The sequence below is a fragment of the Phaethon aethereus genome (genome assembly GCF_964289735.1).
Source record: "Phaethon aethereus genome assembly, chromosome: 1".
NCBI classification, from domain to species: domain Eukaryota; kingdom Metazoa; phylum Chordata; class Aves; order Phaethontiformes; family Phaethontidae; genus Phaethon; species Phaethon aethereus.
This window is the reverse complement of record NC_138575.1, coordinates 96455382-96527470: the sequence shown is the minus strand read 5'-3', so window position 1 is coordinate 96527470 and position 72089 is coordinate 96455382. Positions and strand designations below refer to the sequence as shown.

At 40.8% G+C, this 72089-nt stretch overlaps 1 protein-coding gene across 1 annotated transcript; it reads right to left on the bottom strand.

The window, feature by feature from the left end:
• Nucleotides 1-35495: 35495 nt before the first annotated feature.
• ZPLD1 (zona pellucida like domain containing 1) lies at nt 35496-58311 on the bottom strand (the record flags this gene model as incomplete). The annotated part of the gene is made up of 10 exons (XM_082014467.1): nt 57736-58311; nt 51371-51591; nt 47977-48158; nt 47279-47351; nt 43973-44070; nt 43243-43323; nt 42231-42402; nt 40714-40822; nt 37622-37651; nt 35496-35671 (listed from the first exon to the last, which is right to left on the bottom strand). Exons 1-10 carry the CDS (start codon nt 57839-57841, stop codon nt 35496-35498), a joined length of 1248 nt encoding a protein of 415 aa, XP_081870593.1. The 5' UTR covers nt 57842-58311.
• Nucleotides 58312-72089: the final 13778 nt, after the last annotated feature.

Here is a 72089-nt window from a genome sequence, read left to right as displayed (position 1 = left end):
CTTCCCACTCCAATTTGCTTTTTAATTAGTACTGATTCCAGGAAATTAGGTGGCTAGATTTTTCAATACTGTATGCTTTTATATGCTGTGATATTATACAATGACATGATCAACAAACGTCTCTTTCTATCCGTAGAATATTGTACCCATGTCTGTCCTGCTTGCTTTCCATCCATCGTCCAATTAAATCAATTAGAAAATGAGTAAGCCCATTTGTATCCTAGTCATGCCCATGGGCACAGATGAGGTATGGAATCTAATGACAAAATGAGATCATACATGACTCCCAGTAACTTCATCAAAAGCTGAATATAGTTAGCTTCGGCCTCAGACATCACCAAGCTAATGAAGTTCAGTTTCACTTACAAACAAATGCATAGAGCACGTTTGCCTACCCTTGCTCCTACACTTTCACATCTGTTAAAGAATCCCCCAGTTCTTCAAAGTCCTTGCTAATTGTGCCAAACTTTAATATGATGAAAGCCAAGTGAATTTCACAAATTTGAACCAGGTTCTTCTTTAATCCCATAGCATTTTCAATCCTTCATTTTTTTTTTTTCAAAAAATGTAATTTCTCTCTATTTCTCCCTCTTCCCTTTGCACATGTTACAATGACTGTACATTGGTCTAGAAACTAGTGTTTGAGGACACTTTAGGAAACCCTAGATATCAGATACCGCTCACAGCCATCCAGCACTCTCTGGACCCCACGTAGAGGGAAAGCACTTCCAGTGCATTTGACCCAGCTCCATCCCTGTGGTGGTCCAATAAGCTTGCTAATTCCCCATCTCCGCACTGACTTGTGTGGCATCAGTTACATGGCCCAGTAACCCCGGACGTGACAGTACACAATGTACAGACCTCTTAGACTTTTAGTAGCTCTTTAGCTAGGAATAATAATTCATGTTGAATGACAATGCACATAGATATCATGAGGATTTATTGAGTATAACCTACTGTAGTCTATCCATCAAAGTGACACTCAGTCGCTTACAAGGTTCCTGCACTTACTGTACTTAATGAACACTTCACAAGTTCCTGCAGTATTATTTTTGCCTACCGGGAAAGCCTCTCGTGATTCTTAGGGAGGCAGAGGAACTTCCTTAAGCAGTAGAGAGGTCTGCCTGAGCCCTTGGTAATCACAGCACATACCGATGTTTGATCAATGCTGCTCATGTATCACCATTTGCCGCTTGCTCTTCTCACAACACAGCACATACTTTAAAATTAACATTTTCATGGGTGTTTTGCAATGCAACCTCATGACCTGCTCCAGAGCAATAAGGTCCCCCAGTGCTTCTGACTGCCAGCTTCCCTTGAGTGGGCATCAGAAGCACAACTCACAACTCCTGCTTTGCTTGAAATGTGAATGGCTGCAATAATTATTTCCTTTTTTTCTAGGGGGAGAAACTCAGAGTCTTCTTATTTCCAGCCTTGTCTCTAGCAACAGCCCTACAAATAAACGATAAGTAAAATTCTCGCTGAGGTCAAACAACTAAAAGAAAGAAACTGCTTGTCTTCCCTTAAGCTGTTACTGCACACCCTTGAACATGTCTCTCATCTTCCCTTCATCATTCTTCAAGTTGCCCCATCCTTGTCTCCAGTTTTCTTCTGAATAAGTGATTCTGCGACCACCCGTTGTCCCTCTTAGCTCTATCATGAAGCAGAGGACAACCCTTTCACACTCCCTAACTCTTTTGCTGGCCACCTCTCATTGTCATTATTAGCAAGACAGCCGCCAGGCTAAGTCAAAAATCCTCCTACCTGCAAGTCCTGGAAGACAACCAAGATGCCCACTCTGTTTTCCCTCAGACTTATGATCAATGTGCAGATGCAGCCTCTTGGAACAGCAGGCCAGCTTCAAAAGTCCTCATTCAGGTTTGAAATCTCTAGCAATCCTGTCAGCAGAGCTGCTCTGCCCCTGCCCCAGCAAAGGACAGTGACCCTGGAAAAAACATGGACATTGGCATAGTTTGGAGACAAACTTCAAAGGGAAGTTCCCATTTTGTCTGAACAAGCACACACATCCCTACTATACATCCTCAACTACCTGGAGAAGGATGGTCATTAGGGAGTTACCAGCACTGTTGCTTAGCCCCAGAGGTAGACAGGCTCCTCTACCCACCCCTACCACCCTACAAGCTCAAGACAAACCCAGATCCTCCCACCACAGTCAAAATACCAAGTCCTGAGAAAAGAAAGAATAAACCTCTTGAATTTAAAAACTTCAGTTCTTTTCCAAATTTTTAGCAAGTCACAACAGTTTTCCTGCCTGTTTAATAAAACAAAGACTTGAGCCACACAGATCACCTGAGGAAACGGCTGTGTGGCCCTACCCACATAGCTTCATGATTGACACGTGCTGGAGACGTCTCAGCAGCTTCTCTCTGTTCAATGCAAGGCTATAACAAAGGTGTCCTAGCAAACGTCCTAACTATCGCTCATATTTGTCTAGCATCTGTACAACAGCTGCAACAAGGACACTTCTCCCAGACTGCCCTATAGCCTCTGATCTAAACCAGTGTCGGGTTCCAGCTGGGATGGAGTTAATTTTCTTCATAGCAGCAAGTGTGGGGCTGTGTTTTGGATTTGTGCTGAAAACAGTGCTGGTAATTCAGGGGTGTTTTCAGTTGTTGCTAAGCAGTCAAGGACTGTTCAGCTTCTCATGCTGGCCTGCCAGTGAGTAGGTGGGGGTGCACAAGAATTTGCGAGGGGACACAGCTAGGACAGCTGACCCCAAGTGACCAAAGTGATATTCCATACCATATGACATCATGCTTAGTGTATAAAGCTGGGGGAAGGAGGAAGGGGGGAAAGTTCAGTGACGGCATTTGTCTTCCCAAGTCACCATTACGTGGGATGGAGCCCTGCTTTCCTGGAGATGGCTGAGCACCTGCCTGCCCATGGAAAGTAGGGAATGAATTCCTTGTTTTGCCTTGCTTGCGCATGTGGCTTTTGCTTTACCTATTAAAGTGTCTGTATCAACGCACAAGTTTTCTCACTTCTACCCTTCTGCTTCTCTCCCCCATCCCATTGGGAGGGGGAGTGAGCCAGCAGCTGAGAGGGGCTTAGTTGCCAGCTGGGGTTAAACCACGACAACCAGGCAGATGCGATTTGACCATCTCTCTGCTGTGTCCCCAGGTATCTCTGCCTACACTACCAAAACAAAGAGGAGTACACGCTGCCACCGTTATTGCCCTTCTCTGAATGCCATCTCTGCCCTATCATATTTTCTTTTTCTAATACAGATTCTTGTATTTGGTGAAGCTAACTCAAAGGTGTGCTTCAAGACAATTGAACTGGCGTTTCCCAGTTAAAATGCACCACAAAATAATTTGACTGGGCATCTTCCAAATCCCCTCCATAGTCAAAACCAGGGGAGGTAGCACTTCTGTCTGCAGAGAAAGTTGTGGACCACTCCAGTCACATAAAAGATGCCAGCTAGAATAAGAATGTGCATGTCCTGAAAATATTTGTATGTAGGTCAGAGAGTCTTTAAATATGCATTGAAACAATATTAATGTCACCGACCTGTCTGATCACAAGTGCAGCTGCTGCTGCCTTAAACCATCTCAAAATTGTTTCTTCTGAGAGCAAGTAGCTGCTGCCCTTCAAAACCTTCCTTTATCTGCAGAGTGGTGGGAGGAAATTATTTACTATCAGATGTTCAGCTATATTTACTGTTTTTAATAAAAAAGAAAACTTTAAAAAGGACACTTGGTTTCCACTTAATGGCCCCCAAAGGTTTATCACTGGAGATGTTTGGCACTGGAGCTGTGTGCAGCTCCGTTTTGCCTCGGGTTAACTCATACTTTGTGTTCTGGTGCAGCTAATCTCTTTTTTTTTTTTTTTCCCATGAGCACAAAAATTATTTCTTCCCCCAAGGAAAACAAGTTAGACAAAAAAAACAACAAAGCAGCCCCATATGTACAGAGACGGCAAAGATTACTTGTAACTACCATAATTTAAGGGCAAAAAGAATCCTCTTATCTCACCTGCAGAGTGGATTTAAAAAATGAGAGAGGGAAGAGAAATGACTTACTGAAAGGAAGTGTTGAAGGACGTTGTTTGGGTCTGAATACGGATTTCTGTGGCCTCCATGCAGAACTCTGATAGCTAACATGCACTTTGGCTTAGACGGATGTTGAAAAGGAACTGGAGTGGATATCAGTTCATCGCTGACACACGTTCCGTCATGACATCTCTGCTACATGTTTACTCAGTGCTTGGTAAAATGGTAACTTCTCTCCACATTAGGGTCCTAAATGTACAGCAAAATGGCTAGAAAATTATTTCTATAAATATTTGGGGTGTGTATTATGTTTGGGAATAGACACGTATTATAACACATGTCTATTCCCAAGCATACTACACCTGTGTTGGTCAAAATCATGCTGCAAAGGAGAAGGCCTGTTTCCCCATTGCAAGCATCATCAGTCATTTGCTTCTGTGCAAAATGAGTGAAAATACACTAATTTGGTGATGATGGTGCTTTACGCAGAACTATTCACATAAATATCTCCAGGTATTATTGGCTGGGAGCAAAACTCATTCTTGAGGGCATAAATTAACCCATGTCAATGTAAATATGTCAGTTCAGTGGCATTGCTAGTGGTGCAGGCGTATGAAAACAGCTATGTTGGTTGCGTGTGTTCTTCTACAAAGAAGATACCTCACAAGAGCAAAACTACATCACACCCACTATGTAAAGAATTTCTGTTAGTAGAATAAGTATGTGCTTATACACATACACGTGTATATGGCCTGTGGCACAACAGAACGATTTTACCATCAAGTATCCCTAGAAGGTTTAAGCAAAACAACCTTCGCGCATGGACAAGCCCAGAACTAGGAACACCTCTTCAGGAAGACGCCAGGCTACGATATCAGCATGCAATTAAGAGAGGTGGCAATCCTGCTCATATAACTGTGCAGTTAGGGTAACGTCACTTTCTATTTCCACTTTGTAAAACACTTTGAGATCCACAGACGAAAGGCTCTGTACCAGTGAGAGGCATTTATACCTTCCTCAATGAAGCAGATGGCATGTGGTATGCTTGCTTGTGTGTGAACCCTGTAGTCATCACTGTTATAATTAGTTAAGAGTCATCTCCTGCTCCGCTGCAAGCTCTGCTGTTTGACAGCCTTTGGTAGGAGCTGGCATTTCCACAGGAGCAACTGTATCGTGGTGGCATATACTTACACTGCTTCCATCAGTTGTCGTAGCTGTGTAACTACATTTTAAGAGCATTGTGCATATATGGTTGAAACACAACGCAGCAAAGCCGTACATCAACTAATGAAGACTAGAGGAGACTTTGAGAGGCCGTCTTGTCCCTTGCTCTGCGCTGAGCAGGATCGAGTACTCATAAGCGTTTCCCAGCCAGTCTAACCTGTTTTAAAGGCTTTCAGTGACAGAAGCCCATGTCTTCCTCAAAAAGTGTTATTTTGTACTAAATACCAGTTTTTTCTAGTATCCAATCTCTGTTTCTCTTGCTGAAATATATGCCTGTTATTTCTAGTCTTCTTTCATAAAGAATTTTGTGCATCCAAGGCCTTTAGTCTTTGGAGCTATCTTTGTATACTTGAAGGTTATTGTGTCAGGTATATTGTATTCTTTTCCGTTTCACCGAGAAATACGCAAAGTGTTACGTAACTCTCATCTCCCTCCCTCTTGCTGCTGCAAGCCCATGGCTGAATAAAAGAAACTCTGGAAACGAAAAATTTAAAAAAAAAAATTAAAAATCACACATAGGACCTATCTTTCAAAGTAATTGCTTTTCAGCAGACCAAGGCTAGAAAACAAGCATAAATGTGTTGTAATTATATCAGCCCCTGACTTGTGTTTTGGGTTTACTCACATGGATGGGAATTACAGTGCTTCTGCCTTTGCCAAGGGGGAACAAAACACCTTGAACCAGACAGGGACATATCTAGCTAAATAAGAGTAAATATATTACTGATACTGACTGTGTGACAATCCACAAATAAGGACAAAAAGAAAATCCGAAACAAATTTGAGCAACTCGTGCAAACATCATCACATGCGAGGACGAGGAAGAGGGTCAGCTGCCCACTTCCCTCACAGCTCGCTGCATCCACGCAAACGCTCAGGGCTCCTTTTGCATCTTAAAGCACACATACCCTGTAATTAATTTCTAAATTATGGAGATTTTATACGTTTACATAGTTCTTAGACAATAAGTCATTCACTTACAGGGATGTTACCTGTATTTGTAATTCACGTTCTCCAGTTGCAGTTATTACTTTTCTCCTAGAAGAAAAGGAGCAATGCCTAAGACAAAAGAAAAGCAGAAGGACTTCGCTCTGCATTTTACTGGATAATAATTCCTACGGAGGAAATTAATTGCTGGGCTGAATCAGGCAATAAATGTTATGCCCATATCTTGTCTCTGACAGGTACCAACAACAGGTGCTTCACATCCTCATAGGCAGTCATAATGTTCCCATAGAGGATGTTTCTTCCAAAACCTAAGGCACCCAAGTTTGGCAATTGTTTTGAAGCAGAAGGGCTCAGACCTTTCATATTTTACTTTATACCAGCTAGTGCAGCTACACACGTTCATCTGAGTGGAATGCTCTCCGGTCAAATTCAGTACCTCAGTGACAGTGTCCAGAAGCAGCAAGTTTCACAGGTTAAAAAGAGGCAGTGAAAAAAAAAAAAAAAATATATTTTCATATAGATTTTCACAATTTCCTCCTTCACTTTAACAAGTTATCTTTATTTCTGAAATAACAAAAAAGGTGAAAAGAAAGGTCCAAATTGTCCTTTTAAAGGTATATAAAATATGGAAATATTTATTTTTCATTACAATCCATTCGATCAAGTCCTAAAATTTCTACTGCTTTCCTAAAATATTGCACACCTTAAATCCAAAGCTGTGTAAAGAGCTACCCTTGGTATCTTGTGGGTGACATCCTCGAATGATTTAACTAAGCATCAAGACCTCAGGAAGTTCTTTAATCTGTCTTCTAGCCAAGCAAGGATCAACTTAACCAAAATCATTCCTTATTTGACTTATTTGTTCTTAAAATATTTAGGAAACAGAACTTAATAAAGTCTATGGATAGACAACTCCAGCACTTAACTGCTGGAAAGCTCATCTCAATATTTAGCCTAAATTTCCCTTGCTGCAGCTTAAACCCGTCACGCTTTGCCCTGTTCGTACATAGTTACGTACCTGCAGTGCAAACTACTCATCCTAAAACAGATGGTCTTACGCACCCCTGCCCTAAGTGCTTTGGCCACTGCGTGGTTCCAAACGAGCACTGAAGCAGAGTGAGCAGCACGGAGCGGTGTCCGCCCACGCAGTTGCAGTGTCCACGACCACAGCGCTGGCAGCGGTGCGACGGCTGCAGAGCTAAATACGCACCAGGACCTGACCTCTGCCCAAGTCCAACTCTGTGCACCAGATCCGTCTTCCAAGATGATCTCCTGAGATCCACACCCTCCGGACACTGTACTTGAGAGGGCCAAACCCAGGATCTTCAGTGCCGTTCAGTGGAAAGCCAGACTCCATCATTGACCACAGCAGGGAAACAGGTGCAAGATTCGCGTTGCGTCCCTGTTCCTCTCCGCGACCAAGTACATCCTGCCTGCCCACATTGTTCTCAGCATATGTAGTGTATCTAGTGCAAAGAGCAGAATTGTTGGGGAAAAAAAATAATCTCAGCTTAAGGCAAGAATAGTTCATTCAGGATGATGTCAAAAAGGCTCATTTCTATTTTAAGTCTTCTGTCTCTTCAGCTCCTCCTTATTTTATTAAATGAATGGATCAAAGTGTCAAAGAAGAAGGCGCTTGGGATTAGGAAAAGATAGCATCTTCAAGAAACAACATGTTCTTAGAGAACATCAAAAGAAAGTACTTTGACTTTCTCAGAATGTTTTGTTCAGAAATAAAAAAGAATAACAAAAAATCACAAAAAATGTAGAAGACTTGTAGTCACCAAATGTATTCAGACACAGCATTTGGCAGAAAATATGTCGTAAGAAAGAAATCTGCCAAGCTTCGATGTTGTGGCTCAGGCTACCTGCTCATGCTGAACAGGAGTAATACTTTGCTTTTCAAGACTTAGATCACCGTGCAGCAAGACAAACAGACCACTAAGGTATAAAGTCACTTACCAGCCACAGCCACTGTTGTTCTGGAGTTGTTTGGTTACTCCACATAGACATCCTGTGGTCTAGATGGTATTTCCACGTTGATCTTTCAACCCTGTCTAGTGAACTGGCCTTACACCAGCTCTCCGTGCTTTAGTGTCATCTTCATCTCCTAGTGTGGAGTAGGTCTTTCCCTAAGAAGCTTTATACCATTGTCCAAACTAAAGCAAGGACTGGTGGTTACCCAAATGCAACAGTGTTTTAAAGTGTGCCATATTATTATTTATGTATGTACATATACTTATGGGTTATTGGTACGTTTATGGGAAAGAACAGCACAGACCAGAACAGGAAGAAACGTGAGACTAGGCTGTCCTCCTAGGAAATGTTGACAGTCTTTAGAAGTAATTATATTACACTATAATATTGTTAATTTTCCAACATATTCTAAATAGAATTGAGACACTGTCAAACACCTGATAAGGGCTTAACAATTACAAAGCTCCTTAAATATTGATGTGAATCAAATAGGTCATTTTCTTTTTTGGTTTAGCAATATTTTACTGTTTATTACTTTGAGAGTACTCAAATATGGAAACAGGAGTAGGATTTACTATTATATGGGTAAACCGCCAGAGAGAGCAATATGAAGAATAAATTGAAATCCAAATCTCATACACAAATTATTAACATTAATTTCCCCATATTACAAAGCGGCTTCTTTGCATGTATCACATTGTCTTTTGCACCCAAACATGACTTTAATTAAGGTCTAACTTATTCATGACTATAATTCAGATCTAACTGCTAGTCTAGTCAAATGAGTGTAATTAGTCCCAGAGGGCATATCTAAGAGAACTAGGTTTTCCTTTTCATCTCTACATTTAGGCAAACACAATAGATGCTGGAAGATCAGTCTGAGAACCTGGAAACGTAAAGAACTTTACAGAGCTGGTAGGGAAATTCTAAACAAAAACATTCTTAAAAAGGACTTTCATAGAAGCTCATTTAATTTATTTTTTTCTTGCAGACTACACAATAGACTGAAACAATGGAGATGATTAACCACCATAAAGCTGATAAACTTTTCATAATTATTTCCTCGTTTATGAAGAAATAGAACTGTACTAGTTTGTTTAACCCATCCATATATTACTTTAAAAGGGATTAATAAGGTGGGTATTCATTTTTGTTCCTGTCCTGCAGAGACTACAAATAAATCAATCTCCTGCATAAGTTGACACTGGCATAACCAAGCCAGAAGAAAGACCTACCAAATACTCTACATGTATCAAGGATTCATCATCCTGGTGTCCCAATCCATAGCATACTCTGCCCAGAAGGCAAAATAATGAAGACAAATCAGTCCACATGATTTGTTCTTTCTTCAAGTATATCATCCAACCCCTACAGCTGCTTTGCTTTTCAGCCAACTCCTCCTCCTCACCCACTTTGCAGCACCTTTGTGCCTTATCCACAAGGCACTAACTTCACCCTCCCCTGCCAAACCCCTCCTCATCCAGTCCCTTTGCCTTGAAGGGAAGCTAAAGGATACTGGTTTGGCAGCACAGATCACCCAGCTGCTCCATTCTCGAAACAGATTCTAAAGCAGACTGCAAGGAATTGCTGCTCAGGCTCAGCTTAAGTCTTCATGTGCTCTGCCGTGACACCATGCTTTGTGACCCACCAGTTCAGAAGACCACACCGTCATTGTTGTACCCTTAAATTGTCCTCTGGATTGGTCACTTTATGTCTGAACTGCGAGGTGAAGAGTGAGCTTCCACACACTGAACCCTGAGGATTGGTGCTCTTTTGGCTTTCCCAGCCGACTTTCAACCTATCTGTTAGTGAGGACTCAACAAGGTGCTTGAGATCTCCATGCTGTGCTTGAGAAAAGCCAAACTCAAGAGAGTTTCTGGTGGAAAAGACCATTGCATGCCCACCCTAACTCACCCTCTGGTCCAGCCAGAGGACTGAGTGCGAAGGCACTGAACATTTTGCTGGTCGTACCAGAGAGAAAGCAACTTCTTAGTGCGGGCACTACCACGTGCAGTCGGACAACTTTGGTCTTCAGAGTGATGTAGCCTGGGGCATCACTATGTAGATAACAGCAACTACTTTTCTTTTCGTATTCAGTGCAGAAGAAACTTCGTATTTCCCAAGAATAAATCCACCAACTCGGTTCCCAAAGTTCAATGACTGACAAGCACTGCTTTTTAGAAACATGCACTGCTTTTTAGAAACATGCACTGCTTTTTAGAAACATGCACTGCTTTTTAGAAACATGCACATGTTCTTATCGCTCATTTGAAGTAAATAGGGCTTGGTACATGCCTAGTTTCAAGTATATGGTAACTCCCTTCCTAAACTAAGACTTCTTTTAGTATCTATAAATGCAACTTGTTTTGAAATAATTCCAGGTGAGAAGAAAAAAAAACCCAAATACAGTCAATTTCACAAGGAAAGAGGAAACTTGAACGCACAGTGTAAGAATGGCAGCTAATGCATGAGGCTTATAAGGCCACGCTCAACTGATGTGGTGCCTTTACGGGAGGCATTATTAAATGGCTGTTATGTGAACTTGGATAGCATAGTTAGAGAGGTTCTTTTTAAATTCTGTTTCAAGATGGATATATACAAAAATGTGAAGACTTTTTAGCCAATGTTTTGGAGTGAACTCAGTTAACCAGGTGACAAAAATCAGGGTTTGGTTCTGGTCTCAGCATGCTTTTCCACCTGTGTGCTTCCATCATTTTCACTAATTTTCACCTTTGTATGCAAAAAGACAATCACACTCTCAAGAGAGTAATCGTTTCCTTAATTGTTTGCCATTTGTCACAAGGTCTCTGTTAAGAACAAACGTGACAACTATTCAGTCAGTCATGAACACAAAACAGTTATTTTGATCTCAATCCCAACCCAGAGAACAGCATTCAAGGCTTAACAGGGAGATGTAAGGCTTGCTTCATTTCCAGAGGCATTTCTGAATTTTTACATCCCACATAACCCTACCAAGAAAAGACAATGACACTTTAGGAGGAGATAACTGGATTGTGCTTACTAAATTGCTTTTGACTCAGTAAGGTTTTAAGGTGAGGTACTGCTTCAAATGACAGAAGTATTTTTTTCTAAGAAATATACTGAACAGAGCATATATGAGGTTCTTCACAGTAATTGACCCTACACAGTGCTAAAGAAAAGCTAAATCTGAAACAGGACTAAGAGGCTGAGAGATCAAAAATGCCATTTACACTGCCACTCACAAAAAGTTCAAGACGAAGCTGTACTCCACACATCCTTTATCAGGGGTTGTACAATGGACATAATTCTTAGCAGACACTTGTGTACATAGTAATAGCAGTTTACTGCTTTATCTGCAAACTTGCACAGCCTGTGCACACTGCATAATGAAAGACAACGGAGAGTAAAAAAATCTTAGAAGAAATAAAAACCTATTAGATTATCTATTTCATCCCCTTACCACTATAAGATTTCACTCCATAATAATTTCTTGTCATTTATCCTAGTCTAGTTTAAAAATGCCTGGGGTGAGGAAGCTTCCCCTGGGATATTGTTCACAGCTTGATAGATCTCAGTATGAGGAAGTATTTCCTAATACACAACACTTATGTTTCCCTTTGAAATTTCATCCCATTACTCCCGGGCACCCGCCCTAAATCAATATTTCTTTTCCTTCAGTTATTTGTCACCTTCGAGTTTCAGCAGCCCACTCCTCCCGCTCCTATTTAATAATCCCTTCATATCTAGCGGTTATAAGCTCTTCCAGTAGCATCAGCCGGCTCCTCTCAACACCTCCCCTCACTCGTGCCTTTCCCCCTAAATTGGTGGTAACCCTTCGCCGAGTGCAGGGTGCCTTCTGGAGGGCGAGGAGAGGTTATGGGGAGCCCCAGCCCCGCTGCCCAGCCACCGCCATCTCGGGCCGGCGTCAGGGCTCTCCACCTGGCAAACGTGTCCCGCTTCTTTGCGCAACGAGCAATGCGAGGGTATAAACACATATGTAAATCCTTCGCTGCGGAGTTACTGATTTAAAATGGATGTATAGGCCACGTGGCGATTCAGGCAGCTAAAGAACAGCACAGGAATGAAATCCACTTTTTCTTCTGATGCGTTTTGCTCAGAGGCTGGCAGGTGGCAGTGCATCCTTAGGAATGAGCGATGGAAACGCGGCCACTGCAATTGCTATTTATCCTTTGTTGAATGGGGGGTGGTCCCTTTTCCTTTTCGCCTTCCTCTTTCACATTTCTTCCTTTCCATCTTTTTCTTTTCCTCCCTAATAGCAAAGATCTTTCTTCCCCCCCCCCCCCATTCTTTCATTACTTTATCTAAAACAATATAAAAATGTGGTTCAGATCCCAACTGCGTGTGTTCAGGTATAATGACACTTTTGGTTTGTTCCTAAAGATGCTCGCTCCTCACGGACGTTTGAAAAAGTTCACCTGCAAGGTCAGTAAGAGAGACATTGAAATAAATCAAGCTATTTCGGACAAAAGCTGAAAGGAGAAGGAAATCTGAATTAGCAATCTTGCTGGTGCAAACAATATCAGCCGACTGTCCGCCATAGATATACGCACTGCTGGTCTTTGATAAAAAAGTTAAAACTTATCTGCTTTCTGCAGGAAGCCCGGATGAGACTGAATACACTGTGGGAGAGGAGCAAAACAGCGCTGGTACCATCGAGGAGGTACCAGTTGCCTCACCTCGAGGAGGGCAGCCTCTGCTTCAGGTAGCGCAGACGGCTTCTTGGGGAGGATGACGGGGCATCCCGGCAGCACCTCCTGAGGCAGAGACCGTTCCCGTGCACTGCGGGCTCCGAGGAACGTTTTCGGCTTTGTTCCTGGGCCCCAGCTCTGGCTGGTGGGATAAGGGAGAGCCAAACTGCCAGGCAAGCTGGGGTAGGGGTGTGGAGCCAGAGCACTCCTGCTACCCTCGGTCCAGCCCAGGAGGGCTGCGGGAAAGCAGAGGACTGAGCAGCTCCTGACACTGCCCGCCGGCAGTAATCCCCAAAAAATTCCTGTGCAGATTTAAGTCACCTCGCTCCTACCTTCCCCATCCTGGCTATAGCGTAGGAAGCGAGTGCTTGAGCGCTGGGACAGTCACTTGAAAGGGCCAAAAGGAGGTGGAGAAGCAGCTCGGGGCAAAAGAGGTCAAGAGCTGGCTTTCTGGGAATGGAGGAAGCCAGCGAGATTGTGTCTGAATGGGAAGGTGCTAGAAGCAAGGGAGGCACAAACAGGAGAAGAAATGGCACATGACCACATGGCGAGACCAGAAGAGGAACCTGCATCCCCAGGAAGGAAGCCACCCCCTCCTCCACTGGATGCTGAGCCTGCAGACAGACAAGCCACCATGGCAGGTGACTGTTTGAGACAACAGCATGCCGGCAGGGGAGCCAGCAGGACAGGCATGGCTCCTCTACTGCAGTCAGCCTCTCCCCATTTCTCATCTGTATAGCTTTTTTCTGAAAGAGCCCCATGGGCTACTCACCCCCAACACCACAGGAGCAAAACACCTTGTTTTTCAGGTTTACTGTTGCCTCCAGCCTAGCCGTGACCATCTGCCTTTCCAGACACAGCTTTTTCCTCCCCATACTCAGGGTGGGAGTGGAGGCTAGCTTCGGGAGCAGAGAAGAACGTGCTTCAGTCAGCATGTTGACCGCCCTCCCAAAGCTGCTAAGATCCCACCAGCCCTGCAGACCTCTACTGTCCTTGCTCCTACCAAACTCCAACAAAGCAAACTGTTGTCACACTGTGCCACAGGCTGTGACCAAATCCTTTCAGCCCTCTAGGGAGCCTCCCTGCTCCCCACACTGCCCCACAGCCCTCCACAGTTCTATTCTCACCCCAGAGCCCATGGGGACATTGCTTGCTGCACTGCTCCCAGCCTGCCATCACCAAGCTGAACTCTATCCATGCTGCGAAAATGCCTGCAGCCTCCTCCAGCCGAAAAAAGACGACTCTGGTCTATTTTTATTATTATTATTATCATCATCATCATGATCTCGTTGTTGTTGCCTCTTGGTTGGGGCTGTGAAAGACCCTTAGTGTTTAACTTCTCCATCTTTGCATCGTGATGCAGACTCACATTTCAGTGTTGTAAGTTATGAACCATTACCTTATTCCCTGGTTCTTCATTATGGTCCCAACTCAAATATCCATGGAGACTTTCCTCTGGCTGCAGTGCCTTCTGGATCAGACCCACAGCCCCAGCCCGGCGTCATATGGCACATTGCTTGGTGGTTCAGGCAAGCTGTTATCCAGAGGGAGTTCAGAAGAAAATGGCCAATAATGTTGGAGGGCTGGGGCACAGTGTCATGGAAGAGATCAGCAGTGGGAATCTGAAAAGCGCCATGAGGTAGACAGCAACAGCTCCCTGAAGTGGTTCAGACGTCCCTTGCAAGGAGATTTAAATGTGGGTAACATGGCTAAAACTATGTCCAGCTTGGCTGAATAAGCACGTAGGTGACAGACGGGTAAAAACAGTGAGAAAACTGGAATGAAACTTGAGACTAAACATCAAGAAGAAAAAAAATCCCCAGACAAACCATTGTTTAGCTTCTGGAATACTCTCCAACAGGAACGAATGTCAAGCTATCGATTGGTATATTTAAATGCAGATTTTGCAAATCAGCAATAAATATTCTGTTGGGAAAAATTCTACAGTGACACGGCTATGGATGCTCTTACAAAGACTTTTTTCAGCACTAGACTTTGTGATTTTTAGGATACTAAATAGAAAAATGACAATCCTTCCCTCCTATGAGATAAAAACCAAAGGAGCCATGCCAAATTACTGTACCATATATGCAAATGTCTGAATGCAAATTATGTTGTTACCCTTGTCTATACTCCCAAGGAGCCATAGCATCTTTTAAGCTCTTTCTTCTTCACGTACAGTGGATGTAGCCGTCCGTGACAAATTTGTGTCTTCTTTTCTGAGAAGTAATATACTGTATTCCTCAGTGGCAGGGAAGTGAATGGAGCTGCCATTTACAAAATTTAAATGTTTACACCCAGAGGGCAATTAAGTCAGTTTTATATGATAATGTTATAAATGAAATGCTAATAAGTACTGTAAATGGCCATGTAATCACATCCCATCATTTGCCAATTATTATGGGGGAAAAAAAAGAGCTGAAAGCCAGCTGTAGAGCTGAAGATGACGTACTACTTTAAATGAGCAGATGCAGGTACTGTGTAACGCACAGCCCTGACAGCAGCGTTTTATAGCAGGAATTCAATTTTCTAAGCAATGTCTGATTTCACCTTTTATTATCATGTCAGTAGTAATAATAATTTGCTCTGACACATGCATTTTCTTACAAGGATCGCCAAGGGATTTATAAAGCTGAAAGTTGGGATTTCAAAGGAACTGGAGGGCATATCTACCTCAGCAGCTGCACAGTGCTCAGGGGTGGCTTTGCCTGGGCTCCAAGGCTGTGGTACAACGCTGTGCTCTGGAAACTGCTTAGCTGCTTTCTTGTGCAATTTTGTCCGAGTGAGAAGTTCCTTAAGCAGAACTTACTTGCTATACACCTCTGTGCCTAAATGGTTTCCAAACTGTCCCGCTTTCTACCACCTCAAGGGGCAAGTTTAGCCAGCTCTCAATAGCTGTAGGGACCTACCTTCGGTAAGGGCTCGGACTCTTAAGTTTTAGGGGACTTCAGTAAAGTTTTTCCGAACGTCATAGATTAAACCAATTCAGGCTGTCAACTGCTTTGGACATGAAATCTTAACCAAACTGGACTCTGGCCACAGAAGACCCAGCTCGTGGAAAAGAATATGAACCACATATTGAACTATGGGGAACTACTGTTGACCCCACTACACACGTGGGTAAACAAAAAGCAAAGCCCACACCTGACCTCTTCTCCAAATCAAGCCTTCTCCCAAAGAGTCAAGCAGGGCCCCGAACCACTTCTGCTGGCATCAGTCAGTTGCCACAAAAGCTGCTCATCAATTTGGTGACCGAAGGTCAGAATTTCACTTGGTCTCGGACACTTTCCCAGACAATGTTTGGGGGGTACTGCGGGGGAGAGAAATTGTTGTGTTACCAAGATGAGAAAAATATAATCAAGATTCACCAAACTAACAATTAAATGGCTCTATCTCACCATATCTATTACAGCATGAGGTTTTAAGTAGAACAGAAGGCACCTTGTCTCAGTCCTAGGGTTCACCTATGCGAAGACACTGTTTCCCAAAGCCAGCACAGTTTCTGCGAAGCAGTCCGCAGAGCAGGGAGGAAAAGCCTTCCACACTGGCGCAGGATTGTGTCGTTCCACAATCACAGCAGACACCCATTTTGCACCAAAAATGCAGACTCTGGTGCCTCAGTGCCAATCTTTTCTGCTCATGCAGCAAAATAATTGTCTTTTCATTATAATGGGAACTGGGTCAAGCACTTTAAGGCTGGAATGCCTTCTTCAAGCCATGAAAAGCCACATCAGAAATCAGAATGCATAAAATTTGAAAATAATACCTCTGACATTCATTCTTTCAGCCTTTGAGCCCGTAGGGATCACATTTTCAAAATCCTTTCCACCAGTAAAAGAGATCAGGAACTTTCTAAACAAAGCCTGAAAATCTCACCTAATCATAGAACTCCAGAAAATGAGACTTTTTTTTTTTTTTTTTACAGTAACAAGAATCAATGGACATATAGCAACACAGAGCTGGCAAAACTGTCTGTAGGTAAAGACTAGGAATGAACAGGGAGCCTGAGGTTCAGAGCTGCATCAGAAGACAATGAGTGAAATAGGAATTACAGTGCTATCCCGAGAACTATACCAATTTTATATACTTATACCATTTCACAAATTAAAGGCCTTCAGATATTCAAGACAGTTTTGTATCTGAGAACCTAGGACAGGATAGCAAAACTGACAACACTATCATGTTATATTTCTCAGGGTGAACTAACCTATACTTCTGACTGGGCTTTGCTAGTCAGACCCTGAATTTTCTACAGCCTCTTCCTTGATGGGTATTGATCATGAGCGCTGGCCAGAAGACTGCAATAAACACGCATAACAAACAAATATAACTACTGTATAGGAGAAAATTACTTGACATTGATGGTAATTAAGGGGCAATTTCCATGCTTATATTTGGTTTGAATCAAGACCATGAAACGTTTTTTTGTTCCTATTGTGACAGATGAAGCATGACAGACCAAGCAAGTCAAGAGCTCCACCTTTGACTCAGTATAAAAAGTTCTACAACCCACTGCGCAAAGTATGTTGTTCTATTTCACACAGCCTGGCAGCTTTGGGGAATAAGGTAGAAAAGATTCTAAAAAAACCCACAGAAACTACAAATCATATCAGAGGAGTCCACCTGCCAACCAGCACCCAGTGAGACAGACATTGGCACACACTGGTCACAAAGCGCCACCTCTGTTAGCAGTGACGTCATCAGGTATGCAGCACTTGTCGTCTGGATGAGTAAGAAAAGGGCGAGCAGCCCTGCGGCAACCCGACCTTAAGTCCGAGGTTGGTTTTGACCTTCGCCACCCCCATGAGCAGGGCAAAGCGGCGGGGGGAAGTGTTTAACACCCACCGTTGCGTGTTGCCCGCGCTCGCGCAGGCAGCCCGGACGTGGCCGAAGGCTGTGCTCGGTGTCTCCGTCACACGGACAGGCAGCGGTTTGAGTGCACATTTGATCTTTGGGTTTTGCCTCCCGGTGAATAACGGGAAATACTTCTCTTCAGCGGACGCCGTACGTGCCCTTGCCTACCCGTACTACGTGAACTGAAATCCACGAATACTACCAGCAGCACTACGGGCAGAACACTGGGGTTTTCCTTCCAGTCCTGCTCAGCTTTGACTCATCACCTTCTCTCAGCACCAGAGTAACACGACCACACAAACCAAACAGCCAGGAAGCTCAGGCAAGTACTTGAAAGACCAGCACCATGCTTACCACCCGACTGTGTACAACCAAGCCTGCCAACATGACGAATCAACACGCCCTATACGCTTCTCCCCCGGCACGCTGCGCTTGCCCTCGCGGCCCAGGCCCTGACTATATTTGCAATGACGAGCACGCTCCACCACACACAGCCAAGGCTTCTTTAGCAGAGCCCTTCCGGCTCCTTGGAGAGGAGCAGGGGTTTTTGGAAGGCACCATCTTGGTGCTCTTCCTCAGAGCAGCTACCAGCGGAGCGCAAGCCCGCTGAGGGACGGAGCAGCGGGCCACATCCAGACCCCCGCCATAGCGCCGAGAAACACGCCGACAGCCGGGAGTTGGCGGCCACGGCCGCGGTAGGGAAGGGTGGGGGATGCGGAGCTGCAGTGTGTTCAACCTACCATGTGTGAAGGTGAAAACCACAAGCAAGAAATGGGAAAGAGCAGTGGCAAAGCTTCCCTTGCACAACGTTCGCTCACTTCGCTCTGGGCAACAGCATTTTAAATCCTTCCTCCCCTAGAAAGCCAGCTCCACACAGAGGAACGAAGAATTCACTAGCATTTCTTGTACAGTGTTTAACACCCGCGTTACTCTGTCAGTACGTGGACTTGCTTTCTACTTGAAAGCTTTCCAGTTTCATCTTGCGTGAAACACTAGTAAAGTTACAGAAGGAAGCAAATCCAAGGAGTTTGTGCATATTAGGAAAAAAAACAACCCACGCACAACAGCACCACACATTAAGCAGGGAAGCCAAAAATGCAGCAGGGATATCAAACAACTGCTTTGCTTAAGCAATGGAAGACAAAGGGGAGGAAATTTCAAACAGGCGAAGGGGATGGTGCCTATGGATTCACACAGCTAGGAGTGGCTTAGCACACATCCCCTCCCTTGTACAGATGGCAAAACTGAAAAATTACTTTTTTAAAAATTACGTAGGAGGCATTCATGTCTGAACACGACTCACAAATTAAATGAGACTTATTCACAAGATGGGAGAGTTCCCCTTTCAGCGGCTTCTCCTGCCTTTCACAGCCTCCTGCTCGTTGGCGTCCAAACCCCGCTCCGGGCCCGAGGGCGAGCGAGCTGCCCGGGGTTAACGCGCCGTCAGGAAGGATCCTGAACACCAAATTCAGCGAAAGGGCTCAGATGAATGGTGCCGGGGTGAGACAAGAATCTGGCTCAGCTTTCAATGGTGTTTTTTTCTGCAATGTTAGCTGCAAGTAAAAGAAATAAAAGTCATAACACTCAGTCTTACTCACAACAGGAAATAAACGTAGCTCGGTACACTCAAGGAACAGAACTGTTATGTAGAGAAATGGTATTTCTACATATTGCCATTACTTTTCCAAATGCACATTTTTAATGGAACAATGCAGAACAGCAAGATATGCATAATATGTGTAAAATGCATAGCAGATTCATATTTTCAGTGGTTGAAGAACCATTCAAAATTATCTTAATTTCTCCTGAACGTGGTTTTAGACTAACTACAAAATATTTCATGCACTCAGAACACATCTACATTCTTGTAATGCAGTATGCTCTAGGTAGAAGTGTCAGAAGGAGTTACAGGGTGAGCAATTATAACTGAGCTCCACATAGCCAGTAGCCAAAGTACAAAAAATATGCAAGACCACAGGGTTTTAGAATGAGGAGAGAAATATATTGTTTTTATTAAAACGCATTAGGATCTCATTTGTCTAATTCCCAGTTTAATGATGCAGCCTCTTGGCAGAAAAATAGCTTTTCCATTAGTTAACTTGATTCTGTTGAGGGTGGATTTTTTTCTAAATAGAAAAGCTTTAACACCAAATTGATTTTTTTCTCTATTCAAATGAACAAGTACAAACAGAAAGATCTTGTTTGTGGGAGTATTTTTATTGGGAAGAGGGATTTTTGTCTGTTCTGTTTCGGGGACAGGTTTTGTGAAATGAATCATCACTAATCTAAGCAACTTCTAATTGTAGTAGCCTATTTCCATGAAATTACTCCTGAGTGAAACTTAGTTTTATTTCAATGGAAAAATAACTGTTGAAATGCCTCATTTCTTCCTATTGATTTGAAAAGCAGCCAGAAGATCATTGTCTTGAACCTTTTGCAAATTTGTTACATAGCAGTAAGTTATTGACATAAACAGCCTCAATATTAAACTACTAAAAAGTTAAGTCTAGGAAGATCTACTGAGCATTCTTTGACCAAAAAGAAAACCATGAAGCTGGGAAATTGAAGATTTCGTATATTTAGCTTTTCCTTTTTTTAATTTCCCTATAAACTATTTAATACATTATTTCTCTATGTTGTGTGTTTAATCGGAGAAAATGCTAGAACAGTTTTCATCTCAAAATTAAGACATGATTTGAAGTTAGCAGTAAAGGCATATAGATTCATTTTTAGTCTGGGTTTGAAGCAGCAAGAAGGCATAACTATTAAGAGAGAAGGAAAAGGCAGGAAACTAGGGAGTGGGGAGACGGGCATGAGGATGGAAGGAAAGGCAGGGAGGAGCAGGGAAGGCAGGGCAGGAGGAGCAGTGCCTGCCGCTAAGGAGCTTTTCCCAACCAGAGGCAGAAGAGGGAGGTAAACAAGCAATCTGAGCAAAAACAGCGTGTCAAGCCCCAGACACACACACCTCCGCCACCTCTACACCCCGTTCCTAACGAGAGTTAACTTGCTGTGACATTACAGCATTTCTCACGCTTTGACATGTCAGTCAGGACCCACTTTCTGCACCGTTTAATTCATTTCAAACGCAGTTTTGCAAACTCACTCATTGGGAAATCTTTATATTTTTCACACATTTAGTTAGGTACAAAGGGGCAGAGATGAGATTAAAATTCCCATGAAGCAAATGTTTTTGCAAGATACAGCTGTTCAGAAGCACAACCCATTGTGGAGCTTCTTATCAAGCTATTACAAGAAGTAGGTCACTGTAGCTCCAACTATTCAAATGTCACTCCTTCCTTCCAAGAATCAATCACTGCTAGGTCTTGGCTAATAAAACGCAACTCTCCAGCAAATAAAAAAAAAAAAAAGCAGCAATTTCCTAAAACATCAATGGCTCTAATGAAAGAGGTACTGACTTTGCGGTGTCTGCTGATAGATAATTGTTATAAGAAGTAGAGGGAGTGTAACTGGGCAGGTATCTCTCTTCAAATAACACTTCTGAGTTTCTCATACATGATTTAATGTTTAGGGAGGTTTGTTGGCTTGAGTCAGCTATCCCCAAGATGTTTTTCTTTTTCCTTGTACAATACCCTCACTTTTATTCCTAAGCATGGATTAAGTCCATGCTATCACACTGAGACTTTTTGTTCTCCAACACTTCACCTCCCACCATCTTACAAATAAAAACAATATTCCTGTCTCCTCTCACGTGGAGAGAGAGATTGCTCCCTGCTTTGCGGAGGACATATGATGATATTAACAAGTCTCTGCACCGTACCGTTTTACCCCACCGTTCTCACAGAGGACACCAAGAATATGAGAAAAATGGGAAATGCAAAACACTCACATGTGTGTCATCCACTGCCTTTCTAGGTAGGACAGACTAACAAAAAAAACCAAACCAAACCAGAGGTTATTACCCAAAGCCCCCGAGGCTCTCTGCTTATATTCTAAGGTGCTCAGGGTTTAGCAGTTACTTGCTCTGTGTAGCCCAATGACGACTCTAGTGAGCTGCTTTGCCACAGCCCTACCTGGTAGCACAGTAGATATTTCTGTGAGTTGACTCTCTGTGTCAGGGCACTTGCAGTAACACTTTATCAGCTGAAAACCCATTGCCATTCTGCTGTAGGTATCTCCTTGCTCCTGGAGGTGCTTCACAACACGCTACAGACCTGCAGGTTAAAGAGGCCAAAGGCATTCTAATTGGCCCTGAAATGAATACATACCAGAAGGGAGGACAAGAAGAGCGCAGGAATGCTCATGCTTTTTCAGATCATCAGTGCTTGGCTCTGAATTATCTCCCATTCTCTGTTCCAAGGTAAATAGTGAGTGATTTCCGTGTCTCTGATATTAGTATATGTAGCCCTTCCTATATGGGCTGTCTTCACAACCTTTCAGGAATGAATACATATATGGCGTCAATAGCCTTCACTGAGCTGAAGCTCAGTAGTCCCAGTATCTGCTCATGCTGCCCTTCAGCCACTGAACCAAAATCATATGAACAAAGAGCTGGTCAGCAGTTCAGGCACTTCAGCAGAGACTTACAGTGCACTAGTGTAAGCAAGATATCTGCCATATGACCTACAGGAGACACTCGTCTTCATGGAGTTGAAGCCAGAGACCAGACATTCCAACATGTCTAAAATGTCACTTAGGGGGTCTACATTTTGGCATCTAAAGGTCACCATTAGTGACCACCCCTTTAACCTGAGTACAAGGGGATTACTGTTTTGGCAGTTTTGAGATGTCATCTTCCCCAGCTTCCTCTAAGGTTAAGAGAGCTTGGGTCCTCAGTAAATAATTTGAAAAATCAGGCCAGCATAAAGCAAAACTGCTTAGATCTCATACGTAAACAGTTAACTGAACTTTCTAATGGATACAGAGGTGCCTTCTGAGAATGAAAGAGCTGTCTTTGCTTCTTTTGACAACTTCACAGGTCACGAGCTACAAGAACATAAAAGCAGAGAAAACCAGCAGAGACAAGAGATAGTTACAGGAACTCAATCTGAAACAGAACAGCCAAAAAACTATTGGAGCTACTGGACTTCCAGCAGTTTTGTTTTCAACCTATGGCACAGCAGCAACTCTGAAACAAAACTAACCTAACGGCGAGGCTACATCCCACTTGCCCTCAGGCAGGACACCCCACTCGAAAACCCATGGCCAGGCCTGAGCTCTGAGAGAGGGATGCAAGGCAGCTCCTGGATCCACCTGCTTCTCTGTGGAACAAGTGCAGCAGCTCCCAAGTCTGCCACAGAGGGCACAAAATGAGCCCAGGCAGACCACAGCCCGTCCTGCACAAGCATGTCAACAAGTCATGACTCATTATTAATAAAGATAAGAAGCACGTATCTGGCAGATGATGGATAGCAGATGGTCAAAAATCTAAATGAAATATCTAATTAACCATAAATCTGTATTCGTTGGCTGAGATCTGTCAAGGAACTCATGCTTGCCTTGGCTGATAGGGATATCAAGCAGTCCAAAATTACAGCCTTTAAATGCACCCCTTCAGATGACGTGCAGAAGACTGGGCCTTACTGCCTCGTAACACCCTCAGTACCCTACAAGCATTCACTGCAATGTATGATTTATTTATTGTCCATATCTGCCTGCAAGCAGAGAGGAGTGAAACCCTGAGGATCCCCAGACTAGGAGGTCACTGAAGCAAAAGTTATTTTTTTCTTTTCTTGTCACTTGTTGGTACTTGACAGTTGCTCTCAACGGCTCCAACTCCAGCGATGGCTTTCCTGCCTGCCTTCTGAGCTGGAGGGACCCCCCACCTTGAAAGCAGCTCACTCCAGGGCTAATTTTGGAAGGACAAGCTTGAGCACGAAGACTTTCTTGGTACAAACGCATATGGGTTTTTAGTCAAAAAGGTACTGCTCACTACAAAACAGAAAACTGCTTCCTAAGTTTGTTTGCCGCTTTTCTACAGATAATAAAAGTATTTAATATAAAAGAAAACACATTTACTTGCACTTGTTGCTGGCTTTTTAACTGCTCGGTCAGTAGTCCTGAAAAAGCAACTTATTCCTTTCTTGCCAGCACCAAGGAGTTTATTACACAGGCAACAAAGAGCATCTGATTGGCCTTTGTCCATGGAAAAAGCAAATAACGGTGCCATATTATAAGAAGAAAGAATTTCATCATATTGCAGTACAATGTACAACATTATAAAAGCAAAACATCATATTACTCTGCAGCACAAATTCATTTTCTCGGAACTCATCTGGATGATGTGAAATGGCCTTGTTCAATACTCTAATGACTGACACACATGATATAAAATACCAAGATGGATAATATGAGCGGCAAGGGCTCCAATTTCTCCCACCATTCATGGGATGAGCCAGTCCCAATAGGAAAGAGGTATTGAGCTTTCATCAGAAACCGCAGGACAGCATCTTCACATCTTTTAACAGGAGGCAAGCGATAGGGTCAAGTATTTTAGGTCATCTCTTTATATACAGATATATAAATTCCTGATATGCCATATGTTTCTATTTTTTAATGTTCATCTTTAATATCACTACATGTCTTCTCCCTACTAATAGATAGGAAGTGTGACAACTGCAAAAGAAGTATTTTCCCCAACACTACTCCAAGAAAATGTCTCATACAGCCAGTGCTATCAGCCGTGCTAGTGTGAGCAGTTTGAGCTTACATCAGCATCGCTGACACCACCGCACTAAGTATATTAACCTGAATGATTCCCATTTTGTGACGGCTCAAATTTACTAACGTTACTATAAACTAGCAGCAGCAGCTCTCGAGTCCTTGGTGCTGGCTTATATTGACTTGGAGACATGCTAGTTCAGAAACAAAATACCACAACTCTTAAAATCTGACTGTAGCTGTGTATCAATAATAATATTTGCTAGTTTACTGGTGTTACACCTTAATCCCTAGTCAGTAAAGTAAACAAACTTCAGAGCACTGTTGTCCAGGGCTATAATCCACCCAGCTGATGTGTCCGTACAGGGAAGGTGCTGCAATACAGCCTTAAGACCACTCCAGTCTGGATTCAGGAAAATTATCTGGGCTTGACACATTTTCAGCTTTCATCTGCAAAACCTCTTATTCAGTCTTGCTCGTTGACCTTAATTCTGCCTCCTTCGTGCTTCTCTGTCATTATCCAACCTGCAACGTTAAACATTTCCTCCCCTTGGCATATGCTGTGAGGAAGATGCTTCTACAAGACACATGGGTTTTGTTCCAGTGTAGCAGGAGACGCGCACTCTGCACTCCGAAAAGCAGGCAGTTGACTTCCTGATGCTCTAGGAGGAAGTTACACACTAAACTGGGCATGGATTTACATTTTAGTTATCTTTTGGTGGCTACCCCATGTCAAGTGTCTTACACCCAACCCTGGAAGCAGGTGAAGGTGGGCAGTTACCACAATGTGGTTTGCAAACTGCAACTTCATACCTCAGCTTTTCTCGCAGTCACTTACTCGAGGCAGATGCTACAATATCAGTAAATAATCCTTCAGCTGAGGATTGCACAGGCTTGTCTTGAGTTGAGTGAGTCTCAGCACGCAACCAGATGCCAGATCCTGTTGTTAAGGAGATGCAGAAGTCCCAGCTAACTCATCTTCCCAACCTTCCTCTTTGGATATCAACAAAACCTGAACACCACTACCACATCTGAACAGCTTTTGCCACCCGAAAAATGAGCGGACACATGACACTGAAAGCTGTGCTTTATCTCACAGAGACACCTCTCCATCTCTTTGATTTTTAAATAGCGTAACTCTTCAAATGACTGAATGAATAAAATAGGAACAAACAACTTGTTTTCTAAGCTCTCCTCACAACTTTCACAGTCCATGTGTTCTCTGTACACCTAGTACCCCACATTTATATTTCACTGGAAGAAACCCTGACCAGCCAAGTCACCCAATTACAACAAAATACAGATAAAGCATGCTTTAAAGTCTAGGAAGACAGAAGAGATGTTTCAGCCAAGCTGGAAGGATACACAGATTTTTTTCAAAGAAAAACCTACCCAAAGGCTACTTTGCTAATCCTGGCTTTCATTGCTACACCTTAGCAAATACTTAGTCAAGGATACCTTGCAAAAATCAGAGAAAAAAAATCAGATTGCTGTTTATTATTTTCCTCCTTAGATACCTTTCCTACTGTCCCTAGCAGCTTTAAAAGTAGCAGAGAAACAGAAGTTCTATAACTCTAATAGACACCATTGAGTTATAGCAGAAGTTGGAGGGTGAAGGACTCTGCTCTAGCAGTGCTGAGGAAGGTATTGAAATGTGAATACTAGAGAAGGAAAGAAGGTTCAGAGAGCTTCTGAGGTAGAAAACTAAAATTTCAAAGGAAAGGGAACCATGTACAGAATGGAAAAATGAGGGAAAAGCAGCACGCGGCTAACACCACATGTCTCTATAAAATACATGCGTTTCAATGATTCTTTCAGCAATTCAAATAGGAACTGTTTGTGAGGCAACTCTATGAGAGGCTGGACTGTTTTTACCACATTGAATTAACAGATATGGATACCACTAGCAATTCTGTTGCACATTCAATACTTGGTAATCATCACAGAGGTATTTCTCACAGGGGGAAGCTGTTTCCAGACAGCACAAACAGCAGCAAAGCTCAGCTTCTTTGTCTGCAGGCAGGCAAAGACAAGTGATCTCCATACCCACCTTAAAAGAGATTATTGGCAGCCCCAACATACCTATAGGCAGAATTAAGCCAGTCAATCATAGAAACAGAAACAAGAGGCAGAATATAAGTGTCTCCCCAGATTTCTTCCACCATAGAACTCATAAAACAATGAGAATAGCAAAATAGCCTCTACAGCATCAAAGCGAACCTGTACAAATCATGTGAACAAAGAGCTGAGGAAGTACGTAAGAGGGACGGCCTCTGAGAACACAAGCATCTTGCTTGCTTTATTTTATTACCCATAGAGGGCCTTCATGCTGGATTCACATCCATGTAAATCAGAGGGTATCAGTGACATTTTTGCACAGCTCCAGTCCAAAACAGAACAGACAAAAAAAGCTACTGAAGCACATAGATTTCAGTTTATTTTTAAGGTAAGTGCAAAAATATTGGCATAAGGTTTTGCTGTTGCTTAACATTTTTTGCTTCCTCTTAATGCTAGTATTTCTTCTCTCCAGTATGATAAGAGCAGCAGAGCATGCTCAATATATTCCTTAAGACTTACCCAGATGAACAGTAAGTTTAACATTTACCAAAACAAGAACTCATTTTCTAGACTGTTAGTCACTGTATACTTTCATTACTGGAACCAGAGGTCCCACGTGCCCTATCCCAGGTAAACAGAAACTGAGAAGGCAACAGTCACCTAAGAAGTTTGGCTTAACCACCACTGCCCCCAGGAGGGAGGACACTGGTACTCAGAACCAGAAACGTAGCAGGGGTAGCACTGACACAGCTCCCACATAGTCGCAGCTTAGGGTTAAGCCAGCCTGGCTAGATAAGGAGGAGAAAAAGAGATGCAGTCAAGGCAGGCTGAGGTCAGGAAGAAGAGAAAGCAGGCACCCATCTACCCAGGGAGCAGCAAGAATTATGGTCAGGGGACAGGACAGAGGTTACAGCACCAAGGAGTCCTAAAGAAGCAGGCAAGGTGAGAATAATGTCAGACACCCACAGTGGCGGAAATCTGTACCAGGAACAATGCCAAGGATTAAGGCTTTGGCTTGAGTAGATAGGATTCAGGGAGAAGGTTAAGAATTAAGGTACAGAGCGTGACCTCAATTCAATCTGTCAGTTCAACCCAGCCATGTCCAGCAAGAGACTGGCCCAGAAGCACTAAGTTGGCAGACCAAAATTAACCAGTTTAATCATGTGACCATCATTTCTTAAACCACTTCCCTGCCTCATCCACTGGAAACTAACTTCTTTGGTAAAGGAGACGGGGCTCCACTAGGCAATAAACTCCTTTTCATGCATTGCTTGAAACTGGTCTAGTTTACTGTTTATGCCATGCCTTGCAAAATGAGGTTCCATGGAAAATAAGAGCCTTTCCAAGAAAACACACCATGCTTGAGCATATGTTCTTAGTGCTTTACGTTGTAACATTAGCCTTCTGTCAGGATTGGATTTCTGATGTATTTTTCTGATTTTCTGATATAATTTCCCAATTAAAAATAAACAAATAAAACAACTTTTGCTGTGTAGCATCATCGTCCCTATTGTACATGATCAGCAGAACACAAACCTTGAAGTGACAGCAACAATCTCTTTCAGTTATGCAAATGGAGGAATGGTAGCAACCACAGGTCAGTGTGATGACCAATGAATAGGAAATGGACTTCAACCATGAGCTTCATAGCTGCTTGCAGGTGGCAATACTCAGCCTCCTAGGCTGAATCCCAAGGGCTCTTCAGCATTTGGAGCAGTCATGCAGCAAACACTCTTGGAACACATTTCTGGGCACATAGAAGAGGTGGTGGTGATTGGGAAAAGCAAGCGTGGATTTACAAAGGGTAAAATAGTGCTTGACCAACCTGATAAAACAACTGAATCTATGATTGAGTGCACAGCGTGCATCATTCACCTTAACTTCAACAGGGTTTCCATATGGTCTCCACAGCATTCTCCTACCCCAGTTAGAACATTAGTCTGGATGGGTGAACACCTAGGTGGTAAACATCTTGTTGGATGATTGGGTTCAGAAAGTAGCAGCTGATGGATCATTGTCTACCTGGATACCAGCAACAAATGGAGAACTGCAGGAGTCTACCTGGGACCTGTCCTAATGCCTTTATCAATGACCTGGAGAAGGTGACGGAATGCACTCTTGTCAAGTATGCAGATGACAGCAGTTTAGTGGAATCAGTTGATACACTCAAGAGCAGGGCTGCCATTTGGCAGAACCAGGACAGGCTGGAGGAATGGGCTGACAGGAACCTCATGAAACTCAACAAGGACAACAGCAAAGTCCTGTATCTGGGCAGGAATAACCCCTGCAAACGATACAGGCTGGGGACTGACTGGTTGGGGAGCAGCTCTGCTGAAAAGGACTTGGGGATCTTGGTGGACAGCAAGCTGCACAGAAGCCAGCAGTGGGCCCCGGCAGCAAGGCAGGTCAGCAGTGCCCTGAGCTGTATGAAGAGGAGCATGGCCAGTAGACTGAGGGAAGTAATTGTCCCCGACTACTCACCACTTTTTGCACCACATCTAGATAGCATGCCCTTTTTTGGGGTGTGTGTCCCCGACAGAAGGAAGACATCAATAAACTGGAACAACTCTGACAGAGGGTCACCAAGATTGTTAGGGGCTGGAACACTTGCTCTGTGGGAAAAGTCTGAGGGAACGGAATTTGTTCAGCCTGGAGAGAACCTACTGTGCTTAAAGAACTTGCATATCTGAAAAGTGCTAAGAATAGACAAAGCACCATCATGAGCTCATGTCAACCCTTCTCTAAAAGATTAAAATTAGAGTAGTGACTGAAACAGGACCATACTCAAAACATGGCTGAGGTTAACATTAACTAATTTAAGAACCAAGGCACAAGCCACACCCACTGATTTGGCCTGACAGACCAGAAACACCTTTATTATGTGAAATTCAATAAAGGCTCCCAGAGAAAGGTTCTTATCTGAGCAGTGTACCAGTGCAGTCCTTTGCAAGCACTGATAAAAGATTTTCGCAGCTGACTGTCGAGAATGTCGAAGCGTCGCCAAAGCAAAAAGCCCATTCCTACTGCAGAAGTGATCTGTACAAGAGGAAAGTATGCAAATGCTTAAGTTTTCACTCGATCCACTTGTGAACTTGTTGCAGGCACAGCATCGAGGCAGGTTTCCCTAGGACGACACAGTCTTTCCTAGTTTATAGTACGGAGCCTGCGTTATGCACTAACTGCCCTGGCGTGCACCAGGCCAAGAAGAGACATGTGGTTGCCCCATAGGTACCATAAAACACTATCAATTCCTGCCACATAACACATCCACTAGTCCTTGAAGCCCGGGTGGCTGCAGACAGGGAATAAAGCTGTGCATCTTCCTTGCAACCTGACATCTCGACGGCTCATTCTGCGGCGGCTGCCGCTCTCGCGCCCGAGGCCGTAGCTCTGCCACCTGCCTCTCTCGCTGCTCTACCTTCGTTAGTGGAAGCAAGCGCAATTATCCAGGGAGGGGGTTATCCAGCAATTTTCCACTAACTCATACGCTTCTGTTAGCGTATTTAATCGGCGTTCCCACCAGAGCAAGCCTGTGTGGAGCTCACACGTAGTAGAACAAGCTACTCGGTAACATCAGTGCGCAGCAACATAAACGCACAGCAAAAGCACTGCCAAGGCTCTGTTCTTGCCTTGCCAAATTACAAAGCACGTGCAGAGCGCTACCGGGGTCGGATCCCCGGCCTAGGAGGCACCGGGGAACAAGGATGAGGCTGGCTGGGAGCAGCTGTCCTGGCCACCCGTTGCACGGCTCTGGCCGCGCTCGTTACGGTGCTGTGACGACCACGAGCCACCCACTGGTCCCTGTTCAGAGGGGAGGGAGGGGAGCCCCACAGGCGTTACTCCGTCCCATGGCATTGACTCCGCTGTGCAGCCCCTGACATCGGGAAGCAGGGTTTGACTCTGCAACTGAGAGAGTAACCGTGAGCACACGGCAAGTACTTACCTCCTGGCAAGTCGTGGCCTCCAGAATCGAAGCAAGCCTGTGCAGAACACACACCTGGTGAACGTGCACGCTCGTGTGCGCCAAATGAATCATCCAGTACAGATCCCACACTGAACTTTTGCCCTTACTTTCATTTGCAATTAACATTTGAATTAACAGGATCATTATTTTTGTTCACTACAATCTGGAAAGGAAAAAAAAAATCAGAGATATCTGCTAAGGTAACCTGTGATCACACTGATCAACCTGGTTCACTAATTCCCCTTCATAAAGTAAAAAATTAAAATAAAATCTGTGTTCTGAAAAAACAGTTTTAAAAAAAAACCCCACACTAAAACTATGGCTGTCCCTCAAAACAGCTGCTGAGCAGACAGATGTTACCACCTGCTAAGAATAATCAGATTGACTGAATAGAGGCAGACCTCAGCTTGAATGAAGAGACAAGGGATTAAAGAGCTGAGAGGAAATCAGCCACAGGAGCAGACAGATATTGCCTCCCCACCCTGAACAGTGCCTGTAAGGGACAGCTTTCAGCCTCTCCCTCTTGACAGGAAATACAGTGTGCTGCTGGCAGGGACACAGGGCCTCTGCCGATTCATTCTCCAGTCTAGGGAAAGGGGTTGAAAGCACGCTGAAGCAAGCCTTTTTTTATTTTTTTATGTTTATGCAAAACAAGCAAGTTTGATAAACACACCTCAGAGACCTAGTGCCTAAACATAAGCAAGGATGTAAACAAGGAATACGATGCCTGCTCAGGCTAGGATACTGCATGTCTAGAACCACCACCACCTTACTGCTCCGAAGCGCTGAAGATTTCCCCTTTTAGCCGGGGATTGCAAGTCAACTTGCAAAACACTTGAGCTATTGCTAAATGGCATTTCTTGGTTACAAGGACTGGTGTGGATCCTGCTTTAGCACAAAGTACTTTTCACGCTACACCACGAAGTCCAAAAGCAGATGTTATAAATGTAATATCAGCGTTTGAAATCTGGCTGGCCAGCAACCCTCCTCAGTTTGCCAACTGTAATTAGTTTACGTTCTTCACAAGATAAGTCCCTTAAACGAGCAACTTTTCTGCCTTATGTTTTCAATTTCACTATCTCAAGGATGCACATCCTAATTGTACAAACATACTGTTTTAAAGACTAGGAAAGAGTTAACTAACTAGTGAATAACAGAAAAGTTACAAAAAATTTTCAAAAGAGACATTATGGCAAAGAGCCATGACACAATCCCAAAACCGCCAGCGTATCAAACAGCCAGTCCAGCCACTAATGACTCTGCAAAGTTACCCTCTGCTACCTCTACCCTACCACTTTCTTCCTGAAAGTCATGGGAAAGGTCCAAGTGACACCAAAATAAAATTTGGGAGTAACCTGAGCAAAGGACCAACTTGCCACACTTGGAATATTTCTTAGTTTATCACGATACTCCTGCCTGTGCCTCCTCCAGATGAAGAGTAGCTTAACAGGGCAAGGCTGCTTGTTCTGGCATATTTGTGGAGCCTCAGAGATAGCAAGTGCGAGAAATACTGCCTGCCAAATGAAGTAGGAAATATGATTTACTTCCAGGTCCCCTTGCCAAGGCCTGTTTCTCAAATATCAGATGAATTTATCCCAAGCACTGGTGTGCATAGCTCCACTTAGATATGCTGTTTATTTCTTCCAAAGACAGGAACCCAGGAAGTGTTTTAACCTCTTTATAGATTTATTAAATTCTACTGGATTTAGACCTAAGCTTAAAGTCTCATGCAGTTTCTTTTCTGTCTTCCCCCGCAGCCTGGGTCACATACCCAAGAACCTCTCGGTACACCATGCTTACCTGCAGAAAGCTGACCTCTGTACAAAAGGAGGATTTAAACATGTAATAGGCGCTCCCAATAGAAGTGATTTTATTAGCAGAGCCATTATTCTTTTAGAATTTAGTTCACTTACCACCTGTGAGACCTCCATTATGTATCTGGCCAGAGTTCCTTCACCCAAAGTACAAAGTGTCATCTTAATTCACTGCTCCATTTAAAACTTGGTATCTCGAGTGCCAGAAGTCCCTGCCCGCTGTATGTAATTTATGTTTTCAGTCCATTCCCCCTTCCCTCTCACCTAACATCCTGTCCCCTCCAACAAGTAGGATGTAACCTTCATGCATGTTCACCCAACTTCCACTTAACCAGTTTCTTGAAACTTGCAAGGTGACGAATTTATGGCCTCCACGCTTTCCTAAATACCTGTAATACTTCTTTCAATCACATTGGGATGGGAATGTTTTTACAAATACAGTCAGTCCTCTCCCTGCTAGAAATATTTGGGTAGCCTGGCTCAAGTTTTCACCTCCCCTAAAAACCATTCATAAAGCATTCCCGCATCAGATCTGTAAATGGATTAGCCTGTCTTTAGACATCATTTTCCACCTGTGACTCCCCATGTTGCTTCATTAAGTAGGAACAGGTATTGATCTCATGTAACGAATGATGTAACGAACATTAATCCATAGCAAGCTCAGTAATGACTCCTATAGATGACTGTGGGAACTCTGATCACTAACTTAACTGCTGTGGAATCACCCTTTGGTACCTAATAATTTTCCCGTGAGGAAAAGTTACACAAAACATAATCTTATGTGGCTCTTCACAAAAACAAACCACTCCAGAAATTTTAACTAACATAAGAAAAACATTTTGCATATTACATTATTGGGTAACAACCCCATTTTTGTAATGGGCTATCCAAGCCTCAGAAAGTTTGGTCAACAAGTCTTTGTTAATTACTGTAAATTACTTTTCTCTATATACAGTACATACTGTCTTTCCAGAAATACAGAGAAATTTAAATAGGACAAGTATGATATATCAGGAGCTTTTTTTTTTTTTGCCTTTTCTTTTCCCCCAGCAACATTCGCTATTTTTTTCCTGTGGTCTTAACCAAATTATGTGAGAATTGTGTTAGAAAAAGGGTCTCCCTCAGTGTAGCAGATAAAGGCACAGCAGCTTCTAATGGCTGGCAAGTTAGGCTAGGCACATTCACATTAGAAATAGTCTTTTAAAAAGTACTAAAGACCGCAGTTAACTGTTGGAACACTTTACTAAGGATAGTAATGGCTATTTCCATCAATGGAAAGCTAACACTGCTGGTTATGAACTAGTAATTACATTAATGGAAATTCTGTGGTTGTCTCTATGAGCAAATTAAAATAGATTATCTGAATTTATTTATACCCAGACTGGGATATAAATCTCCAGAGTTTATTGCCATCCTTTAAAGGCCAGTAAAGCTATACTTACATTAATTTATTCTACATATTGAAAGCTCTTACCAAACTGACTTAAAAAAGCATGTCCAGTTTTCATCTTTGTAGGATGAGGCCACTGAAAGCACATACAGAGCTGGGAATACAGTTCAGACAAAGCATTCATTCTGAAATGTTTCAAATAATTTTATTAAACAATCATGTTTTACATGTCATCAGACCTAACCCCTGAAGTGCAAAAATGTTTCTGAGGTATTAAGACTGGAGGAAAACAGGCACAGTATTGGTTGTTAGGGATACCACACTACAGCACAGTGGACTTTGTGAAAAACAGGCCTTTATACAGCATTTGCAGGATCAGAGAAAACTGAGAAGCCTGTATTTGTCTTTAGTCTTGAGAGCCAAAGAGCAGCCCTGATCATTAGCCATTTGTGTCACATCAGTGAAAACACAGACATGGTTAACGGAGGATGGTGATAAGTATCAGTGAGGTGTTTCTAGGCCAATATGTACAGTACATGAAAAATGAAATTTAACTGCTGTATGTGTGACCAAAAATCCCAACTGTCTATCCAGTCCAGCTTAATATATGTTGTGTCTATGGTGGCCTTTCTAGTACCAGCATTTTTGTCTGTTCTACACAGCTATGCCACTGCCCTGTGCCCCTGCTTGAGGGCACCTGGTCACTCATAAACATCAGACTTATCTGAAGTGAGTATCAGGTTAACTAGAGGCAACAGTATAGTACTGCTTGTGGCCTGTTATCCTTCTAGTTGCCCTCTTCCCCTCATCCATGCAGTGAAGTAGTCTAATCCATGCAGAAAATCTGCTAAAGAAATAAGCATTGATCTACAACTCTTCATGTAGAAAGGAAAGCCTTATCTAAGAACTGCAAAACTCATGGGGCGAAACTGGCCCTTACAAATTTGGATATTAACAAGAGTTTTACTCAACTGCCAAATTGTGCTCCAAAAATAATTTTATATGAGGGAAGTTTGGGCATTTAGTAGAATTTTGTATTAGTAGAAGTTTGTATTAGCTTGCCTGTTCAAGGAGTCAGGGGGAAAAGTATTTTTCCCCTTGAAAAATACTTTTTCCCCTTGGAGCAGTTCCTGGGGTTAGAATTCAGCTGAAGGCTGCAGATGTGGCAGTTCTGTGCAGAATTAACATTCTGATGAACATTAGTTAGATTTAAAGCTCTCACCGATTCTCACTCAATGATTGTGTCAGGAAAAGTTTTTTCCACCTCAAGAACTGCAGCATTGTTCCCTGGGACCAACGGCAGTTTGCCCTAAAACCATTTGATTCAAAGATACCTAGCCAAATTATGTCCTTCACATGATATCACCACAATTCAATGTAAGTTATATCTAAGAAAACATTTCCAAATGAATAATAAGCAAAAGTCACTTATTCTAAGTCTCTTTGGGGTTATTTTTAGCCAAGATATATGAAAACAGGTTCCTCCTGAGACAGAGGCGTTTTTTTCATATTTGTGAAAAATACCACAACAAAATACAAGTGATCCTTATCTTAGTAGGTGTTTATGACCTTACGAATGTTTCTGAACGTGTCAGGTTTTGTATAAGAATGGCATACTTGGAAAGGTTCTCACCTTCAGCATCTTCAGCTTTGAGATCTTACTGGGAAGCTGGAGTCACAAGCTCTATTGTCAGCACACCCATGGGCATAATGTCATACAGTCTGATCACAAACACAATTGAGATTCTCATAATTTTCTATGATTGTTACCAATATCACTGCTGTTTACCTACACAACAACATCTAGCACATCTACAAATATAGAATAGCTGGAATAGAAGCTGGATACAGCTGGAGTATTGCCTTAGTATTATTTTTTGCGGGAATCATATTTCATGGACAAGAAAGGCAACCCCAAAGAAAAAGTGCAAGTAAATCATCACTTTCAGTTGAAAACTGGGTTTCGGATGCCACTCAAGACTGAACTGTTGGGCCACTTTCTGTGCAGAAGAGTTAAGGAACATACAAAAAACAAAATGCTTGTGATTCCTAGGATGACAATGCCCGAAATCAGTGCGCTGGTGACTGAGTTCAGCTGGAAAGGAGGTCCATTTGTATGAGCTGCAAGGAGAACAAAAATGCACAGGTAAGATCTGATTAGAATCTCTGAGCAGTACCAAACACTTCTGTCCTTCCATTGCAATACCCTATATACAGAATAATTACAACGAAGGGGCTAAAACTGTACTTCAGAATGAGCACCTGTCTACCTGAATAAAGTTTATCTAAGTCTACTTTGAAAATAGTTATTAGTTCTTTCAATACCCATCATGCTGGGGGATAAAGACAGTAAGGATACTTCTAATCCCTCATATGCCAGTGACCAACCTTAACCTATACTATTTAAGGCAAGACTATCACTGTCCAAGAACTATCAAGGCAGAGGTATAAGGATTTGTGGCCTAAACAAGTTAATGGAAGGATTTCTTCCCTGATATCATCATCCACATCTCAATTCAAAGGGTATATAAAACTTTAGCAGTCACATGTGGCACCTGATATCTGAGCTACTCTAAGCTTGTCTGTACACCTTCACAGAACACTTCTAACACGTTTATCAATTCTCAGGTGGCATACGTATTTGCTATTTAGTGTAGCTCAACAGGCCGTTCATGGGCCAATTCCTGGATAGTAGAACACACACATACAGCTTGTACCACCTTTTCCAGCAGGAGAGAGAAAAAAAAACAGAAAAACCCCCAAACATTTGAGTAGTAGGTTCTACCTAAAGCATAAATCTGTGTTTGCTTAAGAGCTATGTTTACCATTACCAGTACTGGAGAGTGAGGTGAAATAACAACATAGCTTCTACGTGGAAAACCAGGCAGCTCCTCCCAGAAGCAGCCACCTGCCCTTAACATCATTAATCCCTCCCTCCCCACCAAAGCTGAAAATGTCAGCTCTGTTGATCAGCTTGCCCCCACCTTCTCAACACTGTGCTGCCTTCTGACCTTACTTGTCTTCACTCCACTAAAAATAGTAATCCCACCTCGCTCTACCTCTACACTCTCCACTTGGGACAGCAACAGGCACCAAGAAAGGCTGTTGCTCTGGGATGGAAAGAGGGTTGCTGCTTTTGTTGGATGGGAAGGAAAGGTACCAGCCATTAACACAGCAAGCTGTGTGCAGCAAATGAAGAATTTGCTTTTTATTATTATTTTAACGATATCCATAAACACACCAGGGAGCAATTCAACACAGGGAGAACTTTATTTCCATACCAGGAAAGAAAGGCAGCTGCTTTTATGGGGTCTAAGTTGAAGAAAGAAGGGAACAAATAGTATTACAGTTCAGAGGACAGGATAGGTTGCTTGTGCCACTCAGACCTGTTATGACCAAGTGGAACGGCCCAATGGACCGTCCAGTTACCTTGACCATCCTTTTAGTCATCAGCTATTCCTTGTTACCAGCAGAAAACAGTAACAGTCTGAAACAAGTCCTCCAAGCGCCCAAAGGAGAAGCACCCTAAAACTTAGAGAACTGATCTCCCCTGCAGCCTATTTCCTTCATTGCCTTAGCAGATCACAAATTCTATCCAAGCTTGTCCATAGGCTCTTTGTGTAGTTAAATGCCAGGAGAACAGGAGCTGAAGCAGTGCTCTTCTGACTTTGAGCTGTGAACTGAGCTAGACTGCACCATAATAACTATTTTGCTGCTCTATTCCTGCATGGCATGAGCAAATTTTACTGCTTAAGTCCGATTTTGCATTTGACAGTTGCAATGTTCCCTCACCCTCATATGTCATAGCAGCAGATTTTCATTTCAATTCCATCATAGGAATTGGAAGTTGCTATGTTGGTGGGGCTGGGTACGCAAATTAAACGGAGCATTCCAGATTCACTGATTGGTTTCTTTACAGCGTGTCAGTGTTGACTCATTTAAATGAAAACAAAAAAAGTCAAGAAGAAAATACATTCCAGCTCAGTGCATAGAGCTTAATCAAAATGGGTCATCTCCTCAGTTGTGTTTCACTCAAACCCTTTATTTTTCTTGGAATTATGAAGAACTTACCAAGCTGTGAATTGTTGGTTGGCGTCTCATCTGTATAAAACAAAAGCAGGATGAATTATATTTTACAAATACCTCTGTCTACCTCCTTCCCTCCTTGCAGCACAAAAGCCAATAGTCCTAACTTTATTTTCAAAACACATCAGCTATACTTGCAACATTGGCTAGTAGCTTTTAGCCTCTCTGGTAGAATAAGGACAACAACATTAATTATATGACATGGTTCCATTTTTAATGTGAGCACACCAATATGGTGTTACTTAGTATTCTGTGGCAAAAAAAACCCAAACACAACCAACACACCTTAATGCAGGAACCTCTTAATTGAAAGTGTGGCCAGTTCTATTCTGTCCCTCAATAAAAATATAACCATAAGCACAGTATTATAGACAAGTCCCTTCACTGTTAATCATATTACAAGATCTGCATAGGAAAAAAAACTAACCTGAGTTTTTCAAGGAAAAATACATCGGTGACCATAAATGATTGCAAAAAAGCCCTTTCCTCCATGCTCACTTTTCTCTTGACAGTTACACAGTGGCATTATATTCAGGGAAACATTTCTATTTTGTCTTCAGTTTTTACTTACTTACCATTGTCCATCTCACAACTACATTTTCTTGTCACTGTTTTTGCTTTTTTGTGCAACTTGTAAGCACAGCTCACGTATACATTTGTTTTGAGTAGCTGTCTTCTAAGTTTAAGTGAAACATCCATCAAAAGCTACACAATTTCACCTTCACAAGTTTGTTTCTATACACAGAGACTAAAACATTTTCTTCTGTGTATGTCTCCTGTAATGACTTATTTTAGATTAACAAACAAGAATAAAGCTTCTCTGAAAAGAACAAAATGTTAGAAATAAGAGTTCAGAAATACACAGGAGAAGGACCATTACTCATTTGCAGTAGCGCTATTCAGTTCCTATCAAGGCAACTGCATAAACAGCTCTGTTACCAGAACAACTGGTGACCAGAGTAATGGGGAGACCTGGCTAACTCAAGGTGCCTCTGCAGACACCAGTGTGCACAGGACCAGCCCCGGGACAGATGCAGCACCAACCTAAATGAGGGGCTGCACAACCGTGCAACTGCAGACCTGATACTGGGGTACGTATTATGGTGAGTCAGGTGCAGCAGGTTTGATGGGCTCTGTACAAATGTATCTGTACTAAAGCTGGACCAGACTTGGCCTTGAAAATAGTATAAGCACCTCCATGCACCAGAGAAAGCCAGCATCGCACCCCAGAACTCCTCATCCAAAACCAGATAGTTCTATTTGAGTTCTGTCATTATCTTCCCCCCTTTCTTTCCTTGACTATAGTATTTGTGAACCTCACATTTTTAATGCACTTATTTTCACAACGGGAAGGGACAGTGGGAGGAAATTCTAATTCCCTCTTTCTGCCCCAGAAGGAAAAGTGAAATGCAAGTCAGATTAAGTGATTTGCCTAATGCCACTAATGAAATTCATGGCAGCGTTCAGAACTGAATCCCATTTTTTTCAGAGTACTTCCCATCAAACCACCCTTCTGTCAGCAGGAGTGGGATGTACTTCCCATCAAACCACCCTTCTGTCAGCAGGAATGGGATGCTCCAAAAGCATACTATGGAGAGGAAGAAATATGTCTAATCTAAAAAGCTTTAGCCACATATCTGAAGTAGAAGACACCTAAAAAATTGTTTTCCTTTTCCAGCCTTATTCATGTTTTTGTTTAAAACAAAAACCAAAAAAACCCCAAAACAAATCAAAAAACCAAGCCTCAACAGCTGTCAAGAAATTGTAAAATCATTTATCCTTTCTTTAGGGTCATTAAACACCCGTGGACAGATCTTTGCTTGCTTGCAGTTACACAGTATTTAAAGGTAATTGATGAGTTTGGGGTTTTTTTAATTGTGAAAATAGCATTCACAGCATTTGAATCTTAAATTGTACTACTTAATGGGGCTTGCTCATAGAACAAGCTTTATCTAAGTTTCCATTCCTTGCCTAAGGCAGCGTTTCTCTAGTATACAGGTTTGTCTGAGCAAATCTGTCATTCACTTCCCATAAGTACACATGCATGTGACTTTAAAGTTAGTTCTTTTCACTTTTTCTTGACTAATCAGATAGCTGCAACTCAATTGGGACTATGTATAATGCAGAACAAAAATACTAATTTTCATTGCAGAAATGTTGCTTATAACACAGAGTATTAGTTCTATAAATGGTCTCTTGTTAGATGGTTCCATATTCTGGAGGGTCAGTTGTTCTCTTTATGTATGTGGGCACCACCACTCTGCACATAACGAAAGATTTTATTCTCAAGTGTTTCAGTTATTTTTCCTAGACCGGATTCAGTCCTGCTCTCAGCTTTCTAAATCTGAGACTGCTGAAATCAGTTGCTTAACTGCAACTGCTTAAATATCTGTAAATGGAATTTCTTTAACATTTTTCAAATATTTTCTTTTTATTATTTTGTCAACAGCAGTCACAATCTTTTCAGAAACTGCAGATTGCATTTAGAGCTGCCTTTTAAAAAAAAAATTTTAAAAACTTTGGCAATAAAAATAGAAATAATGGAATTTCACCCTGGTTTTAAAAGAGTAGATTTTGGCCCACTATGTTTAGAAATTACAGTGTGTCTGTCCTATTTCTTTCTTATAGCTGAAGGAGAAGCATAACATGTATTAATTTTATGCAACACTTAGATAAAAACCCACAGGTGAAGCTGGAAAAATGGTTAATAGAAAGTGACAGTGAATATTCATTAGCCATCCAAATTAAATTTCAACACTGAACACAGTACCCTAAATTCCATTATCTTCAGTGAAAGCTGGCAAAAAAAAGAAGCCAGCCGACTGAGTGTGGGTTTTTATAATGGCCTTATATGCATAACAGTATCCCACAGTGATTTTACTGGGGTAGGGAGGAAGCATAAGAGCCAAAAAGAAATATTAGCTCAAAATTTCTACCAAAGACTCCAACAGTAGGGGGAAAAAAAAAAATACCCAGCAAACTCATGGAGAATCCACTCTTTCTCTAAGTCACTGCAAAACATTTGCCCAGGTTTCTGAAATTACAGCAGTCGATAGAAAAAGTTTGCTTATTCCTACCACTCCTTGTAATGATGGGGCCAGCAGAGATTACAGCATTGCCAGAGGTACTCTGAGGGCTCCAAGTTGTCCTCCCACCAGCATCTCTTCTTTCTCTGTTACTGCAAATCTGAGCAGTTAATCAAAACAATCACAGTTTCAGAGTGGAATGAAATTATTTCCCTTTGTGCTTCCTGCTTTAACGTAAACTCTTTTATAAGCCATGCTGCAACTTTGATTTTATTTCTTAGTATGCATTAAATTACTTTGCAATAAAAACAGCTGCAATATTCCCTAGAAGTGTATCTTATAAATGCCTGGCTTCCTGTTGTATTTTGCCTCACTTCGTTTAAAGAACTACATTGCTGTTGTGTAAAAGATCCATCTTATAGTATATTAAATTTTTAGTAGTTAATTTCCCAAAGCTTTGTTTACAGACAGTTTTCCACAACAAATGTGTTTTGCTTGACTAGGGATAGACAACATGCTACAATCCCTATTCTAGCAAGCTTCTCAAGTTGAAGTTCACACATTTTCCATGGAGTTCTAAATAGCAATGACCCTCATTGAAACAATCCCCAGCACTCTGTCATCTGGAATCCACCTTTAACATCTCTAATTTATCATCTACCTTAATCTTGGGTACTCAAGTATGCTTCAACCAAGAGCATTTCTTTAGTTTCAAAACTTCTTGTGAAAGAATTTTAAAACCTCTGAACATAAATTCTCAACAGAAACAATGAATTCTTTTAAAGTGTAACATAAAAGTATAAAATAATGTACAAAAGGTCAGAAGTGTACTGAACTGATAGGAATTTAAATTTCTAAATGGAAAGTCATTCAACAGGAAATGATAACTGCATTCTGAAGACATCACCACAGAATATTCTGTGTTTATATGTTTATTTAAATGTTTCAATTTCCAAAATATATTTTTGTTGTTCCTGATGCTCCTACAGTGAAATAATTTCTGAATTGACAAGACTTCATGAACTTCAAAACACCAGTTTCCAAACTATAAGGGAGATGGTAGTAAACTATAGGGGCCATAGTAAGTTGTGGGTTTTTTCCACTATTAGAAACTCTTATTTTCTTTGTCAGTGTAACTGCACTTTACTATAGCTTTAAGTTTTCCACCAATGCTATTCTAAGATATTTATATTCATCCACTGTGATTGTGGATACCTTGTTTCTTAGATGCTATACTACAAATAACAGCTCTGAAGCTGTCTCAGAGTTGTTGCTTTTAAAAATGAATTAAGGAACAGAAGGCAAAGAGGTCATTTCTCACATGTTCAACCACCTGTGTTTTGCAGGTCTAGTATTATTTGATCTCTGGACAACAATATTCATTGCCCTATTCTTCATCAGCTGTTTTACATTCCTTCAGACAAAAAACACATTCTTACTTCAGACTCTGCAAGTGACCTTCATGCCTGTGCCATCCAAACTTCCATAGCATTTGGATGCAGAATAACTCCAGTGTGCCTATTTTATATCCAGATAATTAACAGCAACTTCTATCTGCTGAAACTTACTGGCACAAGAAAGGGACAGTCATCCGCTCTGCACAGCTTTGTCACACAGTGAAGGAAGACCGTAGACATCTTCTGGTTCTTGTGCTTCACAAAGCGAAAGACCTCAAAGGAAAACCGGCCCATTTGGCTCTTGCCATTTTCAATTATAGTTGTCTGCGGGTCCTTGTCACAGCTAGTTTTTGTAGAGAAGATTAAAACTAGGATGAGCAGCTGTATGATTAGCATTTTGAATCTCTTAGCTGAGAATAAGATAACTTAAGCAGCAAGTTCAGTGCTTTAGCTCCTTGGAAAAGAACACCGTGCCCTCATGTCCAACATGGGCAGCCACAATCTGCCTGTAAGGCTGCATGGTCCTGTGCTGAAATGCTTTCCTACAAAAACATTATGTTTTGTTTTGCAACATCACAGCTATAACCAAGGTATCATTTAATTCCAGTGCCCAAAGAAACTTGAGACCTGAAGCAAAAAGTAATCAGGCATGCTAACTGGTATAGACAGGTAACTCCAGATGAAGACCGTATCACTCCAGAAACCATCACTGATAAAATTTAACCTGAGATACTGCCAAGATGTTTTTCAGAGTTCCAATTCAAATAAATGTTATTACTGGGAGTAGCAACAGGAGCATCTATTTATCTTTAATCATTTGCTTAACTGCTTTCCTGAACTGGAGTCTATGATATTTTATATCGCTGTCATTTACTACAAGGATACCTTTGGTAAAACAAAGGCCAGTTTAGCCATTCAGTTTGAGTGTTTACGGTATCTCTAGTAGAGCCATTTTAGATATATGCTTCTTTGCCTTCATAATCCTCACGACTTTGCACTTGCTTCTATGTTTACGTTAACAAACAAGGTAAGTCCTAACATGTTATCTGTAAGCCCAGCCCTCAGTCCTCCTTGCTAATTTTGCTTAGAATTTCCAGGCAGTTTAGAACACCACTACTGGAGAGATTTACAACTGTTTTTTAAAGGAAGGACCCACAAAATGCTGTGTTTGCACAGGACCTACCTGAAAAAAAGATCGTATCGAAGATCATCACTAGGATTACCAGATGGTGTGGTGTAACAGTAGTCCATCAAAACATTCCACCTGCACAGGGAGCAAAGTGATAGATGAGGGAAATGGCAACGTAAGAGTAGGGTTGGAGAGGAAGATAAGATTAAAAGACAGCACAGGCAAGTGTACAAACTGATAACGCAGGCTGTTAACTTGTACATGACCTGTTAAACACAGTAACTCAGCTACAATTTATCCTGCATTGCCCGTATATCACCTGTTTCTTCCCACAACTTAGAAAACTAAACAGCACACCATAGCAGAATTTTATAAAACAGATCATTTGGTTTCATGCAATTCAACCACCATACGAACACACATTGTATACCTCCTCTCAGAAGTCATAGTCACATACAACTACAAATCAAAACCATCCCACTTTTAAAAGCCCTGGAGTTTCTCACTTGATCTTGCAGAAGCCCTTTCTTAAATAACAGCAATATAGGATTTAAAGTATAATTCAGGAAAACTTTCATGATGAGGACAGCAGCAAGATATGCATTCACCATCAAGGATCTGATACCCTCCTGAGAGGGTAGTGATTATCAAACTGAGAGCAGTGATTATCAAACACCAACCATTATTTTAACATCCAAAAGGCTATGAGGAAAGACAGCTGCTTCTGAATCAGAAAAATTTGCAACACCAAGAGCAAGACAAGAAATAACATCCTTTATGGTACCTGCCATCAAGGTTGGTTGCTCTTACAGCTGCATATATTTTGGTTTTCAAAGGTAAACCTGTACTTGGAATAAGGAGCTGCTGGCTGTAGGTTGAATCCTGAAAAACAAACATTGCCTCAGTGTACCAGAAAACCCACTGTAACAACTCATCTGCATGCACACACTGAACTCCCATCTAATTTTTCTGACCTTTCTATGTAGGGAAAAAGTCATTTACTTTGTTATCTGTAAGGGAAGAAGCAAAAAACAGTGCTGGAGCACCTGCCTACAAGTTTGTCAGTAAAGATCAATAACACTTGACTAGCCTTATCTTATGCAACTATTTTGGGGAATCTATTCATGATTTTATTAAGTGGTTGGATCAGTGATTAAAGAAAAGGTATCATTCATTGACACTCAGTATGTCTCCCAGTGCCTGCAAGCAAATTTAGCAGCTCCTGTGGTTTTCTGAAGGAGGAGCTTAACTGGGTTGTCACAGTGCACCCTTTCCCAGGAAAAGTTGTTAAGGTTATTTGATCTAGTGGAGATAGCAATGCCACCAGGTTTTATGTATCTTAAGCTGTAGTCTGGAAGAATAGACACATTCTACTATCCATGTATTTTCTATGGAAATTAGCTCGTTGAAGGCTTCAAGTAACAAACATTTTCATTTAAAGTCTAGCATTTAAAAAATGCTGTTTCAAGAAATCCTTATATAACATAAAAGTTGGGAATTCCCCATGTGCTACTACATAGATATAGCTGGTTTACTGGTTTCTTGTTCAAAGGCTGAACCATTAACATCACTTTAGCAACATGACCATGAAACAGATCCAAGTGATAGAAGTTACTTCAACATACCAAAATGCACTTACTGGTAACATCACCTCTGTCAAACAGATTGCTAATCCAGAAAGCACAGAGACTCTGCATGTTGAGACCTCTTGTGAGAGGTCAAAACACTCAATACATAAGAAAAATTTTGTTAAACAGAATTTGGCCAGGCTCAGTGTGGCAGGCAAGACCAAGAGCAGCAGCTGACAGCAACAAGAAGGATTAAGCACATAAATCGAGTATTTTTTCAGAGGGAACAATGCCAAAATTCACAGCATGTCCAATATTCAATCTCTGCAGCATCGAAGGCCTTGGGAGGGACACATGCACATGCAGACCAGCTCTGCAACATACGCAGAGCAAGGCCTTGAAGATCCATTCAGTAAGTTTGCCTTCTTTAAAATTAGTTATACATTTCTCTAACACGTAGCTCTGCCACATTTTGTGAACTGATTAAAAAGTCTACAGCAAGTGCCTCATTATTACATTAGTTTTTTGGTTTTTTTTTTTTTTTCCTTAAAGAGTAGTTTTTATTCATTTAGAGAGACCTTTACAGGAAGGCCAAAAAGCACATAGCCGCTTAGGCTCTGTGAAAGCCCATTAAACATTTTGCTATTAAATTCTTTGAGTCTATCATAATGGCTCTTCTTGTCTTTCCTAACATTAACACATGCTAACACCACAAAGTGACTGTAAACATCACCTTGTGAGGGAAGATGGAAGTGAGCTGAGAAGATGAAGAGTCAATGTTAGGAAATGACACTACAGCTAAAGTTTGAAAGTATGGGTGCTCACAGTCAAAAGCCACATCTGTACACAAGCCCTCACCAGTACCAAGGGTGGACAGGAGCCTCGAGGCCCCTCCCACACCCAGGATTCTCTAACAGGGACCAAGTGAGCCCACAGGATCAGAGCTTGCGAGACCACGGGTGCCCCAAGAGGCACTCCCAGCCAGGCAGACTGCAGGCAATCCACAAGCTGTCAGAGTATACGCCCAGCCCGAGGATGTGAACCAGAAGAGCATACCCATCACTTGAATCTGCCAGCCTTAGCAGTATTATTCATGCTAGTGCTACTCACTAGAGTAATACCACTGAAATCAGAAGGATAAGACACCACTGTTCATGATAGATGTGTAAACTCACTGGGGTAGGGAAGATGAAAGCCCAGCTTGGCATGTGGCATTTGAGCAAAAAATGTGCTCAGTACAAACATCAATAGCATTTGTACCTGACTGTGTGCAGAACTGGGGCCTGAAAAGCAGCAAACATGTGGTGGTCAAATGCTTGTGCTGACTGAGAACTTTGGATACCCTCACCCTGCCCCATCTTTTTGGTCACAGGTTTATTTAAAAATGAGAGAAGTACAATCTTAATTTTAACAGATTATAGGTTGTTATTTGGAGCGCTGCTCTGTCAAACAAACATGATTTCTTTTAAGCATGCCTTTGGAAAACGTCCTGTTATAATATTTATAGCTCATTATGTTCAAAGCATAAAGCATTGACTTTTAAATCAGTTGCATGAATTATAACTCAGCATCATGATGGTATGAATAATAATGCAAAAAAAAAATCGGATTCATAATTTACAAAAATGTTGCTTGATAGATTGAAAAATTGATATTTAAATCAGGTGTTTAAAATGTATGAATAAAAATTTTAATCAACACAAAAATATAATTTGGGGGATTAATGTTGTTAAGTAGAGGTCTGTGCACTTTTCACATTTTACTGTCACCATCCGTATTTACATAGTAAAAGCTTATACAATAATGCATATTCAAGTTAAATTATCTAAAACATATGGAAGAAGTGCAAGTTGAAAGCTGTTAAAATTAACCCTTGGTCTTGAAAGTCCACATGACAAGGCAATAAGTACAGTGGGCTATAGATTTGGAATACCACATCCCTTGCAACAATTACGTATTATTAAAAACACTCTGATGAGTCTTGAACATAAAAATACCCCCGGAAAAGTGCTACAGTTTATTTCTAAGGGAACGAGTCTAGAATATTTTTATGGAATTCTACAGAGTACTCTCTTTATCGGTACAATACACCTATAGACATATACACACAAGACATATCTATAGAAATATGCACAAACACACATATACATAATAAATGCAAACACAAGTATGCACTCTGGAGTATGATTATTATTACTACAATTGATTATTCACATGGCACTAGAACCTGAAAGCCGGAGGTCTAAATTGAGGAACTGTATAAATACAGGACAACAAGACTGTGTGTGTCCTCGAAGACCAGCTATATAAATACAAGACAACAGGTACATGCAAATGAAAAGGACAAGGGAACTCAGAGATGACAGATGCTTGGATGAAAGGCCTGATTCTTCCTGGGAAGAGTGGGAAGGGAATAGCAAATAATGAAGAGGAGTCTATACTTTGCTCTGCTAATCCAGTTTGCACACACATAGTGGGGAGAAGGATTTAGTCTAGGTCGTACTACTGTGTTTTATACTCACATTGTAAAGCAACAAATTCAAAGTGCTGATAAATGTACCATTATTCTCTCTTACAGAAATAGCAGCTGATGACCTAGAACAGAACCAGAAACAAATGAATATCATGAAGGATATCTTATTTTTGTGTCTACATACTTCAGAATTTTTTATCATTAAAAAACTCGAGTAACAAGGAGTTAATTTATGCATTTGGGTTATAAACTTCAGAAATAGGAATTTATAGTGGAAACACTGACAGAACCTTAACTATGCAGAAAATAATGGATACTGTTGAAAACATGAATCAGAAAAATAATTAGCAGAGAGGCAAAGTGACAAAAAGTAACCCACTTTTCATGATCTACAAGGTTTACTCATTGAAATATTTTCTCTTGCACTCTATGCACATGCTTACAAACCATTTCATGAAGAATTTCCATTTTTTCGCTGCTACCATTTTGTCATCAGAACATTGGAATTTTAAGGGAGTTTTACATTATCTAAGCCTCTTTTCATAAACAATATTATCTCATACAATGATGCTACAGGATTTTCTTTTCCTTTGCATCACTTCTTTCAGTGCTTTTTCCTTTCCCTTTACTCTTGCACAGCTAAAAATTGCTATATTGACAATACTGCTGTGGCATGCATATATACACATACATATGGGCTTACATAAACATGGGAATGAAACACATAGAAGTGAAAAGCACACTTACGACGCAAGCTGGGTATTGTTAACCAAGTACTCCAGTGGATAGCTACAGCTAAATTTGTACAGAAGGCCAGGCAAATAGCTGATAATCGTTGGCGGGTCTGGTGTATCAATATAGCCTGAAATATTACCTATCTGTACCACTGAGGTATTTCCATAAGCATTGATACCTCGAGCTGAGGATACCTATTGAGGGAGACAGAAAACAACTATTATCAGAAAATTAACTTTGGAACAAAAGATACCTAAGGACACTGATGCTTTAGCCCGTAATTTACTCAGAGATATCTTCAGGAAATCCTTCAAAAATTGATTTAGTTTAACAACATTCCCCGAGTTCCGTTTTTCACCTCCCCGAAATCATGCATATACAGTTCACAAGTGATATTCTTAAATATCTCAGGAATATATATAAGATATGTTCTTAAAACACAGACTTGAGCAACATTTGAAAAAGACCTAATGAATCCTGGAAGCATTTTTTTGGTAGGTAATTTTTTCTGACCATTCCCAGTGAATTCACATGACTTACTGGGAAAAGCTGAAGGAACTTTTCTGTTACAGTTAAAAAAAAAATTAGTTTAAAATGAGCTTCCACATGCAATAAAGTCAACACACAAGCAATTTCATTCATAGAAAAAATACTGTCACTCTTGAGCTTGGTTTTTGACACATCAAAACCAGTGTATTTCATAAGCAGATAAAAGCCAAACAGCTGAACTTTGAGCCTGTGTTTTTGTCTACATTATAAATCTTTAAGTCTAAATTATAAACTATGTGCAAAGAAAAATAGTCAGAAATGCAAGAGCTGAAAAGTAACACAACCTTGATGCCAATGCAACCTTAATTTAGTCCCTGGACATGTGCTGTGTTGTTCAGGCTCAGACTGTGCCAGAGCCAGCAATAACATGCAGCTCTCCAGAAAGCTGAAGGAAACCCTTTCCTCCTGGTAGCAGCCCAGCCCTACTTCACCTGTAGCTACTGATCTGAATAAAAGGGAGGTTTGAAAACAGCAGGTAAGTGCCACAAATTACTGTCTCAGTAAGCACATGCACAACAAGGCAAATTAACACAGCACTGGACTACTTCTGTAGCTTTTTTTTTTTTTTTTAATAACTGCCTTAGCAAAACAGATGCTTTCAATAGCTTTAGAATACATGGTTTCTTAAAAAGACATTTCATTACGGAAGAATCATCCTGAGGTGCGCATGAGCTGTAACATTTTGCACTAAGTAGCACAGGATACACAGCAAGTATTTTGATTTGTTTGGCTACAGAAAAGACCACAGATGAAGACATGGCTTTACAAGAAGACAGATGCAGCCATGCACTTTGCCAATAGCATACCTAATCATTTGCTAAATGTCAGGAAAATTATGACAATCAAATTTCCTCATACCTATTTCTTGCCTAAAAACATAGGCTAAAGCACTACAGTAGCATAGCCCACTACAGCTCAGTTTAGCTTCCTCACCACCCCACCTCCAAAAAAAATAAAAAAAAAGAGAAAAGTTGCATCTGCCATATTACAGACAGATCTGGGTTTTACCCTGAGTTCTGCCTGATCTGTTGCCTTTCTTTTACTTTTATTGAAAATGAGTTTGAAGGTCTTTGCTGTGAAACACAGCCAAGAAATGCATGGGATTGTACTACTCCAGTGTGGGGAACACGGTAAGAAGTGCTCCCTGCTCCTTTATTCTCTTTGTGGCACAGTGTGCATAAACTGAAAGAGGATGAGGGGAATTTTTGGTTATATTTTTAGCAGCTGTTGCTTTGTCTTTGTATCCTGTGCAGCTTTTGGGGGGGGGGGGCTTCACAGGGAGCTCTAGTTATTTGGACTTACCAGACTGGTTTTTGGTTTGGGGTTTTTGTTTGGTTTGGGTTTTTTTTTTCCTTTTAAACATCAAGCTCTTACAATTATATTAAAATAGAAAGTTCAGGGAGTTTACAATGCGACTGACTCCATGGGAACAGAACAAAGTTGCTTCCTGGCAAATTCTTCTACTGCAAGTCATGGAGGTGCTACAGCTTTTCAGGGAAAATGGGAAAAGAGAATCTTGAACTTGCGGAACTGTTTTTTTGTTGAAATTTTGAAAGAAAACTCAGCCTGAGGCAAATAGGTCACAGAGCATATCGAACATTGCAGCCCAGTTTCACAAAATTATTAGCAACAAAACAGGGGGCTTGTTATAAAAACTGACAGGTATCTGTCAAGTGCAAGTATGAATTCCAAATAGAATATAAGCCTTAAAAACAATACCTTTTTACACTGGTTTCTGTAAGTTATTCATAGATACTTTGATACAAGTCATCACTGCTTGTACAGTGCGATATACACACAAACTGTACAACTCTCCTTTCCCTTCGTTTAGAAGGTTTGAGATCTGACTTCCCGTTTTCTCCCCATTCAGAGTGAGATAGCTTCACTGAAATAAAATTAAATTATATTGGCACAAAACAGACTTCAAAGTCAGGTCCTGGATCAGATTCTGGTACCAAAAATTCACCCACAGCTAAGGATTGGATTTATTCATTAGATGTACAAAGATGTGCATTATCCATGCATGAAACAGCAACACAGAATGTATATTGTGACACTGAAGTCACACCACCAGGCAAAATGGCAAAACATCATAGCACAGAGTGGTCATGCACTAAGAGATGAGAGCTGAACATATAAATCTGAACTGCAGTCCCACATCTTGACTTTTTTGTCATGAATTGAATGCACAGATTAGCCTTTTTTCTTTTTTTTCTTTGTGTGTCAAACATTCAAAATTTGCTTGACAAATTCAGTTTGTTGCCAGGCAGTTCCATATTGAGCCGAGATCTTCCCAGAATGTGCAACACGTCATGGCATAGCTAACAGAGATGTTTATTGTGGTTTGGGCCCTCTGGCCAGACTCTCTTCCCTGTGACATTCAGCCTGAAGTCACTGCCTTATCACAGAACATATAAGATCAGTCAGCAAGTCTCTCATATGAGAGCACAGAAGTAGGTACCCAGACTATAACTCTCCTCTATCTAATCCACTCTTAAAAATATTTTACTTTCATTTTCCAAGTGGGTATTTGAAAAGTTTCAGCAAAATCTAAGACATATTCAGCAAGACTTTTTAAAACAGCTTGGAAAAAATCTCATTTTTCCACTGAAAAAAATTAAAATTAGATATATACTTTCTAGTCAGAGGACAAATGTGTGTCCCACCACATTTTCTCATTAGTAATCAAGATTATAAGTTACTGACTTTCTCTGGTTTTCTTTGATGTATACAATATATTGCTAACTGGGCAGGACAAAGTAAACTTTATCTGTAAAAGATAGAATGCTGTCAAGGCCATTCACTTGATCCTATGCATAAACAGCAATGCTACGATTTCACTTTGACTTTGTCTTACCACTAAAGTGTTTCCACAGGATTCTAAAGTACTCAGATTGATGATGAAAATGACCACTGCTGGAAAGGTGTTGTTATTGATGAAACCCCTGCAGTGGGCATCCCCATGTTTCCCATTCAGTGCCAGATCTGTCTCAGAATAACCGGAAAAAAGAACTGTGCAAAAATTTATCTTCATAGTAATTGTCTGTACTCCACAGAAGACATTAATATCTCGTTCAGCTGCAAGAAAAATATAGGAAAAGACATTGTAAGAAGATGTATTTCGACTAATCACCATATAATTATTGTAGCAGTTAGTCGAGCATTGTAACTTCTGATCAAATCAATTTTTAGACCACAGTCACAGCAAGAAATTGGAATATAAAGGTCAAAATTGCATTATTCTGAAGAACAGATTTGACTCTACAACTTCACTAAAGAAAAAAACAAGAATTCATATAGTAACGTAGTCTACCACGCAACAAAACCATTATTCTAAAATTCCCCATGTGCATTTAGTAGCACATTCATAAACCAAAGCACTGCCACGGAGGGGAAACAGCAAGTGTTTAAGTTTTTGGAGGCTGATTGAACAGTCCCCTTTCAGAACAGAAATTTCCAGAGATTTTGAGAAACTCAGGAGGCTGAGTTCTGCCTTCCAGCCCACTCTGGCATGGAAGTCAAGTGCGTTTGGCTGAGGTTGTCTGGAGTCTACTTTGTATGAGACCACAGTCTCAGGCTGTGCAGACTTTGAAGTACAATCAACAGCGTATCAGAGCAATTTGTTATGATATCTTTAAAGTTGGGGTTTTAAGAACCATCAACTTTAGCTTTAATGAAAAATCAGTTGGCTCTTGAAAGACAATGATCAATACTACAAAGCATCTTGCAATCTTTCATTCTGTACATTATGACAATACAAAAGACCTAGAAAACAGCAATTGTTACAACTGATCAATTTTTGAACAACAGCAAAAAAAACCTTCTGGGATGAATTTGACCTTTCATTTGAACGTTCTGAAGATTTTTATGTACTTGAATGGAAAAACCATCATGTTAGGATATAGGCACAAGCAACAGTTTGTTTTGCTTTAGAGCTATAACATAGCTTTTCTATAAGCTCTTCTCTGCCTGTAGGTGATGGGGGGGCTATTTTGGTTTTTTCCCCTAGCACTTCATAAAAAGACATACTGCATTGTGTTAAACACAGACATTACTCCTTTATATAACAACTCATTTATTACACCTGCTTGAAGATTAAGTGCTATTAAAAATTGCAGAACAACTTCAGTCAATACTATACCATTAAGTCTGCTGAAATGAATTGTTTCATTGCATTGTCACAACAGAGAGGAAATGAAATCTCCATTACAATGAACTAGCTCTTCCCCCATGGTACAGGAGCACAAGCAGTTTAATTTAGACAGCTTTAATGGTGGCTTTAAAGCCAAAACAATCAAGTGCAGGAAATAACAGGCTAAACTAGGTCCTGAGCTAACGCGGTGACATAACATGGTGATAAGTGTTACTCACTGTGTGTAAATTTGGGCAGAAAGGTACTGGAGGCAAGACAGGAATTGAAGTGATTTGGCGTTAAATTCTCCTGGTTTGTACATATACATAATTCCACTCATATAACTTACAAAAATCAAGAAGAAGCATGCCTTGGCCTTTACTACATGAGGACTGTTATGATCTCTTTAATGGGTATACTAAGGTAGAGGGAACAGTACAAAAAGGCAAATGGCAAAGTGAGCCTTTACACTTACTTGGACCAATGCACAAACAGTCAGATTGTAACAAATTGCAGGATGCAATATAAAGTAGCTCAGTTAATTTTATAACTCACTTCAAGCCTTTTAAAAAGCAGGTTATTACTTTACCTGTTAAGGTACCATTACCGCCTGCAAAATTCTCATTTGACACTAAGGGAAATGAGACCATACAATACAAAAACAACCTTTGTGCTACACAGGAGGATAAAAAAGCCAAACCTTTCCAGACTGAACCTTTTCAGCCCACTACTTTACAAGCAATTGTTACCAAATTAGTCCATTCTGGAATTAGAACAACATTATTTGTTCAGAAATTAATCTGAAACCAGGTGCAAACAGATCTAATGCCCCTTTAGATGCTAAACATCTAGCTCGTTTCTTGTGACTTTAGAAAGGTAAATATTATTCCTATATAAGTTTAAACAAAAAATGTTTGCATTCATGCAGTAAAAGCTTCTGGTTTTCTGAGTAAGAGAGAAGCGATAGTTTGGAGGTTAGGTCACCCAGCTGAAGAGGCCTTAAATATAATGACCTCTTTGTCACAGAGTTTCCATACAGGCAAACCACTTAGCTTCCTTCTGACTCGAATCACACAAGCTACCTATAGGCAACAGTACTCACAGGCATGTCACATGCAAAACAGAGTAAAGCTCATGAGGTACATAGATACTACAGTAGCAGAGACCATCTTGAATCAAGGACAAACTCATGGCAACATGAGCCGAATGCTGACAACTCCACGGCCCACTTCTGCTCTGGTACCTTCCGCATCTTGCCAAGACTCACCCCAGAGCAGGCAGCGAAAAGCCTGCAGAGGAGAAGAGTTTGCCACAGGACACTTGACAAAAGTCATTCCACCAGAAGAGGTGTGCAAAGACACTTACAGTTCAAAACCAGCTTCCCTGCATGAGCCTCCTTCTTTGATCAAATCGCTGCTTTAACAATGAATTAAAATGCATAGTGTATGTGAAAAAGCTGCAATATTTTCTGAGCTTCTGCTAAATTCTCAGTATGTACTTAGAGCAAGAGGCCCCCGGAATCAAAACTGTGCATTTCCCACCTGAAGAGAGACAGACTGCTATAGCTCCATACCCCAAAAGTCTTCTAAAACCTATGTTTTATTGCAATGCAGAACTAAAGCTTTTTTTCTCCAGATAACTCTGAAGGATGGCAGGATCTAACTTTATTACTACTTTCTAGAACACATCTAGCTTTTGGTACAAAAAGTCACATTTTTTTCAAGCTACCAAATATGGGGTTTTTTTTCTTCATCCCTGCTGACTATTGCTGACACTCTAAAACAAACTTGCAAACTGCAGAAACAAAAGTCCTGCCTGATTATTTATCATCCTACCTATGCAGCACCATCCCTATGCAAGAAGTCACCTAAGCAGTGAAGGATAAAAGCACAAACAAATCAAAAATGGATGAGCTCAACAGGTTCCTTTAGGAAGGTTTAATTTCTTGTTTTTGCTGAAGAAAACTTCTGTTCTTCAAAACATTTAAAGAAAAAGAGCAGGCAACTTCAAAACCCAATGGCTTCTCTGGTATCCACACACCACAAACCTCAGTAAGAAAGCCCATTCACGCCCCATGTTTGGAATTTCATCTGACAAGAATAATTTCTTGTGTGGAACAAATAAGGAACAGGAAGAAAGTCTATCCATAACCAGGCTCTTTGAGCAGTATCTTAGCCTGGAAAGATACTTATAATCATAGAATCATTAATGTTGGAAAAGACCTTTAAGATCAAGTCCAACTGTCAACCCAACACCACCATGCCCACTAAATGGTGTCCTGAAGTGCCATGTCTACACATTTTTTGAATGCCTCCAGTGATGTGACCCCACCACCTCTCTGGGCAGCCTGTTCCAATGTCTGACCGCTCTCTCAATAAAGATATTTTTCCTAATATCCAATCTCAACCTCCCCTGGTGCAACATTCCTCTTGTTCTATCGTCAGTTACTTGGGAGAAGAGACCAACACCCACCTCACCACAACCCCCTTTCAGGTAGTTGTAGACAGCGATAAGGTCTCCCCTCAGCCTCCTCTTCTCCAGACTAAACCACCCCAGTTCCCTCAGCCGCTCCTCATAAGACTTGTGCTCCAGAACCCTCAGCAGCTTTGTTGACCTTCTCTGGACACTCTCCAGCACCTCAACATCCTTCTTGTAGTGAGGGGCCCAAAACTGAACACCGGATTCAAGGTGCGGCCTCACCAGTGCCGAGTACAGGGGCACAATCACTTCCCTACTCCTGCTGGCCACACTATTTCTGATACAGGCCAGGACGCTGTTGGCCTTCTTGGCCACCTGGGCACACTGCTGGCTCATGTTCAGCTGGCTGTCAACTAACACCTGCAGGTTCTTTTCCACCAGGCAGCTCTCCAGCCATTCTTCCCCAAGCGTTGCATGGGGTTGTTGTGACCCAAGTGCAGGATCCGGCACTTGGCCTTATTAAACCTCATACAGTTGACCTCGGCCCATCGATCCAGCTTGTCCAGATCCCTCTACAGGGCCTTCCTACCCTCGCATAGATCAATGTTCCCACCCAATTTGGTGTTATGTACAAACTTACTGAAGGAGCACTCAATACTTGTTTTGAAACGTTCTCTTTTTTGGACCTCTCTCACACCACTCCCCTTACACTTGAACTCTGAAGATAGTAAGGCCAGCACCCTCAAAGCCACAGCCTGAGCCAAGTGCTAGGGAAGCAAGCTTAGTGAGAGTGATCCCCTTCTCCCTGCTGAGGCTCTTACCACCAGTCTTCTGGGGTTCTTAAACTCAGAAAACAGAGCTCCAGCAGCCTCACTCAGCTCCACTAGCCCCATCTCATTACATAGCAGTGCCTTCTGCATACTGAAAACAGTACCTGTCAAATCTGGGGACAAAAGGGTTTTCTGTTTTTTACCTCCATTTCAAATGCATGACTAACAAGCAGAATTATTTTTCTTTCCTAGCTCTCAAAATCAGCACCAAGACTGTTATTTAAATTCCAACCTTTGAATCTTTACTGCCCAAGATCACAAACAAGAAAGAACAGGACTCTACTCTCAGCTCCTACGGGCAGTACAGGGTGATTAGCATTTACTTAAAAAAAAACAACCCCAAAAAACTGTTTACTTGTAACCTAAACAGATTTTCTCCCAAGTCCCTGAGATTTGGCAGACATGGAATCTGATATAACCCTTTTTTCTGAGGCAGAACTGCAAGAGGCCCCTCAATACCCACAGTAAGAGCTGGATTCAATTCAAGGGTATCATGTTGCAAATATAAAACCTTGGCACAGGTCTGGTGAAAAAATGACCAGAGAAGAATTTAAAAAGCACAAAAAGAGGAATCTAAACTTCCCTCTAGCTGTTGCAATCCTCTCAAGCAACCTGAAACAGAGAAACATTTACATGAAAAACTACGAAAGGTAGATCTGAGGCAGATGGGCACAATTCACTCACACTTTTGAGGCAAGCCTGTAAAACTTTTACTTAAGAAGGGAAACATAGTAGTGTGTGAAATACTCAGTTAAACAGTGATTTTGTCAGGGATGGAGACTACATATTTGATATTCTTTGCATGTCTTATTTCTCTGCTCTTCCTATTCACAATTAAGTGAAAAAGGATCAAACCCATTGTTGGTCTTTGTGTCAACAAAGCACCTAGCAGTGTGGTGGTGACACAGAAAACAATAAACAGGCTGTAGGCTTTCTGCTAACTTAAGTTTAATAAAAGAGCTGATCCTTCCTGAAAAAATCAAAACTATTATTATTCAGAAAGCAACTACACTGAAAGGTATTACAGTGTAATGCTATACTGAGAGTTCATCACTATGCTGTTCAATTCAATTGCTACCTCAGAAACACAAGATGTGACCGAGCCAGTATTCACAGCCTTTTTTATTCTTCTTATTCTGTCCAAGAAACTGAGGCAGGAAGGATAAGCAATGTAACAGAGACTAAAAGCATTCTTTAGGTGAGTAAACTCCGATACACATGTCACTAAGACCAAAATTTCATTTCTATTTCTCATTGTATTAACAGCTCCAGACATCTGATGTCCCCAAAATGACTTAATTCCCATTCTCTGAAAGGCATGAGTGTACATCATATACACATACATCTTATTGCTTCACCTGCCCCTAACCAAGCACTTAATGTTGATGTGAAGCACTAAATTTTGCCATCAACTTCATTTTTCTCAAAAATATCTATTTCTTTATTTCACTAAAAGGACATAATTATATTCTCTTGCCCGGATAAAACATGAAAGAAAACCCGGTTGGAAGTTTCAGACACTTAAATCTAGAGAGAACATTTACAACAACATGACCTCTGGTGAATTTCTTGGACAGGATAGAGCTCTGGAAAAAGCAGGTCAAACACCACTGATGTGAGGGGAGTTGTATTCATTACTACGATGCTGAATTTGACCCATTGTGCAATTAAGAAGAAAGTGCAACATTAGAGAAGTTTCATTGTCACCGAGATAGTTAACATTTAACATGGAGTCCTAGCCCTAGGCTTCAGACAGATTTAAAGCTCTGTATTTAAAAATAAGCACTGCTTTGAACCACAACAATAAAGAAGCCATTAGAAAAAAGTCTATTAAACACTTACCAGGAAACCTGCTATGGAGGTTAGCATCACAGTTGTATCCATTGAACTGAGCAGTCACTGAAAGCACTTTAATCGTCAGCAGGAGCAGTAACCATACCTGTTCCATTGCAAAACCTAGCAAAACATCAGGTGGTTATTACACACATCTGTTCATTGCATTAAAGACGCTTACTGCAGACATTTAAACCACTCGGGAGGTGATGGTCTCCAGCAAAGGAATTAGAAATAAAGCTCACAAGCTTATAGGAAAGAGGCCACGGGCAGCAGGGCCCATTTCTCTACTTCTGAGTAATGTGTAATTTCTATTAGCTTCTACAGCTTTTAATCATAACTTATGGCAAAAAAAAAGTACTCAAGGATGATACAAAAGAAAAAAATCTCTAAAAGATATCAATAGATTTAATATTTAAATAAAGCTTAAATATTTAAACTCCAACAGCTTTTTAGACATTTCAGTATAAAAATTCTTCGAGAAAGGCATCTTAGAACAATAGTTTTATTTTAGCCAAGTCCTTGAAAACCATGCAGACAAATGGCTTCCTGAGCAATTCTCAGGCTCAAGGTCCTAGAATAAACATCAGTTCATATCTATTCGCCAAAAATCTGTTCTTTGAAGCATGAATGCATTTGCATTGAGCTTATGTACTCAGACATAAGTGTACAGACAGTTGCACCTACATGAATTGTATCTGGCAACCAGACTAGGAGACCAGAACACATGAACTTCTAGTGTCTTGAGTAATTATTCCTCTTGGGAGGAAAACTCCAAGGTGTAATACCTGTGGTATTTAGCCCAACCAAAAAAATATCCGTTTTGTGCTTTCCTCAAAAATATCCCAGAATATTGTGATTTTTGTCCGTGAATCCAACTGTTACTGGTTTGTTGGGGTTTTTTTGGTTTTTTTTTTTATTATTTGTAAGATTTTGTAATCCGAGAAAATATCTCTGCTGATGTGGAACCCAGATGCAGCAGTGCTCTCTGTTTGCCTAGACAGGAACTGAGCAATTCTAAGATCTAGGAAGTTTGCTTTCTCGAAGACTGATCATCACATTTCTGCAAGTGGACTTCAGACAACACCTGTAAACTCCATAGATGCAGCACACTTAAATGCAGCCATATCTGGCATGGCAAGTGGCTGTAACACATTGCTGAGAACAGCTGGCACCAGCACGCGAGGAAAACGTTTGAGACAAACCCTCACTCTTAAACTGGATTTTTCATGGCTACACAGCAGTCTGAGCTAAAGTCTGCTCAAATTCATAGAAAGGCTTCCACTAGTTTTCAAACCAGGCTCACAGAGTACACAAACCTGGGATTTAAAGCCTTATGTTGAAAGACAGACCCACAGAGGACACTCCTAAGTGCTCTTTGTCAGCAAACAAACCAACTACAAGAAAACACTGAGCCAAACTAGTAAAAAGTCAAAGGTATGTCCAAATGTCTGGCCATCCACTCCTGTATAATTCTGCTTGGAAGTACATGCAATAAAAATGGAGAATTGGAAACACCAGCTTCCTGCTAAGTATGCATGTTTTGTAAGTCAGGTATGACTTCTGCTATTATATCCAAAAGCAATTTTGCTAGCAAGTTCTGCTTCCTCAAAGTGTGATCTATAGCAACAATGCAACCTCCGTTTTGTTTCAGGTGGATATAAAACTCTAGATGAAAGCACCCTTTGACCCTCTACTCCTTTTCCATTAGATTCCTGTGGAGGTTGACAGCACTTGCAGCTAATGCTGACGAAGAATGGTGAAAACATAAGAAAGAAAATAAAATTCCTAACTGGGTTGCTATGAAATCTCTGTTTTCATGATCTCCTCACCCCCTCCATTACTCTCGGATGGAGAAGACAGTGTTTTGTTTGTTTATTATGAAAATTCATACTTTATTTTGAAAGAAACATTTTTTTCCTTTGGAAAATTGGCATTTCTCCAGTGTACTGGAGCCTTACCTCTTCTTGTACAACAGTTACATCAATAAAGTGGCTATTACTGTTCTGTTGTATATAAGCTGGTTTCTGATGTCCATTACAAAGGTATAAACCAAGGGCAATTGACCAAGATCTAAATCTGACTTCAATTTTCTAACTGCCACAGTATTTTTTGCTACCAAAAAAACTGTTTGAAAAGAATTTAATGAAAGATGACACTGATGAAGCTGTAGTTATTTTAGATTAAAAACAGAACTTACAATAAATTCTAAAATTTTAATTATTAAATTTAACTTCTGCTGCTGTGTTTCAGAGGAAGGAGAGATGATTGCTAAGGAACAAAGCTGAACGAAGACATTAAGTATTTATAGCATTAGTCCTCTAGCTGTATACAGAACAAGTCAGATTTTAACACAACCAATAATGTCCTACTTGCTTTCTGGTTATTGACTCATCTGCATATGGATCAACATGCAGATTCACATCACCAGTTGAGCTGACTACCGCTGAATTCAGTTAAATAAGTTAGGAACATGCATTATTTTTCACTTCACAGAAGAACTGCAGGTCTAGAAAGCACCATGAGAGGCCAGCCTCAACTATCTGCCCACCCCAGCAAGAATCAAGGCAGCCCTTCCTGCTTTTCCAGCCTGTTCTTAAAGGCTTTTGGCAATTTATTTCTCAACAACAATTTCTAAAACTTCAGTACCCCAAATGCATAGGCATCCTAACCAACAGATTTGTACCATACTGATACTGCTGAACATTTCATCCAATTAAAGAAGCATAAAATTTTTATCAACATAGTAACAGGAAAATCATAATCTTATATCGTCTGTTCACAAATATGAAATGAAAATTCCATGTAAAAAAAAAAAGGAAGGCAATATGCAACTGTCAAGAATAGAGTGATTTATAATCCAGGAGTCAAATTCATGTGGAAGATATTTGCCTTTTTTCTTCAACCTAATATGCAATTCTTTAAGCCTTTTTTGAGGAATGCAGCTCTTGGTGCTTTCCAGAAAAAGTGCTGCTTTGGTCTAATAGCAAACATATTTGGCTGTTAAGATGACTTTCATGATTCCAAAGATGCCAACACATGCTACAAGGGAAATGTGATCCTTTCTATCTATGAAACACTTAACTGACAAACCCATACCAGGTTTCAGAGAAGAGAACCCTCAGTACATCAGTGTTCTTCAGACCTCATCTCTGGTTTTCTCTGCTGACCATCTTCAAGCATCTTAACGTCCACAGTGTAGTGCTTAGCCTCACTGAAATTCCCAAATCACCTCAAAAAATCCTGTCATAGTCACTTCAATAATTTTACTCCCAGATGTTTCTGCCTCCACTCATCCACCTAAGGATCTCTTCCAAACAATTGTCCTGTTTAACAAGGGAACATTCTTTCCCTTGACTTGGGGGTGGAGGTGAAAATCCACGTGTAGGACTTCCATTAGCATGAAAAGAAGTTCACATAACAACTATCTCAAGTATTAGTAGAACAAAAGAGCTTTAAAGGCCAGGTATAGACAAAGAGACAGTCAGGGATTTAAAGACCTACCAAACATGGTTAATTAAACCATTTCAGAGACCATGGTTCACATAGATCTCTAAACCAATCAATTCAAAGGGAAAACAGCCCGACATATCCAAGTTTCGATGTAACAAAATTAGAGTAAAATTCCTGAATGCTGAAATAGTCAGGGTGTGAATCTCTTCTGAACCAGAGTTGTCTACATATTCATCACTGAGTCACAACTGCAGGTCTTACCGTTCCGTGCTGCATATCATTGAATAATACAAAGAGGTAAGAGTTGCAATATGCAGTACTCAAATTGTTACCATTTTACAAAGCCCTTATCCCTGCTTTCATAAACTTCACCATGTCAGCAAATCTGCACAAGATTTCTAAGTAAAGATGTTTATTATTTAAACAAAAGCCATTTTGCAGTCAATTTAGGAATTTAGTTTCATGGAGAAGCAATAGTCTGACCTATCTAGATTCTCTTCTTTCCTCTCTTATCACCCAGCATTCATTTCTCTTCTTCATCCATCCTCTCTCTAAAAGGATCTTCAAAAATTTTGTGTTGTGAACAGCATTCACTGATTCAGCCCTATATTTTTATTGAAATTCATTTGTGAGACAGTTCTGACTTCTGAGCATATTACTTATTTCAAATATTCATCCTGTATTTTATGAGAACATCCTATAATCTACTGCTTGTTCTCTATTTTTCATTCACAGGCTGTAGCAGTTCTGCAAAATAATATGGTGATCTTTATGCCTTCTGACTGGATAAGTCTTTAAAAAAAAAAAAACCCAGTTAATAGTAATAATGAAGACTTCTTTCTGAAAGAAAATTATAGATGTGATAAGCACATAATAATGTTGGTGGAATGTTTATAAGTGTTTTCAAACATATCTAGTAACTACCTAAATGCTCTCCAGCATTGTACATCAGGTGTCCACAAGTAATGGAATAGAAACATTACTACTTTTACGCATAAAAATATTTTCAATTTATCATTATATAGTTCAATGAGCACTTCTCAGTCATCTCATGACAAAAAACAGTTCCTTGTCTTTTTGGTTTACACCTGTCTTGCTGCCACACTTGTTTCTGCGTCTACACTCAAGTTGTGAATTGTTGCGAAGTACGTTAACTGTACCGGTACCAGGTCTTCCAGAAGCGCTTTGCTTCTAGACACATACTAGATCGTTTGCAGTCGTTTAAAAGTAACCCAGTGAACAAAAATGGGAGGATGCCTCTCAACCTCAAGTTCTTCAGTGGAGCTTTCTCTTAACTTGTACATCCCATTGTAACAAATTGTCCAGAGCACGTTTTCACTATTGCCTTCCCCTTTATCTCCTTGGCTCTTCTGACGCAGATAAAATAGGGCTTGGATCTTTACGGTATCCGTTTTGAAGACAAGCCTGCCGAACTGTGATAATTGCCTTTTTTCAAAAGGATTGTTACAGAAAAAAGGCCCCCTGAGATGCGAAGAACTTTAAGACACGTTTCAATTACAAGATTTCCCTCTGCTTGTGGATAATCTTTTGTGCTGAGACTTTGAAATACAGCATTTATTTTCTTACAGATTTCTCTGATTTGAGACTTTAGTGCCATCCGATTTCTGACACCAAGGAAAACTTGCAAAGCTGAAAAAATATATGTATGCAGACTTGTGCATGCACACATATGTACATGACAAATACATACATGCAGAGGCACACATATATATTCTGAAGGTTAGCAGTGTCCTAAACAGGGAAAGCTGATGACAGAGCTAAACCTGCAAACAGACTGTATGTTCCCAAAATTACAGTATTTGAGAGCACACTGCACAGACGACAAATGTAATAGTTTTGTAATTCTGTAATAAACAAAACGTTTAACATATATGAGGAAATAATAAAACTAAGAATGTCAGTGATCAGTGCACCATAGAATGTACAAATACCCCTGTTCTCCCTCACCCAAAATGGGAAAATAGATTTGTTTTAAGTAGGTAAACTAATCTCTCTCTCACAGCTATTCAGAATGCAAAGAGCAGTTGCGGACTATGCAAGAAAGACCATGCATTAAACTCGCACGCATAGTCAGGCATACAGTTGCCTTCAGCATCAATTATTTGGTCCTAGAATGACTTCTGTTTATTTACTAGTCATATATTTTCACTCAGTTCTTGAGATTTAAAAACAAGAGTCCTGGATTAGCTCCATACTACATCAGCTTTGTAATTAAATGTTGGGTCAAAGCTTGGAGCCCCCTCCTTAATCAAACTTCCACCAGAACCAAACAGGAGCTTTACCTGACAAAGACTAAATCATAGCTAAAGTCTCAACTGCCAAGGTGTTTTGTGAATCAAGCAGGTGCCTACAGCATCCAAGGAAAATGAGACCAGGGAATAAATTTTTGCACAGGTTTTAAAAAAAAAAATATAAAAAGCTTTTGCTTTGCTTCTAAAGTTGAAACAATTCTGGTTCATTTTCCAGTCCCTTTACCATAATCTCTTTCACAGGATGAAAGAAGCCAAGGAGACTGAGAAGAGACATTAATTTTCTGCAAAAGGAAGCCACACCAAAATCACTAGACTTTAATCTGAAACATCTCAAACTTTGACCAGCATGCTACATGGACAACTGAAATTCAAGACCATAAAATATTCATATGGAAGCAATCCATAGCTTGCCCATTAACTGAAATTAAATAACCATTCTAAGCCCTGCTGAACACCAAGAGGTGAAAACCTAGATCTGGTTCCCAAAGACACAGCTCAGTCCCTGGTTTTTTGTTGGTTTTCTTTTTGTGAATCTTACTACTCATAGTGAGAATTTAATGTGTATGTTGGGTAAATACTAGAAGCCTTACAGCCATGCAGTGCTCTTCAACCTATAAGATCAGCAAAAGGTGTGCTTAAAGAGAAATGCACTAGCATATCCATCAGGAGCTTCAATCTCATAACCTTAGATAGGAAAAACTCCAGCTAAGACTGTTTTTTTGCCTGCCCGAAGACTAGGGAAATTTAATTGGTGTACCATACTGCCATATAAGTTGTAAAAAAAAAAAGAAGATACAGCTACATTTTAACACGTCAAAACATTCATCATAATCTTTTAAACATTGTACTTTAGTATAAATATATATGTATATAAATATTTATATATATTTAGTCTTTCATCATTGTTACAACAAATCCTTGGATGCACTGAGATTTTTTAATCTGGTCTGAAAAGAACTAAGTTAACTGTTTGTTTACAAAGTAAGAAGAGAAACAGTGATCAAATGAAGAATAGGACTATACGAAATATTTCCAAGAGATTTATCCAAAGTAACACAACCCGTCCTTCCAAGGAGACAGACTATTAGGGAAATGTGGTTATTAAAGCATAAAAAAGCTGAACAACTATTTGCTGAACAAGCCAGAGTTCTTGACTTACTAGATCTATTTAAACTTATTCACTTAAGACTGTTGAAGTTACGGAGTAAACTGTTTACTTGCTGTTCTGTTTTAAATATCAGAGTTATTCTAGTTTTTCCTACATCCACTAGTGAAATACTAAATCCTTCAAATGCACTACCTCCCCCCCACCCTGTTGCATATTATTTTTACTGTAGTTATGCTTAGTGATGGAACAGTTGGATTTTACTTTAAATATTGCCAGAATACTTGCTTTGCTGTCTCAAAGATTATTTCAATGGGATATTTAGATCTCTGTTCCTGCATTTCACAGAAAATATTGCCAAAACTCTTCTAGACACTTATCTTAACAACCTAAGGAAATGCTAGCGTTTTCCAAATCATCCCCATCATACCATAGAATGAAAATATCTAAATCTGTATCTGATAGATAAGCTAAAAATTTTAATCTTACGTTTGAAATTATGTTTCTGACTCCATGGTTCACTCAATTGAGTTATAACTCAATAAAATGTGAAAACACAAATCAGCTTAAAGTTCCAGATAAAAAAAAAAAGACACAAAATTGCATCTCCTGAAACTCACAGGAAAGACTGATTTCTACTCTGTTCTTCCAACCTGCATGGATTAACCACTGTTTCCCACAGGACATACATGCAGATGTAAAGTGCAGAATGTTGTCAGTGAGAGGGGATTTGAGAGGAAAACAGGTCTGAAGGAAGTGATTTATGGTCAAAGATTTGGACCTGAATTAAAGAACTTTGGACAAATTTTCCTCTCACTTTCACACTCTTCATACTGTCTACTGCATCAGAAAAACCTTGACATCAGCAAGAGACCTGAGAAAAAAGAAAGGAAATTCAGTGTAAGATTTGGAGACTATTGCAGTGATCTGAAAAGATCATTGTAGCACAAATTTGGAGGTTCTTGACAAAGCTAGTCTTCCTTTAATCATTAAAATCCATGTAAATTGACTTTTTGCACTTAACATTGCATTTGTTTAATCATATGTGTTAGAATTTAGATTCTTTAGTGCAACTTTGGTGGATTCAACATGAAATGCCAAGAATATAAACCTACTGGGAACAGATAGATTTCCTATTAAAGTCACTGCATATCTGACTCTTATCATAAAACTAAATTAAAAAAATAACTTTGGATTTTCCACTTTCACTTCAGCTACAAATTATTATAAACCAAAAAAAAATTACATAGTTAACAGTTAAAACTGTCTCATTACAAAACAAGGACCATCAGTTAACCACCAGCCATACTGCACCCACCTACAGACTGGCTATTGCATATAGAAGTACCTGTAATGAACACAACTACAGTGTTTTTAAGACATTGACTAATTAATCCAATATGGAGAAAAAATGGGCCGATTTTGCTCTATTGTAGCTGGTTTACATTGTGTTCCTCTTTCACTTTTAGTGGAGACATTACAATTTGAAAATCACTGAGACGCTAAAGCAAGTCCAGGATCATCTTGGACTGCAACACAAAAGCAAGAGTCATGTCGAGTCCCCTATACAGAGAGTGTACAAAGAGTGTCCCTAAATCCTGGAATGAGGAGGTTGTTCCTAGGCTGAAATACATTCTCAACACATGCACATTCAATCTACAGTTTTCCTTCTCAGATCACTGATCATTACAGGGGTTCCATCAGCTAGTAAATTTACAGAGACTATCAAATAATTTGATATAGGCCACCGAAGAGTCATCACAGGCTAATGACCTTCAGTTGCATCTAACCATGGTCTGGATTCAAACACACTGATCTAGTGGTGAGATGCTCTTAATCCTATTGTCTGCCCCCAGAGCCCTGCAGTCACATGGGCAGTTAAAGACCTAAATGAGTATCATTCTACTTAATTACTCTTTTTACGCTTTTGAAGAGAGTGATGTAAATATAAATCTTCAGTAAATAACACTTGATGTCACTAGCAAGTAGATTATACTGCAGCCATCTGTTTGAGCTTGAAAAGTTACCAGTAAAACAAGACTTCCCTGACAAAAAGCAGCAACAGTTTATGCCATTGTGATGACTTCAATTTCCTTGCTTTTAGGAACAAAAATTAAGCAGTAAAGTTGTAGAATATTGTTGCTGTACAGTACAGCCTTATCTAACCCTTAAAAGTTTAACAAATTTGCAGTAAAGAGTGCTGGTAATATCATGGTCTAAGAAAGTATGTAATACCACAGATTTCATAAACGCTGTAAAATCAGAGAGCACTTACTGTTCCCAGATTTATATTTAAAAAGAAAAAGAAAATTTATTTCTATTGTGAAATAGAAAAGATTCACTTATTTCTTTCAACATGTTTCAAGTCCCTCTCATAGCCATTTTGGACTTAAGGTTTGAAGTCATTTTCAATGCAACGGCTAAAATAAGCCTGAGGGATACTGCTGAAGGCCTAGCTGAAAGAATACAAGATGTCATACATTAATAAAAACATTCTTTGATCAAGAGCATGCAAGCAGGGCCAATACTCGTATCTTCTGCCACTCAGACCATGATAAAGTTTCCCCTCCCAGTACACAAAGCAATTGTAGTAACTATGTCAATTTGGACTGTATCAGTTCATCAGCTGAAGACTTGATTTCAAATCCTTGCTATCTTCATTCAAGAATATATTGTCATTATTATTACTTTAAAAATAAACAAAGGTGGTGCAATTATCATGTCCAGTCACCTTTGTGACCGGAGACAATGTCATTTCCAATCAGCAAACCCAAGTCATTCGATTGCAGTGGAGCCAGATAAGAAGTCTCGCTTATCAAAATTTTCCTCCATCAATGCAACGATTGTGGGAACAGGCTGACTGACACCACAAGTTGGATAACATTGTCTCCTTCAAGCAACTGATTGTTTCCCTCCTGAAAGCAACATGAGTGGGTTTGACATACATTGATAGTTTCCGCACTGCAAGGGGTTTGTAACCTTCCTCTCCTCGCATTAATAGCGTAAGTCTGGCCTGGGAACCTCTAGGTAAAAACTAAGTTGCAAAAAAAATTATCACCCTTTTTCACAGTTGGATGCTAACTTGCCTTCATGTTTTCATTAGCCATTCCCTGCACAATTCTTCCCTGACAAACTCCCACTGAGATTTCCCAGTGAGATTAAATTTGTCTGACAGGTGATAAAGTAAGAATTTTCTTTAAAAAGTAATGAATAATTTCACATTTACCAATATTTACCACTAACATGGTGGGCACTTACCCAAATCCCCTGTAGCTGTTGAGTCAGCTGTACTCCATCTATCCTGTGCTCCCGCATGTGATCAAGTGTTCGACTCCTCTGCCCTGCAGAACTTTTTCAGAAAATACTCTGAGCCTGTGGACAGGGGAAAGAGAGACACTCATTATGAAAATTCTTTTAAAAATAGGTCTGGGTTTTAGATGGGAAAATTTGACAGGTCTCCGAATACTTTACAAGTCTGTTCATCATCAGGCCGAAACCTGAGCAGGATCTTTATGGTAGCTTTTTTCAATCCTCTGCCTCTTTTTTTTCTTGCAGCCTTTTGATCTGCTTCTCTCCACTTGTATGAAGATCTCCAGAGGACCATGTGGGGCAAACAATCAACCTGGAGAAATTATCCTGTCATCAGCTTGTTGAGGGAAAACCTTGCCTGCTTAAAAAGAGGGGTGGGAGGAAGGAGAGAGATGGAAGCACTGAGATAGGATCAGTAACTAAGCTGCAAGGTTATCAATGTCCCGTTGTGTGTTGTGAGAAGTGTCTATTTTTTTTTTCAATTCTGGGCTAAATTCATAGTACTAAACAAAACAAAAGCAAAGAGAGAGACATTTCACACTGTGATGAAAATGTGATATAGGGGTGTCATCATGAATACAGGTGTCAACAGAATGATAATTACCAACAGGCCATCAATGCACACAAAGGCAAAGATCAAGCTGCTAGAAACCAAACCTGCTTCATAATATCTACTCCCCCATATCTCTGGGATTTGGAGGCAGGTGGGGGGGAAGCTGTTTAATTCCCTTTTGTTGCATTCGTTTTTCCTTCCTCCTGCCTCCTTTCGCCCCCTCCCTTCAGTTTCTATTGTAACCATCTATGCCTGAAAGGTTTCATTACACCTTTAGCCAGTGAAAACAGTAGTTTATAGGCTTTGGCACCATAGAGAAAGCTTTGAGGTGCCTGGATTTGTTGGGGCTTAGGGCCATTTTTAGAAGAGAAAAGCCCTGCCTCTGCCATGCCTTCACTTCAGCCTGCTCCTCAAACACCGAAGTGCTGCAGAGCACACTCCGCACGTCCATGGTAATCTGGGCAGGCCCCGAAAGAGCACCCATGGCAGAACCGGCAGTGACATGATGCATGGACCCCCCCTTCCTCCTCCTGATCGTAGCATGTCAGGGCACTGACAGAAGAGAGCAGATTTCCCTTTTAACACTGAAGCACCCTACAGAGGCACAGGCCTTGGTGAAGGAGCTCCTAGAGGAAACCCAAAGGGCTCACGGGTCTGCATGTCCCCTGCCAGCTCTCAGTTTCTGCACAGCTACCCCCTGCAAATCAGCCTCCACAGACGGGAGGTCAGCGGCCCCAGCGGCACCACACACAGCTCCAGCAGAGCTGGGGAAGGTCTGTTTCGCCTTCCTCCCGGTGCTGAAAGAGGGTAGCCCCTGCACACACAAACCTTGTGCTCTGCACCAGAGAATGGCAGACCCCACCTGCCCACTCCTGACCCAGCAAGGAGAGCCCAGTGCTGACCCTCTAACTCAGGCAACCAGAACTTTTGCTGTTCCCAGCAGGAATTTTGCTCTACAAAAGATCCAGTCTATAAGAGCTATACTTTGAAGTCATCAGGCACCAAAGGGCTCTTTACCTCTGCAAATTCCTAGTCCTTTATTCATAATGACATAGCACATACCCTATAATATTAATGCTGCTTTGGCTAGGTAAGGACTCAAAAACTAAATCCAACCTTATAATATGAATAATGTAATACAGACTGGACTAGGGCAGCCTAGAACTAATAAAGACATAAACCAAGAGATATGCAGCAATGACACGTTCCAGTCTTTTACTTCATATTAAGTGTTTAGATGGGTTTAATACCTCATCACACAAATCCACAATGAAATATCTCCGGGTAGTACCAGTTTCGCAAACAAGAGTGTTTAAAGCATGATCTACCCTTGAGTAGGTTTCCAAAGTGGGAATCTCGATTAATTTTATTTTAAAGGCACTTATAATATCAAAAGTCATCCCTTGCATTTTTGTATTTGGATGAGATTATTAAAAATATCAAATCATCTTAAGACACTCTGTGCAAATTCTCTCCATTTCCACTGACAGAAAGCACAGCTTCTGCAACATCTGGGTTTCTTCCCTCCACAAGGGAACATGCACACAATGAAATCCTGGCCCAGCATCACAGCTGTCATCCCATCTTTCTTTTGCTGCAGACTATGCTTTTCAGTAAATAAAGGAGACAAAGCACCAGGCTGCAGGACAGGTCCTTATAACCTGAGATTCGCTCAAGAAGCTGGCCATCTCAACAGTTACACACAGAGGAGTGGTGGCTGTGCATTTTTGGGAGACCCAGCTCTCCCTACAAGCTGTAGGAGCAGCTTGGCCGAGGTGAACATGCTTCCACCTGTGCACATGTGTGAGCAAAAGGATGCTAAAAGTTGGCTGGGGAGCCCAGCTCACAGTGGCTGCATTGCAGCCCTCGATAGTCAGCAAGATCAGCCTTCATCCCAGCAGGTCACATCACGTACCCCTATGGAAATTATTGCTGATATAACCCTCTCTCTATGTGCTTCTCAGGGAAAGAGCCTTTAGGTAAGTGTTCCCAAACGCAAACAGCTTTCACAACCTGGGAGCACAGCAGATCCCCCCTCAATCTATTAAAATGCCGTAGGCAAGGGGGGAAAACAGCCCCAACGTGTCCTATCGGTAATTAATTGCTCTTATTTATAGAAAGTAATCAATCAACAAACGTGTGTACTTCATAGAAACAGGCAATTCACTATCACACTGTACTTATAAGTGATCTGAAGGATATGCTGCATGCATAAAATCCAAGGTTCTGTTTCAAGCTCCCTATAAATAATAGAAAATTCAGTAATTCCATTGCTATATAATGTGCTATTTATCTACTCTTTACACTTAAAATAAAAAGAAATCCCCGAGTTCATTAACATGGAAAAATAAAACCAACCTGAATATTTCACCATTAATCCTTGAAAGAATGCGCCCCCAACTCTTTGATTCTCTAATCTTACACAGTTTATTCATAAAGAAATTATTTTCACTCTGTATAATATTCAATAGTTTTGCAAGCTTTCACAGTATGGTTTCAAACAGTTATTCTGGCCAAATATAAGACCGCAGTGCTATGAACATATCCCATAAAGAACTTTCCAAATGTCTTTTCGTCATAATGAGGTACATCTTGCTCATTTCCAAATACAAAATCTGTCTCCATCCCACAAATCCCTCTGCCTGTCTCACTACTTTGTGTATTACCAGAGATCAGACAATCTGATTCTTTAATTTTAGAGGAGTTTTGGACATGGCTTGATTACAAGTTTTAACAATTAGCATCTAAGGAGCTTTCTTTTTTCATACAGAAAGACACAACGCATAAGCAAAACCATTTCTCCTCCCCTCTCCTCCAGGATTTGGAAAGCTCCCACCCGCCCACAATTTGCTGCTAATATCTAAATACCTGCAAGGAGACACAGTGGCTGCAAGACAGAAAAACTCAATAGAAGAGAACAAATCCCAAAGAAAAGTCCAAAGTCCAAAGACTATTAACTAGTTCATATGCAAGCCAAATTCTACTGATTATTTGCCTATGATATAACTTCAGAGTTTGCCAGATTTCCAATTCTCTTAATAAAAAAAGACAGACAAGATTATCATTTATTATTAACCAGGAAAAAAAAAACCAACAACTCCTACATGTTTATCATTATTATCTTCTTGTAGAGAGCTCTGAAGATATCCTAGACTTTTACCAAATTTAAGCCAATATCAGAACTTTACCATTAATGTGAAATCCCACAAAGCTCAGCTAGGTTGCTAGCTTTTTTTAGCCTTATTTCTCCTCTGTGCTCTTTCAAAACAAAATTTTCTTCAATTTTATAAGTCATATGAAATTCCCATGCTCAGTTCAAAAGTGAAACGCTTTGCTCTTTAAGGACTCTGCCTTTCTGGGAATGAGTTCTGAAGGTGCACAGTGATTGCCGGAGGGTTGGTGAAATTAATTCTTCAGCCTAAACGGCCTTCTAAAGGAACAATTCAACCAGAGCGCATTTCCATTGTTTCCATAAGAGGAAGTCTTATATGTGATTACACAGGTAGTTTATCTAGCCATATGCCTCATCTAGAATATACCTTAACACCAAATGTTTCATAAAAGTTCAGAAAAAAAAGGATGCTTAAAAGCACAACTTCAGCTGACGAAACACAAACAAGCAAACCTTTCCCACAACATAACCTGACAGAAGTCGGCTTATATTTGGGAC